Source organism: Pseudopodoces humilis, chromosome 28, assembly GCF_049639895.1.
Source record: "Pseudopodoces humilis isolate 2021_Gansu_Grassland_sample_001 chromosome 28, ASM4963989v1, whole genome shotgun sequence".
NCBI lineage: Eukaryota > Metazoa > Chordata > Aves > Passeriformes > Paridae > Pseudopodoces > Pseudopodoces humilis.
Window position 1 is genome coordinate 4,729,885 of NC_142227.1, and position 59,471 is coordinate 4,789,355.

The window sequence follows — 59,471 nt, forward strand, 5'->3', positions numbered from 1 at the left end:
TTTCTAAGTAAAACCAAGATGGCACAGGGAACATGGAAGTTGTTTTGCCTTTCTGCTTGGGAAAAGTGTGAAATGAAGCTATAATTTGAAGCTACAAAACACACTGGGCAGTGCCAGCCCTTTCTGCCCTCCCAGCTCTGGCTGGGTGCTGGAGGGGGGGTCTGCTGATGATAATCACAGAATCACAGACTGGTTTGGGTGGGGAGGGACCTTAAAGCTCAGCTCCTTCTGTCCCCTGCCATGGCAGGGACACCTCCCACCATCCCAGGCTGCTCCAAGCCCCGTCCAGCCTGGCCTTGGGCACTGCCAGGGATCCAGGGGCAGCCACAGCTGCTCTGGGCACCCTGTGCCAGGGCCTGCCCACCCTGCCAGCCAACAATTCCTTCCCAATATCCCATCCAGCCCTGCCCTCTTTCTGCTGGACACCCAGGGCTGGGAGGGGGAGTTGGGAGCCCCATGGGGCAGGGCTGTGCTGGGTCCTTCCCCCAGAGCCAGTGCTCCAGTGCCCAGAGCTCCAGAGACACCGAGGGTCATTCCCTGTTCCTCCTGGGTAAGGTCCTGTCTGTGCAGGGGTGGGGAGGGGTGGGCAGGGCTGTCCCCAGGGCTGGCTGTCCCTCTGTCCTCACCCTGACACTGGGGAAGGAGTGCTGGGGCCAGAGATCCCAGTGCTGGCTGTTCACTGGGAATTCCATCCCTCTGCCCTGTGGGATGTGGGGGCAGCCTGGGGGTCCCTGGTGTGTGTGGACATGAGGGGCCCCTCCCTTGCTGTGCCTGCAGGTGTCACTGAGCCCGAGCAGCTGGTGCTGTTCAGCATCTCGGCTGCCATCCTGCCCTCGGGCAATGTCGTGATGAGAGTGGGGACAGCCGTGTTGTGGAGCTGGGAGAGGACTTGATGCCACCCTAAACTGTCCCCAGAGCTGTAGGCAGGCCAGGCCTCAGTGTGCAGGACTGTCCCTCTGCAGCCAGGCCCTGGGGCTATTCTGAGCTCTGCTGGACGTGGAGGTGTCACAGGTGATGTGCTGGCTCTGCCACCACAAGCTGCTCCCTGCTGCAGGGCCTTGGCCTGTCCGGGCAGCAGGTGCTGGATTCGGGGCACCCTGGCCAAGCACATGCATGGACAGGTCTTCAGCCGCATGGTCAGGAAGGTCAGCTGTGCCTTGTGGTCACTGAAGGGTCACCACACCTCTGGTGGCATCCTGGACATCTGTGGGAAAGAGCAGCTGCCCTCTCCTGGGCTCCCTGGAAGAACCCGACCCTGCTGCTCCAGCTGGGACACAGCCGTGCCTGTCCCTGCAGTGGGGACAGCTGAGGGCCCCAGGTGGCTCTGCCTGGGATGTGCCTCACGCTGGTCTCTGCTGCCCACAGGTCTGAGATGTTTGAACACAACAGCTTTGAGCAGTTCTGCATCAACTACAGCAACGAGAAGTTCCAGCAGCACCTGGTGGGTATCGCCCAGGGGATCCCCAGGGGTGTCCCTTTGCTGTGAGCCACTGTGGGGGGCTTGCATGTCCCTGCTGATTTGTGCTCTCTGTCTCCATCGTGGCTGTGCTGCAGCCCCTGCAAGCCCAGGGCTCAGTCCCTGCTCTCTCCCAAAGTGCTCCACAGAAAGGGCTGCTCAGGGGTCTCATGGAAACCAAGCTGCTGCTTGGGGGCTGAGCACCTTTGTTCCCTCCTGACCACTCCTGATTTCCTGTCTCTGCCTTCCAGCACATCTTCAAGCTGGATCATGAGTACGTAACCGAGAGGATCCCTTGGGCGTTTGTCACCTTCTGTGACATCCAGCAGTCCCTGGAGCTCCTGGAGGGCCAGCTTGGCATCCTGGACCTGCTGAATGAGGAGTGAGGTGGGTGAGGGCTGCTGGGACCACCCAGAGCCCCCCTCTGACTCTGCTGGCACCAGAGTATCCCTTGCAGGTGCACAGAAATGGGTGAGCTGGGGATGAGCTCTGTCTCTGGGGAGGGTGGAGGGGAAGGATCCCCCTCGGAGGAGCCTGGGGAGGGCTCTGTGCTGGCACTGACTCTCCCTGTGCTGCAGGACCCAGCAAGTCCCAGGGTGGGAGGACTGAGGTTTCTGGGCTGGCCAGGTGCTGTGCTGGAGGAGCTGCAGGCAGCCTGCACCAGCCACAGGGCACCTGCAGGGCCGTGCTGTGCCCCCGGCCCCGTGCCCAGGGCCTGCTGGCCCCTGGTGAGCAGGGACAGGGCTGGGGACAGATGGCAGTGCTGCCAGCTCTGGGCTGGGCTCTGACACCAGTGGCCCCGTGGGATGGGGTGCAGGCTCTGCCCAGGGCTTTGTCCTCCCTCTGCCCAGGGAGCCACCCCTTGCCCTGCTCTGTCCCCTTTCTTTTAGTCCTTATTGTCCCTTCCCTGGGCTCTGCCACCACCTGCTCAGCTCTGTTCCCCTCCAGGCTCTGCCACCTCCTGCCCAGCTCCCTGTTCCCCCTCTTGGCTCCGTGCTCCCTGCCCAGCTCCCTGCCCAGCTCCCTGCCCTCCCCACAGGTTTGTGAGGATGCTGAGGAGGACCAGGGCTGCTGTGGTGCTGCAGAAGACTTTGCAGGTGGTCCTGGCCTGACACTTGTTCCTGCCCTGGGCTGTCACCACCAGGCCTTTGCCCAGGGCCTGTTTGCCCGGTGCTGAGAGGTGGGAGCCCAGCAGGGCAGGGGGTGCCTGGGTCCCCTCTGGGGGTGCTGCTGGTGCCACTGCCCTGTCTCTGCCCCCACAGGTGGTGTGGCACAGCAAGGCTGTGCTGATCCAGGCCATGGTCTCGGTCAAGCGCTAAGGGCGTGGAGATCAAGGTGATCCAGCTGCAGTGCAGGCTGGATGAGCCCCTGGGTCCTGGGCCTGGACCTGGGTCCAGGAGAAGTTGTGCCTCTGGGCTTTGTTCTTGTTTTTCTGTGCTCCTTGGTGGCATTGGGATGGGTGGGACACAGGAGGGTGCAGCCTTGCAGCAGAGTCATGTGCCAGGGGCAGTTCTGGTGCAGCACATCCCACTCTGCTGCTGCTGGCAGCATCCCTTTTCACCATCTGGGTTTCTCTGCTCTGTCCCTGCTCCAGTTCTGGGGGTGTCTCTGGAGGATGAAGGAGGTGGTGTGATCCTGTCTGGGAGTTGGAGGAAACAGGGCAGGGCAATCTTGCTGTGGGGAGCAGCCTGGAGGTGGGGAAGGGACCCTCACATGAGCTTTGCTTTGGAGGCTTTAGAGCCCATGGGGGTGGCAGGTCAGGGACGGCTGCTCTCCCACATCTGAGCTCTGTGGGGGGGGATCCCAAGGCTCAGAACTCCAAAGAGAAGGTGTGAAATGAGGTCTCATTACAGAGGGGCAGCCTCTGAGTCCATGGGGCTGTCAGTGATGTGACACATGGGGATGTGCCCCTGCCCCTGTTCCCAGCCCTGCCTGATGCTCTGTTGCCTTTTTCCCAACCTGGAAATGAAACTTGAGATAATTTTAGTAAGGAGGTAATATAAGAACAGATCTTTATTTTCTCTATTCCATCATAAAGGCCTTCAGAGGCAGTCATGGAAAGATGTCCACAAAAGCCCAACCCCACAGGGATGAGTACATATTTATAGGTTTGAGGAAATTAGCATAATTGATAGAAAGCACCAATTAGGAGGACAAGTGGTGATTCAGTCTCCCCACAGATCAAACCCCTTCTTTGGAGCCCCTCACCTTGGTACTAGCTGTACTTTGTCCATGAAGATGTATCTCAAAAAGTTGTTCTTGGCCTTGGTTCCCAAGAAGAACCAAGATATCACATCGGCCCTGCACCTCCTGGGGCTTGGAGCTCTGGAATTTGTTTCGTCTTTCTGCTTCGGGAAAGGCCATGGAAAAGTACTGGGAAAACTAGAAAGTAATACAATAGGCTACAGTAACAAATATTTGTGTGACAAATACAAATAACATAGGGAAAAAAGGGTGAAACCAAACGGCATCAGGTGTGTCTGTCACCTCGGGCCCGGGAGAAACAGCAGCTGCAGGAGCAGCTCTCGGGCTCAGGGTTCCCACGCCCAGGAGCCGCAGGGCCTGCGGGATGAGATGCGGGAGGACACGGCCCGTGATGGCCAGGTCCAGCAGCTGGCACAGCTGGAGAGGCACAGCTGCCTGGGCCAGGGGGATGCTTCCACCCCTCTGGGGCTCCACAGGGCATGGAGCGGTCCCTGGAGGGAGCCCACCGGGCTGGGCTCAGCCTGTACCTCCCTTCTGCCTTCCCGCAGCACTTGGTGGAGATGGAGGCTGTGAAGGCTTGAATGCCCTGATCCCTCATCCCCCTGGCTGTGGGCAGCTCCTGCAGGCTCAGTGTGTCTGTGCACGTCCCCTGTCCGAGGGGTCACGGTGTGGCTGTCCCCCCTGCCCTGTGTCCGTCCCCACAGAGCCACAAGAGCCTGGGGCAGAAATAGACACACCTGGAGCACACGAGAACCTGCAGGATGAGGTGGCCTTCCATGGAGGGGGACCTGGCAGGGAAACTGGAGCCCCTGGGCAACCCCTTCCTTGGCTGCCCTGGGCTGGGACCACGCTGTCCCCAGAAATGCCAGGACATGCCCACGTGCCCACCCTCTCCTCCAGGCTGTGAGGATCCTCCAGGTGTACACCCCAGCCTTGGGGCTGGAGGAGCCCATCAGCCCCCGCTGCCCCAGCAGCGTGCAGGTGAGCGGGGCCTGGGGGGCTGCCCTGCATGGACACCCCCACGCTGGGGCAGTCCCCAGCTGACCCCTGTCCCCACAGGACCGTGTGGCTGCAGGACCTGTACGGGGAGGAGCCCAAGCAGCTCCTGGTGGACACCAGCCACATCTTCCTCGTGCAGCTGCCCTCCACTGCCTCCCTGCTGCACCTGGCTGAGCTCCACATCCCTGAGACCCTCAGCCTGGCCTTCCTTGGCTGCCTCTGAGCCTGGGGCTGCCCCTGGACTGCTGCCAGTCTCCCATTTCGAGGTATCTGAACCCTCTGAAGTTTGGGAAGGCCATGAGGGTGGAGGTCCAGCACCTTTTGAGTTTTCACTAGGTTGTTTGGCCACCTTTTAATCCATTGGAGCTAATAAAAGTCTTTGCATGGAACTCTGGCCTTGAGGCTGTTTGCAGGCTGCTGGGAGGGAGTTTAAGGAGGGAGGGAGGTGTGAGGGAGCTCTTTAGCCCTACAGAAGGGGTGGTCAGCAGGCTTAGAACAGATTTATCTGCTTCCTGTCAAGACAGGGAGGATTTATTTGAATGACCTGGCTTAGCTGATGACATGCAGACTTTAACTCCTCAGCCTGTTAGGGTTAGGAGTGTTGGCAGGAGTCACCAGCTGGAACAGGAGCATTTCTAGAAAGGTTTGGTGCAGTTAATCACAGCTGGGCTTCTCTTGAGAAGAAGTAAAGAATTGTACATTCCTATCTGAACCACCTGTGCAGTTCCAGTTAAACTCTCCTAAGGAATTCCTCTGAGGAATTGCAGTATCTCCTGAAGCCAAGCTTCCCCTTTCCTCACAAACAGGATCTATTGCAGGAGTAGATGAACTAATCCCATGAAAATGCTGTGTCCTGGTCTTGAGTTACAATGGCTTTGGGAGCCATTGACTGAGAGGTGCATGAAGGTGGAAGGATGAAGTGTCATGACAGTCAGGGCTCAGAGGGACTTGAATTTAAATTCAAGAACCCAAGTATTTTCCACTCTGGGACTGAGGTGTGATTTGATGGTAGGAAGATGGACCAGCAATAGCCAATCCTGCCCTCTGGCAGTGGGAGCCATTCCCTGTGTCCTGTCCCTCCAGGCCTTGTCCCCAGTCCCTCTCCAGCTCTCCTGGAGCCCCTTGAGGCCCTGCAAGGGGCTCTGAGCTCTCCCTGGAGCCTTCTCTTCTCCAGACTTAAAGGATTTTGGTGACACCAGGTCCTGCTGGCTGGGAGAGACTCCATTTTCCACTTGTGGTGGGTTTGGGTTTTCCAGTGCCCATCATTGATCCCAGAGCTCACAGAACCAGAGACCACCGGGCTCACTCAGAGCTTCACTTGGACTTACTGAGCAGGGTTTGAGGGCAGCTCTGTCATGGACTCTATTTGTTGTCCTGCTCACAGTGGGCATAAGCGATTATATTGTTTAATTGTTGTTAATCAACTCCTCTGAGGATCATGGGAAATAGAAGTAAATCATAAAACACCTTACCCCCACCTCTCCCTTCTCCAAAGGCTCAGCTTCCCTCCCAGATTCTCCACCTCCTCTCCCACAGCTGTGCAGGAGGATGGGCAATGGGGGTTGTGCTCGGTCCATCACCCCTTGTCTCTGCTGCTCCCTCCTCCTCCTTCTCCTCCTCTTCCTCTTCCCCTGCTCTAGTGTGGGGCTCTTCCCAAGGGCACCAGCCCTCCAGGAACCCCCACCATGGATGGATCCCTGGAGTTCTGCCTGAGCTGCTCCAGCCTCAGGTGCTGCCAGGAGCCAGCCCTAGCACAGCACAGGCTGAGAGCTCCCTCAGGGCACATCCTCCTGCTCTGCTCAGGGTCCTCCAGGGGCTGCAGCTGTGTCTCTGCTCCCCGTGCACCTCCCTGGGCTGCAGGGGCACAGCTTGTGTTGCCACAGCCTCCCAAGGAACCTCTGCTCTCTTTTCACATAGGCACAGGAGCACCATGTGAAACTATGATGATTAAAGCTAATTAATCTAGAAAACCTCAACAAAGGGTGTATCCATCACAGATCACTGGAAAAAGAGCCCAAGAACAAGGATGGGGTTGGAGTTGAGCTTTAAAGGCCTTTCAGCCTAATCTATTCCATGACTCTAGCAAAGCCTGGTGGCAGCCCCACAATTCTTAAGGCTGGCTGGTGACTCTGCCAGAACCCAGGACAGCCCCAGCTCTCTCTGTACATCACCAGTACATTCACCAAACCCACATCAATCCAAGTTAGTGGGGAAAATGTTTTGAGGGACTGTGTCAAAAGCCTCACAGAAGTCCAGGCAGGTGCCATCAACAGCTCATCCTTTATCTGCTGATGGAGTCACCCCATCATGGAAGGCCAGCAAGGGGTGGGTTTGCCCTCTGAGAGGCTGAGCTGGCAGGCCTTGATCACTCCCATGCCTGGGAACTATCAGCATTGTGCTGGGAGTGGTGTCATCCCCCAGGACATGTCTGTCCCAGCTCTGCAGCTCCTCCCGAGGGGAGGCGGAGGGGCAGGGGCTGAGCTCTGCTCTGGGACAGGGACAGGAGCCCAGGAAGGGCTGGAGCTGTGCCAGGGCTTGGGATGGATCTCAGGGCAAGGTTCTTCCCCCCGAGGCTGCTGGCACTGCCCAGGCTCCCCAGGGAATGGGCCCGGCCCCAAGGCTGCCAGAGCTCCAGGAGCGTTTGGACAGCGCTCTCAGGGATGCTCAGGGTGGGCTTGTTGGGGTCTCCTGGTTAATGCCAGGAGTTGGACTGGATGATCCTTGTGGGTCCCTTCCAGCTCAGGATATTCCAGGATTCTGTGTTCCTGTGATTCCATTTAACACCTATCCTTGATTTTGCAAAGGCGCTGTCAAGGAGGCTGAGTGGCAACAGGGATCACCCCTGGGCTATTGGTCCTTGGAGCTGGTTATCCTTGGAGCTGGATATCCTTGGAGCTGGATATCCTTGGAGCTGGATATCCTTGGAGCTGGATATCCTTGGAGCTGGATATCCTTGGAGCTGGATATCCTTGGAGCTGGATATCCTTGGAGCTGGTTATCCCTGGTTTTCCCTCTAAAGGTGGAAGTGCTGCCCCGAGGTGCCCGTCCCCTCCCAACTCCCGACAGGAGCCTCAGTGAAGGGTGTGCTTTTTAATGTCAGTAATAATAAAATATTTTTACAGAGCCCAAAAAATTCAAAATAGTGCAAAACATCTCACTGTCATGCATCCATGGGAGCCGCCGCCGTGGGCGGGACAGACACACAGGCATCGGTGACACTGTGCTACAGGAGCAGAACTGGTCAGGTCAATCTCATGCCAAACAGGACAGTCTGGGGAGGGGCACAGGCCCGGGGGCACCACGGTTGGGCTGCGGGGCCGAGCCCCAGCCTGGCTGTGCAGGGGCAGCCGGTAGAAAAAGGGTGTAAACATTGAACAGAAACGAGAGAAAAGTGAAACCCTTTGGTCCCAGGCAAACCCTCTTGACAAAGGAGCGTGGGGGCCAGCGGGGGTACCCTGTTTTGGGACGGGAGGGGGCTGAGAGAGCTGTATTGACTTGGGGGGTCATTAGGCCTCTGTCTGCCCCAGGACTCGGGGCAAACTGGCCAGCTGGGGTGGCCACCCCAACACGACACACCCAGGCCTCCCAGGCACTCACACGAGACATGCACACCACTTGGCACACAGAAATGGTGCTCACTGGGGAACTGGGGGCACAGAACTGGTGCTTACTGGGGGGCTGAAGGGAGGGCTACTCTGGGGTGGGATGGGAAGGGTTTTGCTTGCGCCAAGGAGATCCCATGGGCTGCACTGCTCAGGGAGGCTGGTCCCCACCGGCCAGAGCGAAGAGGAATGAGTCCCTCTGCTCTGGTGCCCCCAGCCCCTGCCTCCCCAAGCCCTGGCACCTTGTGGGGGGCAGTGGGGTAGCCCACGGTGGCAGCAAGGCAGGGAAGACAGGATATGGGCCGGGGGCTGCTCCCGACCCTGGTGATGCTGCTGCCAGCCAGGGAGGGGACCCTGTGCAGGGCCTGTGGGGGCTGCACCCGCCAACCCAACAGCCCCAATAGCCCTTCCGGGTGCAGGACACAGCCTGTCCAGCTGCCCTGTATGTACAGCTATTTACATATGTACACAGATGTGCTCAGGGCTGGCAGCTGCCCTGCCCTCAGGACACACCACGACGCTCAGGGATGGGGACAAGGGGCCATCACACTGTGCCAGCCACTCACCACCACCCACACATGGCACGAGACACACACACCCTCCGCAGCCCTTTCCTTGTGGCACTCGGTGAGGTTTGGGGCTGGGTGGGACAGTGGAGGTTCAGGGATGGGCCACTGGGGTTCCTCCGTCTCAGACAGGCTGGGGAAGGGCGGATTGCTCCCCTCACCCAGGCTCGGCTCCAGCCCTTCCCTGCAGCCTGCCCAACCCCAGCACCTTCCTGCGGGGTGCGGCGGGGCCTGGCTGGGCTCGGCACGGCTGGCAGCCAGCCAGCGTGGCCAGGGAGGGATGGGAGGGTCTGTCACTGCAGCCACAGCACCCCCTCCCCAGGGCCGGGGCAGCGACCCCTCTGTGGCCACTCCTATGGCTTATCCAGGGCTAGAGGATTCTGTCAGGGGGCCGGGAGCGGGGAGCGAGGGCTGGGGGGCCAAGGGGCTTTAACTGCTGCCCTCCTCGGCCGAGCGCGTGTCCGACTTGAGCTTGACAAACTCCTTGGCCACCTCGTCGTTGTTGCGCTGGGAGAGGATGCGGAGCACGGTGAGCCCGGTGTCGTCCATGTGGATGCGGCGGCCCAGGGGCAGCCAGCAGGCGCAGCCGGGGCGCTGCAGGATGTCCCGGAGCTGCAGCACGGCGATGCCCACGGTGCGGTCCTCCCGGGCGAAGCAGTAATCCTTCACACACACCTGCAGCTCGTAGCACTCGGGGCCTGTCTCGGTCCCCAGCGTGCTGAAGGGGGCAAGGGACAGGCAGTGTTGGCAGGTGGGGTCACGCTGCACCCCTAGCCCGGCTGTCTAACAGCCCCCATGCCCCTAGAAAAGCCTTTTATTTCTAAGCTGCTCCCCTCTCCCAGCTTTTACCAATGAGAAAATACCTAAACATCCCATCGGGGATGAGCAAACTCCCTGGCAGACCCCAGGAGGTCCCCACGTGCTGGGGACACATCCCCCAGCCTGTCCCCACACCCCCAGCCCGTGGTGCCACTCACAACTGGAAGCTCTCGTTGTACTTGGGGGCCCAGCTGTTGTTCTTGGATTTGGTGGCAAATTTTCTCTTCTTGTCACTGAGGTGGGGCCCGATGATGTTGACCTCGATGAAGGGCCGGAAGATGCCCGAGGTCTGCCACTTGAGGTCATTGGCAGCCACCACTGCAATGAGGGGACAGGTGAGGCTCACAGAGCACTGTCACCTGCCCGACCCCAGCACCCTGGCCAGCAGAACCCACCTTTGACGGTGACTTTGTGCTCGCCACTGCTGGGGTGGGTCAAGAGCTCCACGTGGATAGACACCTCCCCAACGGGGTCATCCACACCAGAGCCTGTGACAGAGGGAGGAGATGGAAGTGCCTGTTTTCCCAATGCTCCTGACATGCCCTGCCCAACACTAACCCCACTGAGGAGGCAGGTCACCCACCGTGGGGTGGACAGGAGTGGGCGTTAGGGTGTGTCCCAAGGGGTTGTGGGCACAGCGCTGTGGGCGCAGCGGCTGTGATGGACATGGCAGGACACCCCCAGCAGCAGGCTGACTCTGCCATCCCACCCCTGTGAACCCCCCCTTGCCCAGGCAGGGCTGAGGGGCCTGTCCGGGATGGGGCAGAGGAGAGCGGCCCAGCTCCCCGTGCTCTGCAGGGGTGGCAGTGTCACGGGCACTGGGCAGGAGGGACCCGGCCAGGGCAGCCACAGCTCTAGCAGGGTCTCGAGGCTGACCTGCCCCCTCAGACCCCTCCATCCCAGGGACCACATCAAGCCCAGGGGTCCCCGAGCCTGGGGACCTCAGCCCACCCCACGCCACCCCAGAGTTGTGCATGCACCCATCGGTGAAGGATGGGGGTGCAAGGCAGAGGGTCAGGCTCTGTGGCTCTGATGGGGCCACAGGGATCCAACAGGGCTCAGTGACAAAATCTCAGGGTGGGAATAGCAGTGGAAGGAGGACAAGTCCCCACGTGTCACTGAGGGTGCCAGGCCGAGGCTGGCGATGGCACGTTCCCCTCCACCCCCCCGGCCCCCGCATGCTGAGCCGGGATGGAGGCGATGGTGGCTGGGGAGGGGGGTCTGGGCATGGAAGGCCAAGCAGGGGTGCAGCCCCGGCCCCCAGCGGGGTGTGATGGAGGCCAAGCAGGGCCCGTGGGGGGCTCATTCCCTGCGCCCCAGGACAGGCAGACGGAGCGCGCCGGAGCAGGGCTAGTAATGGTCCTTAGGGCAGCAGAGGGGGCAGGAAGGGCACAGGACGTGGCATGGCCTCCCCTAGGGCCACATGTCCCAGGGGGAGGTCACGGTGGGTGCCCACCCGCAGGCAGAAGTGCTGGGGACAATGTGGGGTGCCCAGAGCGTGCGGGCAGACACCCCTATTCCCATGGGGACAGCCCCCGACCCGCTCTGGGGGTGCTCAATATGGCTGAGCACAGTTCCTCCAAAATCCCCCCAAAGCAGCCCAGGGAGTGGCAGTTTGCCCATTCTGGGGGTCCCCAGGCCACCCCAGCCCGCAGTGCTGGGACTGTTACTAGCCCAGGCCGGCGGCAGGCAGGTGCAGGGGCGGGCGAGTAGCACACGTACCCTTCTCAGGATAAACCTCTTCACTAAGGGTAAACCTAATCCCTTTCCCACCATGAACTAGTGGGAAGGAGAGAGAAAGAGACAGAGACACGGCACAGAGTACACAAAGAGAGGAGGAAGGAGATGACAACGAAGAGAGAAGGAAGGAGATGCAAAAGAAGGGAGGAGGGTAGAGATGAAATAGAGAGGAAGAAGGAGATGAGGAAGAGCGGAGGGAGGAGATGACGTGTGTGGGGAACAGGAACAGTGGGAGGGGGGGGAAACAAAGAGAAAGAGAGATCAGATCTCGCAGACAGACTGGTGGCCAAGCACCCGGACAACACTGCAGCGACACAGGAGTGCCAGGCACCCCCAGCTCCGAGTGTGGGCTCCTGGGGACAGGGAACACCCAGGGGTGCTGGCACCCACCAGACCCAACCCCACGCCCCCAACATGGCTGGCACAGGAGGCACAGACACGACAGACGTCCCTTGAAGGAGACTCACGGACAGCAAACGCACGTCCCACTCCCCGAGGACGCAGACAAGCCTGGCTGGGGCACCCTGTGGTGGCCCATGACCACCTCCGACCATCTCAGGGCCCCCCTCCAGCAGCCAAGGGACAGAATAAAGGGCAGTGTTTAGAGCTGAGGGCTGATCCTGCCCTGGAAGGTGCCCAGCATCCTGCACTGCACCCCAGAGTCCAGATCAGGGGCTTGGGAACCTAGTACGGCCAGGACAGGCCCTGGCACAGCATCCGGATCTCTGTGACTGGTCTGTGCTGGGTGCCTGGGGCCACCCAGAGGGGACAAACACTGTGACACCTGGATGGAGTGTGATCTTCCCCCCACCCACAGGCCCCATTTCCATGCCTGTCCAGCAATGCTCTGGCCCTGGGGACCCACTGTTCTTGCTGGTGGGGGACTGGGGAGTGCCAGGCTGATGCTGTTGGGCACCCATGGCCCCTCTTCACCTGCAAAGCACAGGAGGAAAAAACCCTTCCTTCCCCACCCATCTCCCCCCCGCCCCGTGAGCCTGACTGGGACCCCCAGCCCCAACTGAGACAGAGCCAAGGTGGATCCTGGTCATGGGGCAGCCGAGCCCCTGGGGAGGGCCCAGCAGGTGCCAGGGCAGCGTGTCCTACCCTGCGACGACTGGGTCTGCACAAAGGTTTTGATGAGGAGATCAGTGGCCTGGGTGTAGAGGGACAGGGCGTAGCGCAGTGACTGCAGGTCAGGGCTCTTCTCCAGGAAGGTTTTCTTCAGCCCCACGCCACCGGCATGGAAGTATTGCTGGAGGGGGAAAGGCCTCGGGATGCTCAGCAGCTCTGTGAGGGTCCCCCAGATGCTCCCCGTGACCTCAGGGTCAGAGCCCCAGGGGCACCCCAAACACCCCAGAGTGCCCTCACCTTGATGGTGTCCAGTGCCAGCTCCACCACAGCACACTGCTTCGGGGTCAGGCTCTTAGCTTCCTCACGCACCATGTGGTCCTGGGGGACACAAATCCTGCACTCAGCACGGGACCAGGACCCCGCTGCCCAGCCCAGCTCAGCCCAGCTCAGCAAGGGGGCAGTGCTGGGGTCCTGGCAGCAGTGGCACTGGCAGCCAGCCTAGAACAGAGAGCAACCCAGCATCCCCAGCCCTCTCCTTCAGCTCAGTGACCCCCAGCCCTCACCTTCAGCTTGGAAAGCTGCCCCAGCTCCTTGGCCGCGTTGAAAATCATCTGTGTGCCCTGCAGAGAGCAAAGAGACAGGGACAGCCCCGGTGAGCAGCCGGGCTGGGGGTGGCATGGCCAGGCTGGGCACATCGTGCCAGAAACTTGCTGCAGTTCCAGAGGCTGCTCCAGGGGACAGCAGCCAGGAAGGTGACACAGGTACCAGGCCAGCAGCCCTGTCTCAGCTCGAGTTCTCTGCACAGCTGTGAGGCTGCAGGCTTGGGGACCCCAGGGCAGGACGTCACCCCGGCATCAGGGGCCTCATGCTCTGCTCAGCACAAGCAGCTCGGCCCAAGAGTCCCATCCTGCTTCCCGTGCTCCAAGCACCTGCTCCTGCATCCAACAGGGCCTGGCACAGCACGGCACTGACCACTCGGACATCGGACACGGTGGGAGCAGAGAGCGAGCGTGAGGGACAGCGGGCACAGGGAGGATGTGGCCTCTACCCCACAGCCACCAAACAGCCCCCGGCCACACAGAGCCCTGCCCAGTCCCAGGGAGGTTCCCAGCCCCTTGGCACTCCAGGGAGTCCCCCAGGTGGGAGACCTGTGCTGCCTTTGCCTGACCTGTGCCCCCACCACGGCAGGGGCCATGGAGCCAATCCGTGGGGCCCATGGGCACAGCAGCCCCTTGGATGGGTAGATCCCACTCACTGCCCTGGGCTGGCACCTCTGACTGGGCTGAGCACAAGAACTCCTCCTCAACTCCTCCAGTGTGCAAATGCAACGGGATAAATTGGGGCCCAGAGACCTCCACCACCTTCCCAGCACCAGCAGTTCCAGTCCTTCCCAACACAGAAACCTCGGCATCTCTCCCATTAACCAGCACCTTCTGCAGGGGTCTGCCCCCTCCATGCCCTCATTTTGTATGCCACCGTTTTACCCTTTGTGCCCATCCCTCTGCCCATCCAGTTCTGTCCCATTAATTCCACCCTCACTGTTCCCATCTCCCCCAGTCAGTGGACAGGCTGGTATCTGGGGACACTGGCGTCCCCAAAACAGAGCACAACAGGACACTGGACTGAGCTGGAAGCCCCCAACCCAGAGCACAAGGGACAGGGAGGAGGGAAGGGGAGAGAGCAGTGCCAAGTGGGGAGCAGAAGAGCCATGTCCTTACTTCAGTGTGACTGGGCAGCTTCACCCTGCTCTGGAAGAGAACAGCAAGGGACAGTTACTGGTGGCCCCAGCAGCATTTGGCCGCAGCTCCAGGTCCCCCACATCCCCTGGCCATGAGAGCTCTCCCTGTACTCTCCTCTGGTTCTGCCCAGTTCTCTGCTGGTGCTGCTGGTTCTGCACCAGTTCACAGCTGCAAAGGCTCAGCCCCACGCTCACGCTGCTGGAGCTGTGCTGAGTGTGCCAGGTCTCTTCTGAGGACAGGCAGGTTTGCTCCCCACCCCATTTGGGGCTGGGAGATCAGAGGGATTCAGCTCACCCAGCACACTCAGCAAACCGGGCAGGAGCCAATGTCCCCCAGGAGAGGAGGGGGAGCGGCAGGCATTGCCCAGATGGATGCTGGCATGGCTCTTCCCAAGAACCAAGATCTGGGGAGCAGGCTGGGGGCAGTGCCGAGCCCCCACCCTGGGATGAGGAGTCCCCAGACAGGGCAAGAGCCCATGTGCTGGAGGATGCCCTTGGAGCAGGGCTGGGGCTCAGCAAGGACAGGGGAGCGGGCTCAGAGATCCGGGGGATCTCAGCAGCCCCGGGGCCCTCACTGTACCCAGCATGGGGTGCCCCCTCTTCCTGAGCCCCCCACAGTGGGATGGGCTTGTGTGGAGGGTCTCCCATGCACAACCCCTCGCTGGGGCTGAGGGCTGAGGGGCAGTGTCCCCCACGGGGATGGGTGACACCCCAAATCCACCCACGGGGACTAAACACCACAGAGACCCCGCTCCCTACCCCGGGGACACACAGAACTGGGGCTGTCCCCAGCACACAGCACAGCACACCTCACCACAACACCACGCAGGCAACAGCACATCCAGACAGCACGACAGAGGAAGCACGGACAAGCCTGGACCTCCACAGCAGGCGGGTGTGAGACCACAAGTGTGGCCCCGGGGTGGTGACACACACGGAGCCCACAGCTATTTACCTTCTCTGTCCCCTTGCCATGTTTTCTCAAGAGCGTGCCCTGTAGAAGCAATGTCAGAGGTTGAGTGGGGGGGTGGGGGGACAGCATGGGACAGGACACAGGGGCACAGGTGGCAGAGACATCACGAGCTCCTGAAGGACAGCCAGTGGGGGACTGGTCCCCATTCTCAGTGAGGGCCTGGTGTCATCAGGGTGCTGGATCCCCACTGGAAAGCAGGATGTTGCACTGCTGGAGAACTTGTCCTCACAGTGGGAAACTGCTGGGATGAAGGGATGCTGAATCCATGAAGCATGATCCTTGCTGGAATACAGGATCCAGCTGTGTGTGGGCAGGCTCTGGTGCCCCCACACATCCTGCTTCAGCTCTGGCAGGTGCTCCCAGCACTGGGGAGGGAGCAGGGAGGGAGTAGCTGGGATTTGGCATTGGCACACAGGGCTCTGGTTTGTGCAGGGCTGGGCCCAGTGGCAACCCCACACTGATCCAGGCAAGAGAAACTGTGAAATGAGGCAGCAGTGCCGTGTGGGAGTATGAACTCGGCTCTCAGGGTGGGCTGTTGGAATCAGGAGAGGGGAGCACGGAGTCAGCTGGCTGGGAAGCCTCAGAAGGAACAAGCAGCACAGGTAGGGCCAAGCAGGGCTGCCAGGAGGGGCTCTGGCCCTGACACAGGGTGATGGGTGAACAAGAGCAGCTTGTACCACACAGAGCTGACACTGCTCTGTCCCCCAGAGCCTCAGCAAAGCTGGGACATGGAGTCCCCACGAGGCCCCCGTGAGTTCCTCATGAGGTTCCCACGAGGTCTGAGGGGACACTCAGCCTCAGGCTGCCCCCAAGGCCTCTCCAAATGCTGCTGTTGGACACAAAAGGTGCTGGGGAACAGCAGAGGGGTGCTTGTTCCTGCAGGGATTAGCACCAGCACCCAGCAGCTGGTCCCACCGCTCTTCCTGCACAGGTGCCCGAGTCACAGCAGGGGTGGGGACAGGACTGGAGGGGAAATTGCCCTTCCCTTGCCCCCGGGGGCATAAACCAACAGCCACAGACTGGTCAGAAGAGGACAGAAGGAAACTGCTCAGTCAAAGCCATGCAAGGACCCAGCAGCGATGCCGAGAAGGGAACCAGGAGTCCAGGTTCCCAGGGTCACATCCCGACCAGGGAAGAGCCTCACAACTTGTGCCAGCAGCCTGCCCCGACACCGAGCACCCGGACCAGGGACCGCCGAGTCCCCTCGAGAGACTCCTCCTCCTCCTCCTCCTCCTCCTCCTGGCAGGGAAAGCCTCTGCCCTCACCCCCACCACAGCCAGACCCCAGCCAGGGCCTGGAGGGGAAACTGAGGCAGGAGGGACAGAAGAGCATCCCTGACTCCAGGCACGCACCGCTCCCTGCTCGTGCCTCCCGCGGTATTTGTCCCCTCAGCACGGAGCCCTGGCTTGGCAGTCCCTGATGACACGGCACTGCCATCACCGCCCCCTCCCACCCCACAACCTCCCCTCGTCCCTCCCCACATCCCGGCACTGCCAATCTGTCCAAGAGCTCTCCACCCACCACATCCCCGAGGGGCCGCTGGCATGTGCCAGGCAGGGCTGGGGACCAGGAGCTGGACCAGGTCAGGAGCCGAAGGAGGGTGTGGGCAGGGCACGGGCAGCCACACAAGACAAGAACCGGCGAGGCCAGGACCGACACAGAGCGGACAGACAGACAGACAGACAGGGAGCTGCCGTACTTACAATCATCTGCCATTGAGAGGCGAGAGGAGCAATTGGAGAGAACAACCGTGACGTGAGTGTCGGCCCCCGCCTCCTCCATCCTCCCCAGTGCCAGCCCTGGCTGCCCCCCACCCCCGCAGGGCCACGAGTGTCCCCCATGCACAGCACTCGGTGTCACTGCCCTGCCACTGCACCGCAGGCTCCACAGCCCCCGAGGGGCCCCATCCTCACCTGCCCAGTCCCTTCTGACTCTGGGGGGGCTTTGCCTGAGGGGGGCTCAGTTCCAGGGACCCCTCTCGGCACCCGGCTCTGACATGGACCCCCAAACTGCCAACCTGCCCCGCATGCTGGCACCCAGGGACACCTGGGCAGGTTGTCCCCTGCCCCAGGGACCAGTCCCAGCAAACCTTTTCCAGGGATTGTCTGCTCTCATGAAAATCACCCAACAGAGCTACATGTCCATGCACCCTCCTCTGCCCTAGCACGGACCCCAGTGCCTCCAGAGCATGGCTGGAAAGAGACTGGGATGGGGACTGGGATGGGGACTGGGATGGGGACTGGGATGGGGACTGGGATGGGGACTGGGACGGGGACTGGGACTCAGTGGCACCAGCCTTCCTATGAGATTTGGCCACCTTTGGCCAAGGGTGTGTGAGCCCGGTCAGGAGTGATGTGGGGCTGACCTGAGGCAGGCTCAGGGCTGTGACACAGTGGCACAGGCACCACTGAGGGCTGACATGTCACCACTGTGCTGTCCCTCACAGACACAGCACAGGAGCTCCACAGCCCCAGAAAGGTGACAGAGGCTGACAGCTCCAGGAACTCCAAGGAAGAGCCTGAGCCCAGCTTTGTAATGGTGACGAAAGCCACCAAAGAGTGACAAGAACAGGTATGTGGCTGGTCAAGAGCACTCAGTGTCACCCTTTCCTGCCTGACTTTGAAGGAACCACCTCAGAAAGCTGCAGGTGCAGGAGTGGCAGACAAACAGCAATGTGATATGGAGCCTCAGAGAGGGACCATTCCCTGGGTTTGCTCTGCTTTCCTAAACCCCCCACAGGAGCAAGGAATTGCTCAGCCCTGCTGGGGAATATGTCCCCCCATCCTCATGAAACCCCCAGCCCCTCAGCAAGGCCAACAGGCAGCATCTCCCCACACTCCAGGAGCCTCTGGATACACCTGGCACAGGGAGCATGCCCACAGCCAGCGTGGATGAGTGTGGCATGGGATGCTGTCCCAGCTCCGAGGGAAGGATGGATAAGAAAGGGCCAGTGTCCCCACTTCATGCCACAATGGAGGTGGCAGGAAGGTCCTTTGGCAAAGCCAACCAAGAAGGTCCTGGAGCAAGGATGACCTGTCTCTTTTCCATCCTCTCCCTGGCCAGCAGCGGGACACAGGTTTGGAGACACCAATGAAGTCCCCACCCTCTCACATGCCAGTGAGGGCACCTGGCCAGCAGTGTCCCCACACTGGTCCCAGTCAGTCACCTGTGCCTCAGGGTCCCTGGTCTCTCTCCCCATCACTCACCGTCTGGTCTGTGAGTGGGGGTAGGACGATGGTCTTCTCCATGGTGTTCATCACCAGCTTCCAGAGCTCCTTCAGCACCCGCTTCAGCACCGTCTTCTCGCAGATCTTGGCAAAGAGCGTCAGGCTGCACAGAGGAGACAGCGCTTGTGTCACCCCTCCCGTGTCACCCCAGCACTGCAGGTCCCTCACACTGCCTGCCAAGGCCAGGAGGGGCAGGGTGGGGTTCCAGTTGCCCCCCACGCTCACTTGCTGTCCAGCAGGTCCATGATGGGCTGCAGGACATTGTCAGCGTCCTGCGCGACGCTGCTGCAGGTGCTGGCGGGGACGTTGCCGGTGCCCTTCACCTGGCTCAGGATGTCACCCATCTGCTTCACACACTCCTCAATGTGTGGCTGGAAACTGGAGACCACAACACACAGGCAGCTCAGCATATCCCCCCAGGGCCCCTGGCCTGGCCCCAGCCACAGCTTCTGGAGCCCCAGACCTCTCCTTTGCCCACTGCCCCTCCCTTCACCCAGCTGTACCTGGTGGCAAAGACTCGGCTCAGATCATCCAGGACATTGTTAAGTTTCACCTGCAGTTCCTTGAGGATATCACTGGCTTCTGTGTCCAGCTGCAGGAGGGACAAGTTGTTGAAGCTGACAGGGTCCCTGAACCAGCCCTCAGGGAAGTTTCTGCATCCCAAATGCATCCCTGGGCAGGGTGAAGCCTTTCCCCATCCGATATGGTGGGAAAGCTGCGTGCCATGGGACGGGACAGCGTGATCCCACACAGGAGTGAGGAATGAGTGTGCTCCCAGCACTGGGCAACTGGGCAAGGGGCTACCTCTGGGGGGAAGGGAACGATCCAACCCCTCACAGGGCTCCCTCCTGGAACCCTCCCATACTCACATCCTTCCCACCCATGGCTTCAAACATCTTCTCAAGCTGGACACGGAGCTGCTGGATGTTGTTCATCAGGATGCAGGGCTGGAGGGGAGAGATGGAAAGGGGGGTCAGCACCAAGAAATATGCCTGGGACTGCTGCCCCCAGCCCCAGTACCCTCCCACCTTGCACTGGGGGACTTGAGGACAGGGATGGCACAGAAGCCACCCTGGCAGTGTGTCAGGAACTGCCATCAGGAAAGGACCAGTCCACACTGGGGCTGAGGTGACAGCTGGAGTCACCATGTGGGGACAGCAAAAAGGAGATACATCACCACTTTCTCTTTCTCCTTGGAGCAGTACGAGGCAAAATCCTTGGAGATGATCTCAGCGTACTGGAGCAGCACATTGCTGATGGTCTGCAATCAAACAGGGCACCAACAAAGGCACCCAGGCAGCAGCAACAAAGGGGAAGGAGGGAGAGAAGGAAAACATGAGTCCCACAGCAGTGAAACAACCTCATATCTGGATACATACAGGGAGCCCCAGACCCTCTGGTCTCATGGATCATGGAATCATTAAGGTTGGAAAAGCCCTATAAATTCAAGTCCAACCATCAACTCAGCACCACCACCATGTTCACCACTAAACTGTATCCTTAAGTGCCACATCCACATGCTTTTTAAATGCTTCCAGGGACAGTGACTCTACTGTGCCAAGACTGGACAAACCTTTCAGTGAAGAAATTTTACCAACATCCAACCCTCCCCTGGAACAACTTAAGGCCATTTCCTCTCCTCCTGTCCCTGTTCCCTGGAAGCAGAGCCTGACTTTCCCCCTGGCTGTCCCCTCCTGGCAGGGAGTTGTGCAGAGCCAGAAGGGCCCCCTGAGCCACCTTTTCTCCAGACTGAGCCTCCACAGCTCCCTCAGCTGCTCCTGCTACTCCAGTCCCTTTCCCAGCTCTGTTCCCTTCTCTGGACACGCTCCAGTCCCTCAATGTCTTTCTTGTTGTGAGGGGTCCAAAACCGACCCCAGGATTTGAGGTGGGGCCTCAGCAGTGCCCAGCACAGGGGGACAGTCACTGCTCTGGTCCTGCTGGCCACACCATTGCTGGTACAAGCCAGGTGCCATTGCCCTCCTTGCACACCTGGGCACATCTGGCTCATGCACCAGGAGCCACATGGGCACAGCCACTGGAAGCCAGATCCAGCACAACTGCAAAGGCAGCAGCCACCAAGCCTACATGCAACTCCCTCCTATATTGCAGCAAGCCAGCTTTACTTAATCTATATTAATTAAGCAAATAACTCATCAATTAGCTCATAATTAATTAATCTCCTGTGCTAGGAGAGCTGGGAGCATCCCAGGGTGTGTTGGTGGCATATTGGCTGCCCACAGCTGGATGGAGTGGGCACAGAGAGCCCAGGAGCCCCAGCCAGGGCTGGGACTGGGGTCCCAGGGCAGTGCTGACCCCTGCCCTGGCAGGTGCCCACCTTGGCAAACCGTCGCATGTAGTGCCCCACAATCTGGGGATCGGGGCACTCCAGCTTCTTGATGATCTCAAAGCTCTGGTTGAGCTGGGAGAAAACGTCCACCACAGAGCAGGAGAAGAGCGCATGCTCCGAGGTCTGCTGGAACTGTGGGAGTGAGATGAGGTGTCAGCAGGATGTGTGGGGAAGGTTTTGGCCCCAGTCAGGACATACAGGGCATCAAGGGACAAGCCCCTCGCCTCTGAGGCCGTGTCTCTAGTTCTGTTCGTACCCCATCCTTCTTGTCCCGCTCCAGTGCTCCGTGCAGGAAATCCCGTGACACCTCTTCGTTCTCATCCAGCCACTGGATGACAAAAGGCTCGAACCAGCTGAAAGAGAGACCCAGCTGTGGTGAGGCCAGCAGCCCTCGTGGTGCCAGTCCCCCTCCCCAGCCCCAGGGCTGTACTCACGCAGGGTACTCGGGCACACGGCTCTTGAAGGAGGGCAGCTCGGTGACGTACTCGTTGTACAGCCACTTCACCTTGAAGTGCAGGTTCATGTAGTCTGCGCTCTTGCACAGCCGGTGCTTCTCATGCTCTGCAGGGGGAAAGGGTATGGGGGTCACTCTGAGTCCCAAATCTGGGGTGTGGCTCCCCAAGGGCACCTCCAGGGTAACAGGGTGAAGGTGGAAGGGCCTCTGGAGGGGGAGGATTTAAGCTACGCATGGTGTTGAGGAGATTAAATGGGTCTGCCTAGGGAACAGGTGAGGTGTGAGCTGAGGACAGCTCCTGCCTGGTTCCCCCCTCTCTGGCTCAGGGTGCCAGGTGGGACTCACCCTCCATCGCATACTTCATGTCCTGAGCAAAGAGGTTCCACATCACCTCAGCACTGATCTTCCCCACATTCAGTTCCTGGGGGAACCTGGGGCAAGGGGAGAGTGTGAATCACAGAATCCTTTAAGGTGGAAAAGACCTCCAAGGCCATCAAGTCCAACCTGTGAATGATCTCCTTGTAACCCAGCCCAGAGCACCGAATGACAGATCCAGGCCTTCCTTGGACACCTCCAGGGGTAGCAACTCCAAACCTCCCTGGGCAGCCCCATCCAATGTCTGACCACCCTTTCTATGAATTTGTCCTGATATCCAACCTGAACCTCCCCTGGCAGAGTTTGAGGCTATGAACACAGTGTGAATCAACCACATGGACAGACATCCCTCACACACCTCCCAGCAGCCTCAGCTTTCCCATCTGTAGAATTGATGTTACAACCACTTCCAAAGGCCTCAAGATCCCACTGCCTCCATGTGGGCACCCTCTGTGGGCACAGCAGCGTCCCCTTCCCCAGCACCTACTCACTGGTTCAGGCAGGGTGTGTAGGAGTTCTTGTCTTCCTCGATAATGGAGACAATCAGGGTGATGAGCTTGGACCAGAAATCCAGGTTTTTGATGCTGGGACCCTGCTCCTCAGGGGGCACCTCGCCTTTCTTAGTCTGGAGGGGCAGGGACACAGTGGAGACTTCGGTCACCCCAATGCAGGGCTCAGCTTTGTGTCAGGGCTAACAAGGGGGCAGGAGGGAATACCCTGGAGGCCCCATGCAGCCCCCTCTTGTCTGTCTTGATCTCAACTCCAAGGCCTGGGAATCATTCTGCATGGACTAAGCACTCTGGAGAGGGAGCAGGAGCACGAGGAAAAGGAGAAGGGCATGGGATGGGGAGGTCAGTGCCTGGCATCCCCCCTGCCCCACGCACCGGGTCTGTCTGGTACTCGCGGCTGTAGAGCTCATGGCAGTTGTTGAAGATGTACTCATAGGTGGAGTTGAGACAGGCCTTCACACAGTCCTTCACCACCTGGCTGGCTCGTGGGGGGCTCTGCAGCTCCTGGACCTGGTGTGCAGGGAGGGCAGGGTGTTTGGAGCACCCCCAGACACCCACCCAGGAACACCATGGGCCAGCACAACCCCAACCCCCAGAGAACCAGGGCCAAAGAGAGTCAGATGCCCTGAGGGACAGGGGGAGTGGGGCCCCAGCAGTACCTTCATCCGAAAGAAGGTGATGCTGGTCAGCAAATCCACTGTGGACTTCAAGTCCTGCAGCCGTTCAGGGCTGCTGGCAGGGAAGTTGTTCTGGCAAGGAAAGGAAAAGGAAATTTTTGTCCTCAAAATTCACAGAGGCAAGTGAGGGTGAGGGAACCGGTTGCTTCAGGTAGGGCCACTGAGGCAAGGCAGGCACCTTACCCGGTACATGGAGAGGTCGATGCGCAGGGAGTTGTGTAGCTGGTCCAGGAGTTTGACAAAGCGATCTTTCTGCGGAGAAACGCCCCAGGGGCAGGTGAGCAGGGGAAAGGTGGCAGGCACTGACCCCCCCTGCCCTTGTCTCTCATCTTCCTTCCCTCCTTTCCTTTCCTCCCTTTCTTCCTTTTCCTTCCTTCCTTCCTTCCTTCCTTCCTTCCTTCCTTCCTTCCTGCCTTCCTGCCTTCCTTCCTTCCTGCCTTCCTTCCTGCCTTCCTTCCTTCCTTCCTGCCTTCCTTCCTTCCTTCCTTCCTTCCTTCCTTCCTTCCTTCCTTCCTTCCTTCCTTCCTTCCTTCCTTCCTTCCTTCCTTCCTTCCTGCCTTCCTTCCTTCCTTCCTTCCTTCCTTCCTGCCTTCCTTCCTTCCTTCCTGCCTTCCTTCCTTCCTTCCTTCCTGCCTTCCTTCCTTCCTTCCTTCCTTCCTTCCTTCCTGCCTTCCTGCCTTCCTGCCTCCCCCTGAATGGGCAGAGCATGCCTGCAGAGAAGAGCATCTCCTTGCTGGTGGCTGAGGCTCAGCTGAAGCCCTCAGCAGCTCCTGTGGCACACGTGGCCATGCCAGATGAGGTTCAGGATGGAGAGGTGACACCACGTGTCCCCTGTCATTGCTGGGAGGCTGACAGGCTGCTCTGTCTGCCCTGCCCACTGGAACACATCTGAGCCTGGGCTCAGGACAAGAGCTGGGAGAGGCACTGCAGGAACAGTAGCCCCTCAACTGGGGCTTTCCAAGACCTCAGGAAAAAGGGCAGGGAAAGGATGTGCAGTGGTTGCCCATCTTGAGGGTGGCCCCAGAAGTTGGACATTTCCAAGAACTCCTCACTAGCCCCACTGGGCTGCATCAAGGGACATGGCACAAAACACCCCGTGTGGGGGGTCTCCACTGGGGCTGAGGGGCTGTAGTTGAGCTCAGCCCAGCTCCCACCCAGGGAGCACAGGGCAGAAGGATGCAAATCCCATCTTGAGCTGCAGATTGGATCAGGGCTCAGAGCTGATGGCAAAGCAACTCATCATAGAGTCTCAGACCAGTTTGGGTTGGAAGGAGCCTTAAGGACCACCTTGTTCCACTCCCTGCCATGGGCAAGGACACCTTCCACTATCCCAGGGTGCTCCAGGCCCTGTCCAATCTGGTCTTGAACACTTCCAGGGATAAGACAGCCACAGCTGCTCTCAGGGCAACCTCAGTCTCATTCACAGGGAAGAATTTCTTCCCAATATTGGCCTCAAAATGTTGTTGGGGAGCATTTTCCTTTGCATTCCTGCTGCTGGGGAGGCTTTGAACTGCCATGTGGGCCTCCCATGAGAACCCTGGGTTCCCCCCTCAGCATTGGCTGTACTGGGTCAGGGCTGACCCACAGAGGTCTGCAGAGTCTGGAGCAGTGTCTGAGTCCTGGGATGAGGACAGTCTGTGCTGGGTTAGGGTCCCTAACATGATCCACAGCCTGTGCTGGGTTAGGGTTAGGGTCCCTAACATGATCCACAGCCTGTGCTGGGTTAGGGTTAGGGTCCCTAACATGATCCACAGCCTGTGCTGGGTTAGGGTTAGGGTCCCTAACATGATCCACAGCCTGTGCTGGGTTAGGGTTAGGGTCCCTAACATGATCCACAGCCTGTGCTGGCCACCGCAAACCTTCGGCGCTGCTGGGGATGGCCCAGCCGGGCCCTGGGCCGGACCGTGCGTCCCCGACACCCAAGGAACGGCTGCAGCACTCTAACACTGGACACGACGCGTACTCAGGGTTAAAGCGACACGGCCGGGCACTTTAGGACCCAACCTTAGGCTCTCTAAAAAAGAGAAAAAGACAAGTTTTTAAAATCCTCCATGTTAGAGAAAAGGCGGGTTTTTGGTACGGTTTCCTCCTCCTGCGTGATCCGGAGGCACAGCTCGCTCGGCTCTAGCTCCCCCCTGCAACAGGAACGTGCAGGTGAGCCAAAGCTGCCCGGAGCTGTGCTCGGCCCTGGCTGTGTCCCTGGCTACCCAGCACCTTGCTGCACCCGGGGCTGGGCACTGACCCTGGCTCGACCCATGCACACCCAGAGCGACCATTTCTTGCCTCTGGGATGGCACGGGGGGAGCCAAGGTGAGGGCTCAGCCCCTTCTCGCCCATGTCCCCGAGGGGCCCCGGCCCTGCCACAAACTCGCCCCACTCGGCACCCAGTGGTGCTGGCACAACCGGCTGAGTTTGCAGCAGGCTGGGGACCCCAAAGCACACGAGGCTGTGCAAGACCCCCCATGAAGTGCAGGGGTGGCTCATGGCCAAATGCTTCTGATTTTGTCACCAAGGTGTTCTCCCTCCTGGCACATTGCCGCCCAGCGTCCCAGTTTGCTCAGGCTCCCATAATAAGGGGAGCAAATTTAGCCCTTCTCCTGGGAAGGTGGTGGCTCTTTTCCTTGCTGAAAAACAGGAGTGGGATGATTTTTGGGGCAAGTAGTGGCTGACCCCACTGCTGCCCGGCTGCAGTTTGGAGCGGGGTGTTTTGCACAGCTCGTTTTGCTCCCCGAGCCCCCCACCCCCTCCCAAAGAAAGGAGAGAAAAAGAAAAGAGCGTTTACGTACCATGGGACTTACCCCGAAATTGGAGGCGGCAAAGCGGTCGGAGGCGTTGGCGTTGCTGGAGGCGGTGGTGTGGGCGTAGTAGGCGTTGATGTTGGCCAGCAGGGTGCTCATCACCGCCGGCACACCGGGACACATGTACTTGGAGGAGAGGCAGGCAAAATGCCTACGGAGAGAGGTGGCAGCTGAGGGTTTAGAGCCATGGGAGGGGATGCAGGGTTTGGAGTGCATATCATTGAATCCCAGAGCATCCCAAATTGGAAGAGACCCATAAAGATCATTGAGTCCAACCCCTGGCCCTGCCCAGACCCCCCAACAAGCCCACCCTGAGCATCCCTGAGAGCGCTGTCCAAACGCTCCTGGAGCTCTGGCAGCCTTGGGGCCGGGCCCATTCCCTGGGGAGCCTGGGCAGTGCCAGCAGCCTCGGGGGGAAGAACCTTGCCCTGAGATCCATCCCAAGCCCTGGCACAGCTCCAGCCCTTCCTGGGCTCCTGTCCCTGTCCCAGAGCAGAGCTCAGCCCCTGCCCCTCCGCCTCCCCTCGGGAGGAGCTGCAGCCCCCGAGGAGCCTCCCCTCAGTCTCCTCTGCTCCAGCTGAACGAGCCAAGTGCCCTCAGCTGCTCCTCAGAGCCTTCCCCAGCTCCGTGTCCCTCCTCTGGACACTCTCCAACAGCTTTGGATCCTCCTGATCTTGTGGTGCCCGAACTGGACACAGGACTTGAGATAAGGCTGTTCAAGAGTGCACTGGGAAGGGGAAAGATGGGTGCAGATGTTTGGGGCAAGTCTGCCCCAATGGCAGCAAGGTGAGTGTCAATGGCAGCAGGAGAGGAAGATGGGGACAGTAACTCTCCAGCTGGGGGGCAGGTGCAGGCCCTCTGAACCAGATGGGAGCAGGGGACTCACGTCATGGCCTGGTAGATGGACTCCACCCCATAGCGCATGGCAAACTCATCCACGATCTCCTGTGCTGTCTCATCAAAGTACACCTTCCACGCATCATCCCCTTTGGCATCAGGGATTTTCACCACCCCGTTGTTTTGCAAATCCGTCACAAAGTGGAACAGGTTCTGGAGGTACAAATGAGTCCTGTCAGCTCCCCAGGACGGGTGGTGGCAGGGTGGGGAGGGGGCCATGCACTCTGTGCCTGTCTGGGCTGCTCACCTCATGCAGGCAGGTGTACTGAACATGGTAGGGAGCCACCTTCTCCTCGCCCTTGATCTCCACGCTGATGTGCAGCCGGATGGCTCCCGACACTGCTGACTTGTCTGTGCGCTTGTCTGTGGGTGCAGGGAAAGGGACAAGGTATGAGGAGTCCCTGGGGAAACCCTACTCACTGCTAGCCCCAAGGAGAGGCACGAGCCTCTGGTACAGAGCCAGGGCAGAGGGGACACCTAGCACCATGTGCAGCCAGGCTGGGGTGGGATTTGGCCACATTGGCTGCTAGAGAACATCGCTTTTCTGTGCTTCACTTTCCCCTCTGCAGGGGGCTGGTGTTCTAGAACCTCCTGGGTAGAGGTTCAGAAAATTACCCTGGGAAAACACTTTATCCTGATGGCTTTTGATATTAAATGTTTTTAACAGCAGACCCTGCTGCAATAGCTTTCACCCTATAGCTGGCAGCACTTCCCCACTGGAGCCCAGGGCAGGAGTCCCAGTGTAAGCAGGATGTGTCACCCCTGAGCCCAGGGTGGGGGTCCCAGTGTGAGCAGGATGTGTCACCCCTGAGCCCAGGGTGGGGGTCCCAGGCTGTGCTGGTTACCGAGGTTGTACCAGACGTCCATCTCCCCGCTCAGGGTCCGGACCTCGATGATGGTCTGGCCCAGGAAGTCATCAGATTCCCTCTTGAAGCGCTGCTTGACACGGGACTTGATGTCATCATCCTCGTCCCACACACGGACCTTGATGCGGTCAGAGGAGTTATGGCACTCGCTGGGGAGGTGACAAAGGGCAAGCCCCAGGATGAGCACCAAAACCTTTCCAGCTACTCCCCATCACTGCTTCCCTAAACAAAAGGGACCAGCATGGAGCAGGAGCTGGGGAAGAGAGCCGATGAGGGCACCAGTCCCCTCCCTGTGCCACACCCAGGCAGCCCCAGCACAGCCTGGATCAGCCCCTGGAGTCACATCCTCATGGCATAAAACAGAACCCCAAGGGACCCCAGTGGGGGCAGGATGAGGCCCAGCTGGCTCCCCCCACCCTACTGGGACATGGCAAGAGCCAGCACAGCCTGTCACAACCATGAGTGGCCAGGGAGGGGAATGGGGAGACCAGGGCTGGACTTACAAATGGAAATTCTCCTCCCAGACTGGATTGAGATTGCCGTAGATAGTTTTAGTCCTTTTTTTTGTCTTTCCAACCTGGACAGTGACATAGGGGTCACTGGAACCTGTCTTATCCTTTGCTTGCAGGCCCTGGGCACAGACCACTGCAGCACAGCACAGCATGGCAGAAAGAACAGAGAGAGAGAAGTCAGTGCTACAGCCATGCAAAGATCCCCAAAACAGGCACCTGCATCCCCCCAGGGGCTGAAACTGCCTGGCAGAATGAGGGGTTGGGCAATGGGGACATTCCCATGGTCCCTAAGGCTGAAGGTGACGAGCTGCCTACCCGTGATGCTGATCTTGGCTGACCATTTGGAGGTGCCATCCAGGACACTCTGCTTGACTGCCTTCATCTGCTGTGTGTGCGTGGTCTTGTTGACCCCAAACACCTCCTGGATCAGCTCAAATATCTCTGGTTTGTTGCGCTCCCGGATCTTCATGCGGTCCTTGAGCACCATGATGATGTTCTGGGTCCGGTCCTCTGCTCCATGCTTGGAGCTCTTCTCCGCCGCCCCTGGGAGAGGACAAGGCATGGGTGAGGTGGGGTGGGGGGCTGGTGGTACCCAGGAGAGAGACAAGAGCTCGTGCAGGTTAGCATGGTGGGCTTGGGGACAGGGACAGGAGGAAATGGTCTCAAGTTGCACCAGGGAAGGTTTATGCTGGGTATCAGGGGAAACTTCTTCCCCAGAAGTGTTGTCCAGCCCTGGCACAGGCTGCCCCAGGCAGTGGTGAAGCCACCTCTGGAAGTGTGCAAAAAACATGTGGCTGTGGCACTTGAGGACATTATTTAGTGGTGACCACAAGGGTGCTGAGTTGATGGTTGGACCTGATAATCTTAAAGTTCTTTTCCAGCCTTAACAATTCCATGATTCTATGATTCCATGCATGAATTAATTCAAACCTGGAGGGATCTATCCCTGCCCAGGACTATCTGTCCTGCCCACCATTCCCAGCTCTCCTGGGCTGCTCCCTCTTCCCTCTCCAAGGTGAGAAGGGACAAGGCTGTGGGCCCCAGGTCCTTACTCTGCAGGCAGTCGGCGTTGAGCAGGTCCTGGCACTTCTCATGGCACTTGACGCCGCACTCGGCGCAGCGCATGCCCTGCCGGGCGATGCCCCACAGCAGCCCCTCACACTCGTAGCAGTAGGTGGGGGTGGTGGCCGTCCACACCTCGAAGTTGTGGGGCGTTGTGCAGGAGATGGGGTACACTAAGGCTTGCAGGGTCTTCTTGTAAACATGGTTTTTCTGTGAGGGGACAGGGGAGAGAGGGGGAGAAATGCTGAAGCAGGGCACTTGCAGATGCACTTGGTTTAATGATGGTGGTGCTGGGTTGACAGTGGGACTTGATATCTTATAGGTCCTTTCCAACCCTAATGATCCCATGATTCATTACTACCATGAGCATCCCAGATGCTCAGGCATCACTAGAGGATGCTGGTGGGGCACAGATTCTGCACCTCCATTGTTGGCCTGACCCCGAGGCTCAGTTTCTCCCTCCCAACAATCCCCAACCCAACCCACCCCAGCACCTACCAGCTCCTCATTGTTCAAGGTGCTTGAGGCCAGTGCGGACGTGATTCCTGCTTTCCTGGACTGGACCAGGGACTGTGGGAAAGAAAGCAAGTTCCCAGATCAGCAGACCATGAGAGCTCTCTCCTAACAACCCCCAGTGGCTGTGAAACAGCCAGGACAGACCCCAGTCCCAGACAGGGAATGTCTGGGATGATGGCTGCATGGGGGGCACTGGGAACAGCCCAACCCCCGTTGATACCAGCACTGCTGTGCAGCGGGACTGAACCAGTCCAGCAGCCTGTGACATTCCCAGTTCAGCTCCAGTGGGACAGAGCCTCTCACCACGTGTCTGAGACCCCTGGGGAGATGGGGTGGGGGGCACTTACCATGGCCTGTGGGCAGCCAGGGCCGGCGAGGGGGGAATAAAAAAACATTAGTGCAAACACTTCCCAGGAGAGCCCCTTCCCTGCCAGAACCAGTGGGAGTTGGGGCAACATCCCCTCATCCAGCACTGAGCAGTCCCTCGTGGGGGGGACTGTGTCCCCAAGCCACAGCACTGGTTGCAGCCTGAAGATCCCAGCAGGGAAAGGCAGCAGCCCCCCCCAAACCCCACACATTGCCCACCCCATCACCCACCACCCACAAAACACCAACAGAGCACAGTGCAGAAGCATCAGCAGCTGCCCAAGAGGGCTGGGGTGGGGGCACCAAGTTGGGGGACAGCAAGGGGGTGGGGGGATGGGGGGAGGCAGGTTGGGAACATGAGGGTGGCACCCCAGGGAGGGCACAGAGTGGAGCTGACAAGGTGTAAAGAGAGAGGGAAGGAGGGGAAGGGCACCTAATTCTGGGGGACAAGGGTGTCTGGTTTCCAAAACTGCCGTCTCTTGTTATCAGGAGTGGGAGGGGACCAGAGTGACCCTGTGCAATAGAGCCCAAGGACTGGAGTGGACCCCAGCATGGGGGGACTATACACTGGGACAGCGGGGACAGGGTCTGGGCAACTTGGAAAAGCCACTGCCAGCCCTCCCCTGGTACGGGGGTCTGTCTGTCCAGCACCAGTGTGGTCCAAGCTGCAGGGACCTACGGCAGCTGGGACAGCAAGGGACCAGGGACACAGCACTAGGAAAAAAAAGGGAAACCAGATGCAGCCCTGGGAAACCTTAGGCTGATGCTTGGGGTAGGGACCAGAGCTCCGTTAAAGAGAAGCACCCTCAGGTAGGGAGAGCCCAGCTCCCCACTGCAAGGAGGGCCAGGAGCCCCCCAGGCAGTGTGGGGCACCCCAGTCCCCCTCAGGCAGGGCTGGGGGCACCGAGGGCGCTGTCTCTTTAACCCCTCGCACCGCGCTCACCAGATCGCTGACTAGAGGGAGAGATTTGCGTCCAGGCTTAATGTCGGGCATGCTGTTAATGCAGCGCAGAAACTTTACAGCCGCCCCCCTGCCGCAGGGAAGGCCCAGCCAGGCCACAGGAAAGAAAACAGAGAACACAAGCCATGTTAGAGGCAGCTGGGGAGAGGGGCACAGGTGGTGCAGTCCGGTGGGGCGCAGCAGGAGCAAAGCTGGCAGCTGTTGGGGGGTGCCTTGGGAGGAACCTCACCAAATCGCTAACTAGGGGGATGGGTTTTCGCTTGCGAATGTCCGGCATGCTGTCTATAATGATCAGCCCACCACCAGGCCTGCAAGAGAGAGGACAGTCAGCGGGGAAGGGGAAGCTGAGGTTGGAAGGGGCCCCCTGTTGTTGTCCCATGGTCGCTCAGCACTTCAGAGAATCACGGAATGGTTTGGGTTGGAAGGGACCTTAAAGCCCATCTCATTCCACACCCTGCTATGGGCAGGGACACCTTCCACTAGATCAGGTTGCCAACCTGGCCTTGGACACTTCCAGGGACAGGGCAGCCACAGCTGCTCTGAACAACCTGTGCCAAGGCTTCGGCACCCTCACAGGAAAGGATTTCTTCTCAATGTCTAGGATTTGGTGAATATGACTGCAGAGCAACTCCTCTGTGGCCTGGGACCCACCCATGGGATCCCCATCCCCACGACCACCCCAGCCAGGGTAGGAATCACTGGGCTAAAAACTGAGGGCAAATGGGATTCTGGCAAAAATGGTGATTTTTCCCCACATGAAACTTAACAGTGAAACCCAGGAGAAAAACTGCCCATTTGGCTTCGTTAGCTTTGGCTTTGCACTGTAAGGCTGGAGAGCTGGGGTTCCCTCCAAAGGGGAGCACTGAGCAGATAAGCCTCAATTTCTGCTGCAAGGAAACCCAAGCAGGAATGGAACTTCACAGCCCTGTTGGAAAGAAATCCCTGGAGTGATCTGGGAGTTCTCAGGCAATCTACCAGGTTCTGCCCAGGTCCATGGCAGGGCTGTCTGAGAGGGCAGGACAGGACTGAGACCCCCAGCCCATCCAGGTGAGAGGCTCAGGATTCCCCATGACACCACTCCATGAGGGAAGCAGGAGTTGCCCCCCTCCCCTCCTCACCCCCATCTCAACTCACCTCCTCACTCTCCCCCTCAGCAGCAGCTCTTGGGGTCACAGGGCTGCTGTGTCATGTCTGCTGGCTGCTCCAAAAGCACTGACCAGCCCCAAAATTCAGCTCCAAAAAACCGGCCTCCCTGCATGCCCACAGCTCAGCAACCCTTCCCCACTCAAGCCCACTGCTGAACTCATTAATCACATCCTAATGAGGAGGGGGCTGAGATCCCGGGGGGAAGAGTGTACCCTAACCCTTGTACTCACCCGCCTTTGAACCACAGGGATTTTTCTCCATCACCTTCCCCGCGGGCCTGGAAAACAAAGGACAGTGTCAGAGCACAGCAGGAGCCACCAGTGTGGGGACAGCCCCCCCAAGGGCAGTGAATGCTCACAGCACTGGGGGAGCATGGAAGGATGAGCAGGGTGGGCAGAGAAAATTGTGTTCCAAAACCAAAGGGGCTCTTCCCAGTGAAGAGCTGGCACTGGGAATAAATATCTCCAGGAGGCTGACCCAGGTGAGCAAATGGGTAGGCTTCAGCAGAGGGGCTGAGGCTGGCAAAGCAGAGGGGATGGCTACACTGTACAGAAATTCGAGGCTTGGGGGAGTGAAGAAGCATCATAAAGGCTCAGCAGGTCCTCAGGGACCCCCAGCAGTTGGAAAGAAGAGCAGGGAAAAGCCAGAGCACATGGAAGAGGGTGTGTGTGCAGGGATCATCCAGCAGTGCCACCTACTCCTGCAGGGAGGGGATTATTTTGGAGGAGAAGGGTGGAGAGAAAACATTACCCCTCCTTCATGGGCAATCCCTGCGCAGACACACACACACACACACACACACACACACACATGGGAAGGCACACACATGGCTGGGAGGTTCCAGGTGGACATGCTTACCTGCAGGCAGGCTACACCCCTTCCCTGCAGGAAGGGGAGACGCGGGTGCAAGGGCCATGGTGGTGGACAACTGAAAAGAGAAGCGGTGGGGAGGGGGATCGAGACCCCAGGGAGCGAATCCAGAGCCAAAACAAAAAGAAAAGATGGAGGATGGAGTCTAAAAACAAAACAAAATATTGTCAACTCAACAGAGGGGAGAGGGCGGGGGGCTCATACCAGCACACGCATGCAGCACACACGGGGGATCCTCAGCATTCCCGGCCCCTCTGGGGCATCCCACTTGGTGGGAATGGGGTTGTGGGCACCACTGTTGGCACCTCCAAGTCCATGGATGTCCCTGGAAGCTGCCCAGGTGTGGAAAGGGGCTGTACCCCCAGCCTGGAGCCGTGGAAGTGGCCAGGGGGTCCTCACCTCCTGCAGCTGCATGCAGACCTTGTTGAAGGCTCTCAGCCAGTTGGCTTTGGCTCGTGCTTTGGGGTCCTGCACCTCCTCTTCTGCCGGCTCCCTGCAAGCACACACATCCCCTGTCACCTCCCAGCACAGCAGCAGGGAGGGGGGAGCAGCCCCCACACCCCCAGCAGGTCTGAGGCTATGATCTGGGGATCCTGATGTGCCTTGGGACAGCATGGCCATGGCAAAACTGCCTCTTGGTACCAGGAAGGACCTGAAAAGACAGCAGGTCCTGCTGCAAGGGGTAGCACAATCAGGCCAGAGCACTGGGGAGAAGCCAGAAGCTTCCCCACCCTTAGGAGACACTGCCCTGGGCACCCAAGTGACACACAGGGGACAGTTGATGACAAGCATGTGAATTAAACATCCTTTGCCCCCCATCTCCCCAGCACAATCTCCTCTGGCCACTTCCCACCACAGATTCCTGGAGTAAAGGAACCCAACACCCCAGTGGTCCCAAGCCCAGGTAAAAGTGTCTGCCTGGACATGCTGGGTGTTGTGGGTTTTTTTCTCCTCTCCCACAAAATCAAGACATGGAGGAAAAGAAAAGAAATCCTCCAAATGTACCAGTCTCCTGGAGGGCCTGGTGTGATGCAACACTGGAGAAAGAACCACTCTGGGAAGAGCTCATGGTGTGCTCAGGAGATAAACCTGCCCAGACCTCTGGGGGACTTTGTACTTACCTGGGATCTTCAGTGCTAATCTGGGATCCTCAGCATTAACCTGTGGTTCCCAGCACTAATCCACAATCCCCAGTGATACTCTAGGGTCCCAAAGGCTAATTTGGGGTCATCCATGCTAATTTGAGGCCTTCAGCACACATCTGGGGGTCCCAACACAATCTGGGGTTCCCAGCACAATCCACAGTCCCCAAATCCTAGCACAGAACCTCCAAGCTCCCTGCCCAGCAGGCACTGCAGGCAGACATTACCTGAGGCCCTCAGGTTCCTCCCAAGTCTTGGGCCTAAATATCCAGCTCTTTTAAAAACAGCTCATTACACACTGGTCTGAATTAGAGATTCTCCATTCCTAGTGTGTAATTTAAACTAAATAAAAGGCTGAAAAAGCCCATCACAGTTCACATCTGCACAGAGGAGCGACACTCACTGAAAATGGAAATGGTCCATAATGATATTTGAGTATATGAATTATTCACATGCTGCACCAGGAACCTGACCACCAATTAATTCTCTTGTACAGAACAGGAGGCTGTGGATGAGCTTCTACCAGGCCTAGGGAGAAAACTGACTTCTGTAAAGGAAATCTCCTGACCAAGCTCCACCCAGGGTGCCAAGAGCCTGTGCCAGAGGAGAGGAATCACAGCCCCAGTATCCCATTCCCTCAGCCCCATGTTTGTCCCAGATTATAAACCTGCAGCCCTGTAGCCCCAGCAGGTTCTTGAACACCTTGAGCCATGCTTAGCTCAGGGGTTGGCTGGGCCCAGGCAGCGTGCCCAGGGTGTTGGCTCTTGCCTGGGTGGCACAAGGTGAGCTTCTCCCACCTTGATGGCTCAGGCACCTGGAAAAGCTCCAGACACAGCAGAAGGTCCCTTGTCCTGCACCAAGCACCAGCACCATCCCTGAGCCACCTCCAGGGCATGCTCAGTGCCTCCAGGCACAGTGCCATCCCAGGGACACGACAGGTCAGTTCCCCCTCCTACCTCTCAGCCGGTTTTGGGGGCTCAGTCTCTGGGGCTGCCTCTTGCATGGAAACTTCCTCCTCTGCCTGCTGGGCCTGGAGGGCCTCAGGGGCTTCCTGTGGGGCAGAAGTGTCCTTCTCATCCTTCCTCTCCTCTTTCCTCTCCTCTTTCCTCTCCTCCTTCCTTTCCTGCTGCTGAGGCTTCTGCTGTGGGACCAGCTGGGGTTGCTGCTGCTGCTGCTGTTGCTGCTGCTGCGGGACCTGCTGCTGCTGCTGCTGCTGTGGCAGGGGTTTCTGTGGTGGTGGGTATGTTTCATGCTCAGGGGGCTCATAGGTGTCCTGGTCCCGCAGTTCCTCCTCCTCCTCTTCCAACTCCTCTTCCTTGGGGTAGCCCTCCTCAGTCTCACTGTAGTCCTCAATGAACTCTTCCTCCTCCTCCTCCAGGTAGAGATCATCATCATCCTCCTCCTCCCAGCGTGGCGAGTCCTTGCGGTAGCTGACGGAGCTGTGGCAGGAGTGGTAGGAGTCCCCGTCCCTCTCGTCCAGCTCCGAGTCCCTCAGGCTCTCGTTCTCGAAGTCCTCGCTCAGCTGGGAGCTGCCCTGGCTCAGCTCGGCCGAGGAGGCGTAGCGGCTGCTCCCTGTGGGGCTGGGGGCGAGGGAACACAAGGACAGGGCTCCCGTGGGTCCGTGTCACCCCAGGCAGAGCCCCGGGGCCCTGCACCAGGGGCAGGAGGATGTGCAGCTCCCACCAGGGGCACTGGGCTCCTCATCCTGGGAGCCAAAGGCACGGAACCAGGGAACTCTGTCAGCTGGAGCCAGCCCCCCCAGCAGGGGCACTCTGAACTCCCTGCCTGTGCCTGGCCTGAGAGAGGGGATGGGGGTGACAGTGGCTGTCTCCTATGCTCACCCCAGCCAGATCCTACCTCCTGCTGCTGCCAGTCACCCTGTCCTGCCCCTGAGACACAGATCTGTCACCCAACCTCTACCCTGATGTCCCAGCACTCCCCACGGCCCTCAGTGGCACCCCCACCCCAGGACACCCCCTCATCTCCCTCACTATTAACACCATCTCTACCCGGGGGTCCCCTCTCTGCTCTTGCTGCCAGGCCAGACTCCTTCCCCCACCCCATCTGCCACCCCAGCCCTTCCAGCCCCCTCCTCTCACAGCTGCCTGCACTGGGAGGCCCCTGGGGACCCTGTGCCCCAGGAGGCTGCCATGGACAGGGCAGCCCCACGGCTCCGTGGGGACAGGCTGACAGAAGCAGACATGCAGACAGGACAGGGACATGCCGAGGAAGAGGCCGACACCACGTCTCCAGCACTGGCAGCCAGGGCTCAGGGGGTGTGTGAGGGGACAAAGAGGAGGAGCTGGGCCGGGCAGAGCCCAGAGTGGCTGAGCCAGGCTGTGGGAAGCCAGGGGACACCGCAGGGAAAAGAGGGCTGGAGGATGGCTCAGGCTGGTCCCAGCTGGGAGGGGTACTGCCATCATCCAGGTACCTTGGGAAGGAGCACTTGGGGCACAGGGATGCAGGAGACACAGCTCACACCTGGAAACCCCACACCTCCCCATCCTGATCCTGGCCCAAGCTGAGAGAGGTGCTCTTGGCACATTGTAAGATCCCAAATCACTGCACGAAGCTTTTGCCCAGACAGGCACACCCTGGCAGGTGACCAGGAACAGGGGGTGGCATTTGAGTCCGCAAGGGCTCAGTCCCACACTCGCTGGCATGACAAGGAACAGGCAGCAGTGCTGCCAGACACTTGCAGTGCCAGCAAGCGGGACCAGGATGCTGGGATGTCACCCCATGAACTGGGGTGCAGAAGCAAGAGGGGCTGGGGGGACACCTGGAGCATCCCAATGCTGTCCCTGTACAAGGCCGATCCGGGGCGGGGAGGGTGGCACAAGGCCGCCCTTGCCAGGACTGGTGTTGGCCTCACCATGGCTGCAAGGACCGACCACAGCACTCTGCGACGGCACACGGCACACGCACAGGTAGTGACCCACCTATCCGATAGGTCTAGGGACCGCCTGCTCTCAAGGGAAGGCTGGCGGCTGGTCCGCCTGCTCGACTCAGAACCGGACTCAGCGTCGCTGCGTCCGTTTGCGGCAGAGTCTACGCTACCATAGCGTCTGCCAGGGGAGGAGAGGAACATGGTCAGCGAGGTCCCACCGCCACCCGCCACCCCCTGCTGCCGTGGGGACGCTGGCAGGGAGGCTCTGTCCGCCTGGGGCTGGCACTTGGGCTGGGCTCTGCCACATCTGTGCCCCCAGCCACCCCACGCTCCACTGCCCAGCTCCCAGTAGGGACAGCCAGGGGTGGGGGGCCCCAAACCCAGTGAGGACAGAGGAGGGCAGTGACCCAAAAGAGTTTGAAAACTTCCCAGTGAGAAGGAAAGGCTTGGATGGAGCCAGCACCACCCGACTCTTCCTCACCTCAGCATCCTTTCCTCTGTCACCCACCGCACTGGGAGCGCCATCCCTGGCGTCACCCCGGGTACCTGCTGGCCTCTGCTGCCTGCGGGGGAGGTGGAGAGAGCCGGTCCCAGGGTGAGTTGGCTGTGGCCACACTACCTGATGGGAGCCTGGTCCGAGTAGTCCATCTCGTAGCTCTGCATGGAGTCAGTGTAGGAGTCACGGGAGCTCTGCTGCTGATGCCTCATGGGGTACTGGTGCACGGAGGCGTTGGGCTGGGACGTGGTGTAGTAGGGTGGGGGGATGCTGTTGCTGGTCTCGCTGCGGTAGTCACTGTCCCGGTCGTCCACGGTACTGTCAGGGTCATCATCTGCAAGGGGCCACAGTGAGTGGGGCAGGGGATGGCCCAAATCTGCCCCCTACCCTGAACAGACCCTATAGTGCCACCACTGTGTCTCCACTGCTATGGGACTGTACTGGGGAGGTGGGCCCAGGGCAGGACAAGGGGAGAGCTGACATGTTATTGGCACAGGAAGGGTCTGGGGGGATGAGGGAAAGGTGGAGGGGGAATTTGGGACATACAGAAGGGGGAAGAGAGTGGGGGCAGGCTCCCTCCCTCTGCCCCACCAATGTTCCACCACAGATTCAAAGCCCAAGCTGCTCATTGCCACTGGGACATCCCAAGGGAACAGAGACCCATGGTGCCATGTCCCCACCAGCCCATGGGGACAGCCCTGCCCAGGACAGGGCACTTGGTGACACTGTCCTCACCCAGTATAGAGTCATGGCACAAGGCCACAGCCTAGACCCAAGCTCCAGGTCCTCTGAGCCCTGGGCCAGGCAAAGAGGGATGTGCTGGGGACCCCCAGGCTGGGAAGAGAGAAGTTGGCAGGATACTTACTCTGCTGTTCTCCCCAGCCAAAATAATTCCAGTTGCCTACAAAGAAAGAGGCCAAGACAATAAAGATGGAGGTGGGTGGTTGGGAGGAACCAGCGACCCCCCAGAGGGCACACTGGGTTGGGGACACTGCCCTGGGAACAGCATCCAGGATGGGGCACACTGGCATTGGGACACTGCCTGGGCCTGAACAAGATGACACCAAGCTGGACTGGAGACAGTGCCTGGGGTGGCCACGGCGTCACTGACCCAGGCTGGGGACAATGCTATGGCCAGGCATGGTGGCACTGACAGGGGACAGGGCCTGAGGCTGGGCACAGGGGCACTAAACAATGCATGGCCCCTGGGGTGGTTACAGAAGGGGGAACTGAGGCACGTGTTGGGACAAACTGAGCTGCCACCCCAAATGCCTCTGCAGGGCCCTCATCCAGCAGCCCCCAAACACCAGCCTGCTGCCCCTTGCCCCAGAGGAACTGCCCTCATCAGCCCCACAGCTCCCATGCTCTGCTCCCCTCCACCCACAGGAACGCTCACCCACTGTGGAGCTGGGACACAGCAAAGAAACACTGGCAAACACAGGAAGGACAACAGGAATGGGGATGGGGATCAGGTATGGGGTGAAGTTGAGCCCCACTTGGGGTGCCCCAAGGCAGATGTGGAGCCCACCCCTTAAAACTCCTCGGTGTGGGAGTGGGGAGAAGGAGGGTGTGGGGGTCCCACAGTGGGGCAGGGACAGGGCAGCACTTACAGCACTGCGAGCCATGCACAGGCAGAGGCTTTTCCTGCTCCTCCTGGAAGGCATACTGGGGAGAGAGGAGCTGGTAAGGGCTCCTGCTGGCAGCACTGCCCCTTCCCCCTCACCCCAGGCCCAGCTGCACTCACATCATCCTGGTCCCGCATTGCATTGAGCTGCTCCAGTTTCTTGGCCCAGTACCTGGCCTCCTCCTCAGGGATATCTGCGAGGGCAAAGACCCCAGTTGGTGCACAGACCTCCCCCAGAACAGCCCTCAAACTTTTGGGTCCACAGCATCAGATCCCCCCCAGCTCCAAGGCAAGGAAAGACACAGCCTGGGCCTGGGGGCCAGGGATGGGGCACCCACCCAGCGGCAGCTCAAAGCGAGTGTCAAGGAGGATGCGGTGGAAAGTCGGATCCTTGGTGCCTGAAATCTCGTTGTCTGTCATGATGACCTGGGAGTCGAGCGTGAGCCATTCCCCAGGGCCCTCCTGTTGGGTAGAAATGGGGTGAGGAGAGCTGCCAGACCCCCCTTTTCGTGGCCTCACAACCCACACAACTCAGCTCACTGGGGGTGGCCCCAGGCAGGATGGGGAAGGCTCTGCCTGGTCCAAAGGACAGCCGGGGGTGGCACATGTCCCTTGTGGCTCAGCAGGGAGATGCCTGTGCCTGCCTCCCTACCTCATTGGACTGCCTGATGGTCCGGAGGGGGATCCACACCGTGCCCACCATGGTGTCCCAGATGAGCCCCTTGTTCCACACCTCCACAGTCAGGCCCAAGTCCAGCCGGTTGATCTCACTGGGGACAGGAAAGGTATCAGGTTAACCCCCCTCATGTCCCAGCAGCCTCCTGGGACCACCCCAGCTTCTACCTGTCCCCTCCAGCCCAGGACTCAGGGGAGCCCCCAGATGTGGGGTCAGGGCAGTGGGGGACTCCCCGTGTTATTTGTGGGGGCAAGGGGGAGCAGCAGGGATGGGGGAACTCAGGGGCCCCCCTGGACACTCACAACATGAAGTCCTGCTCCCAGGAGGGCAGGTTGCCCCGCACCGCTATGGTCGTGCTCTTGACATTTTGTACCTTCAGAGTCACGTAAGTGTTAAACTTCTCTGTGGGAACAAGCAGAGGGTGAAGTGACCCCCAGTGTGCCCCCACTCCCCGACACCAGCCAGTGCCACCCCCACACACGCTTCCCTCAGCACCCCAGTCCCAGGAGGGATCCTACATCTGCCAGGGCTGGTACGATGTGAGCCCCCTGCTCCACCCAGTGCACCCCCACTTGTGTGTGTGTGTCCCCAGCTTGCCAAATGATGCCCCCAGAGCTAAGGGTCCCCTCGACCACCTTCCCCAGCCCCTCCTCTGACCCTGCCACATCCAACCAGCCCAAGAGCCCCCCACCCTCTCCCCTCAGGTGGGCAGGCAGGTGAGGTCTCACTTACCTTGGGGCCCATCATATTTGGCCTTTTTAACTGTAGGGACAAAGGGAGGGAAGAAAATCAGGCTGAGACCCTGGGGAAAGTTGGGGATCCCCACCAGGGTGTCAAGGGGGTGGGAGGACCCCAGTCCCAGTTTCCCCCCACACTCACCCAACTGCCAGGTGGGAAAAGTGCTGGGATCCCCCGTGCCCAGGTGAGGGTGAGGGATCAGATATGAGCTGGAGGTGGGTATGAGAGGGGAGAAAAGGCTCCCCAAAAAACCTGCTGCTCTGGGACAGCTTGCTACCCCAGATGACCAGCCTTGCACTGTTGAGGGGGTGTTCCCCCCCCACCCCACACTTTTGATTTGGGATTTATTTGGAGAAACAGACAATGTTACCATCCATACCCAGAAGAAAACCTGTGGTCTGGGGGACCCTGTTCCCCACTTAAGTCCCAGCTGGGTGGCACCAGCCCAGCAGGACCAGGGTTAAAGCTCTCCCAAACCACTGACCCAGATTTCCAGCAGGAAACCTGTTGGGTCAGGGGTTTGTAAGCCTCCCTGCACAAAAACAGCCCCAGGATGGAGGAGATGCCCCCCAAAATCCTATACAGCCCCAAAACATCCCCACTGTATCCCAGCCATGTCTCCCCATGGGGCACTGTGGGGCTGGTTCCCATCCTGCCCATTGGGGGGTGCAGGGAGCCCTCTGATCCTGCCCAGCCCCATGGGAAAACCCCCCCAATTCTGGCTGACCCCCTCCAGCTTTACCCAGTTGGGTGGGGGTCAGTTCCCAGCTTTTGGCTGCAGCGGGGGGCAAACAGAGCTGAGCACAGCCAGGAACCGACTGCCAGTGGCGGGGGTGTCCGCGGGGCTGCCAGGAGGGGACCAGGCGGGGAGGGAATGACACAGCACCCGGAGAGCGGTTAAATGACGCGGGTGCCAGCGGGCGCAGGACCAACGTGACCGAGCAGGGATGAAAATAGCCCTGCGACATCAAAGGCAATTTGATTTCGGAGACGTGCCGCTCGCCAGCCGCTTGTCACCGCCACCAGCGGCGGAGGGGACGCGGGGCTGCCGCCGGCTCCACGTGCCGGGCAGGGCTGGGAGGAGCCACGTGGCACCAGAAACCTCGGGGAAACTGAGGCACGGCAAATCATCGCCTTGGAAAACAACTGGGGACATTCTGAGTCGGCTGCCTGCCCAGTGCCACCAAAAGGGTGACACGTTGGGTGGCTTTTTGCCCGAAGGAAGGTCACCAGCTACGTCAGTAGCAGCCATGTTCCCAGGGAATCACAGCGCTTCAGGAGCCGCAGCTTCACTCGGAGATAGGGAATTCACACCTGGGGGGTGGCACAAGGCTCCGGGATCCCAAAGATCCTCGAGTGACACCAGGTTGGGAGCCTGGGGGCTGGCTGGGGATGGCTGGCACCACTGTGGTAACACTGGTTAATTTACGTAATGATTATGTAAATTAAATATAATGTATTTATACATTATATTATATATATTATAAATTTATATTATTCTATTCTAATAAAGCGTTTGGAGTCAGAACCTGCCTGTGGCTGACAGGGATCCCCCTTCCCCCGGGCCCAGGGGCACCCACTACTCTTCACCAGCTGCTGCTTCCAAAAAGAAACGCAAGAGCAGAGGAAGGAAAAGCTCCAAAAATACCCGAGCTGACAGGAACAAACAATTACCCAGGGAACACGTGGTTTTCCTGGCTGTCATCTCCTGCCAGGGAGAAGTCCTGCTGTCACCATCTGCAGGATGTGCTGCCCTCCCACCCATCAAAGGGTCCCCAAAGCTGGCACAGGGGTAGCAGGTCCTGGGGTGCCACGCTGGGGCTAAATTCAACCTGAGTCCCCAGGCAAGGAGCTGAGGATAGGTGACACTCGTGTGACATCAAAAAGCTGGGACCTTCCCAGGCTGGGGTGATCTGGCTCCTCTCAGGGGATGTTGACTAGTTGGGGAAATTGAGGCAGGAGGCAGCTCACAGAGATTTGTTTGGGAATGGTACGAAAACTGGGTTGGGCTGTTGGCATGCCCCAACAGGTCTGTTTGTCTGTCCATCCCTCTGCCTATCCACACATCCCTCTGTACATCCATCGTGCTGTCTGTCCATTTATCTGTCTCTCCACCCACACATCCTTCTGTCCATCCACCCATCCGTCTGTCATCTATCTTGCTGTCCATCCATCCACCCACTCTGTCCATCCACCCGCCCCTCTGTCCATTTTCCTGTCTCTCCATTCACCCATCCTTCTGTCTGTCCATCCATTTGCCTGTCTGTCCACCCACTCACCCCACCACCCACCACATGTCCATCTCCTGCGTGTCCACCCCTCTGTCTGTCCATTTACCTGTCTCTCCGTCCACGCCTCTATCTATTCATCCACCCATGTCTCTGCCCTCTGCACTATCTGTCCATTTACTGGTCTCTCTGCACACCTGTCTCTGTGTCCATCCCCCCATACATCTATCTGTCCATCCCTCTGTCCTCCATCCAAACCCTCTGTCCAACCCTCCATCCATCCTTCCATCTGTCCATCCTGTCCTTCCATCCACCCCTCTGTCTGTCCTCTCCCTCCATCCCCCCACCCCTCTGTCAGTCCATCCACCCACCCCTCAGCCTCCGTGATCACGTCTCCCATCCCCTTCATCCATCTGTCCCTCCGTCTCTCCATCTGTCTCTCCGGATGCCCATCCGCCCGCCTGTCCATCTGTCCGTCTGCCTCCCGCCACTCCAGACACCCCCTCCTGTCCCCACTCACCCCACACTCCCAGGTCACCCCAGTGCCTGTCACACAGGGACACCCGGTGGCACAAAGCGCCCCAGGAGGGGCAGGGAAAGCCTGTGGGAGGCTCTGGGGTGGCACCCCCGCCCCCGGGACCCCCAAAATAGCACGAGAAGCGTGAGCAGCGAGTGGTGCCGGGGCACCGGGGGAAGCCGGAACCCACTCGGAGCTGATTCCCGGCAGCCACCCCCGGAACCACCGAGGGTGTCACCACATGTGACAGTCTTTTAAGTGGGTGTAAAGAGGGGCCCCTTTGCCAGAGGAGAGTACCCGAAATCTGGGGCTAGCTGGGAGGGCACACTGGGCATGCCAGCTGTGACACTGCCACGAGAGAGGGGGCTCGGACATGTCAGGGAGTGGAAGGGGGCACGGCCCCGGTCCTGATGAACTCTGGCAGCATTGGGAGAGCCCCCGTTTTTCTCCAGATTTCGCCTGGGGTGGGGGAATCCCAGACACTCTATGCCCCACCCTGTCCTAGCTGTCACCTTCATCCATCCAACACACACGAGTGCTACCCCGTTCCCACCAGGATGTCACAGGGCCTTGAGAAGGGCCCCTCCCGACTTCTGTCCCCTCCTCACTGAGCATTCAATCCAGACTGACCAGCGAGGCTGAGGCCAAGCCTGCAGGACTCATCTGTGCACCGAGCTGGGCAGGGCTCAGTGCGCTGGGTGCAGGGATCCCCTACCTGTGCACTCCTCCAGTTCATCCCAGTATGGGGTGACCTGCACCAGATCCCCAAACTGGGCACACACCAGCACCAGAGCCCCAGGCTCCTACCCTGACCCCCCCAGCTGCCCTGACTCCCACCAGCATCACCATGCCCAGGTGAGGCAACACCTGCAGGAGCACAGGGGGCTGCAGGAAGCGAGGCTGGGGCAAGGACTATCATTGGAGGGGGTATTCAGGGGTTCACAGAGGGAGGTGGGGAGAGTGTGGGATTTGGGATGCATGGGAGTCTGTTTAGGGGAGTGAGAATGTAGACATTCATAGATGGGGATGGATGATGTTTGGGAGGGCAGGGATTTTAGGGGTCGGGGGTGCTTGAGGGTGTAATTGGGGGATTTGGGATAGATGTGGAGTGTTGGGGGCACATACGGGGGGTTTCTGATGAGGAGATGTTTGGGAATGCAGAGGGCTGAGTGGGTGCCTGAGGATAGGCGTGAGGGGTGGGGTCCTGGGGGGTTGTGTACGGGGGTATATGGGGAGAGATGCGATGGTGGGGGTGTACGGGCAGGGGTGTTTGGGGGGTGAGTACATGGAGGTCTGCGCTTGAGGGGGGTGTAGGAAGAGACGCCGGGAGGGGGCAGGGTGGGAAGAAGGGGGCTCCGAGGGGGCGGAAAGCTGGAGAGAGATAGCCAGGAGCGGCTGGGGTGGGCGGCGAGGGGGGAGCTCCCTCTCCACGACGGGGGAGGGCTACGGAGGGAGCCCGGGGGGGCTTTATAGGGGAGCCCCCTCCGTCCTCGGCAGTGGGAAGTTATGGGGGCAACTCCCTCCCCACGGCGGTGGGAGGTTATGAGGGAAGCCCGGGAGTTGTTCCGGGGGGAGCCCCCTTCCCATGGTGGGGGGGAGCCAGGGAGGGTGACGGGGGGAGTCCTGTCCCTCCCCTGCCGTCCCCATGGGGCGAGGGGGGTCGCGGAGGGGGCCCCGTCCCTCCCGGCGGGGGTTCAGGGTCAGGGCTCGGGGGGATCCCGGGGGGTTCCGGGGGGTTCCGGGGGGATCCCTGTGCGGGCAGGGCGCGCCCACACCCCCGTCCCTCCCCCACCCCCACTGCCGGCTCCCGCGCCGCGCGCGCGCCCCCGCCGGTTCATTCATAAATCCACGCTCCCGGTGCTTGTGAATGGTGCCGTTCCCACGGACCCCCCCCCCCCCATCCGCCCCCCTTGTGCCCGCACCCCCCTCGGCCCCGCCGGCCCCGCGCTCCCCCCTCTCCGCCCCGAGCACAGGGGCTGCGGGCCGCGCCCCCCGCCCGGCCCGTGCCCTGTGTCCCGGTACCTCCGACGCAGAGCAGCGACATGGCGGCGGTGTGTGTGCCGGGGGGCGCGGGGGGCGCGGGGGGCCCTGGCCGCCGCCCGGCTCTAGCGCGCCGCCATCTTCCCTCAGCACCGCGGACAGCGCCTGACGTCACCCCCGCCCCCGCCCGCCCGGCGCCGCCCCCCGACCCCCCCCCCCCCCCCCCCGCGGCGGGGTCCCGGCGGGGTCCGGCCCCTCACAGCCGAACCGGCCGGGCCAGCGCACACCGGGGCCGTGCTGCCCGGGGCCGTGCTGCCCGGGGCCGTGTTACCCGGGGCCGTGTTACCCGGGGCCGTGCTGCCCGGGGCCTGCGGTCTGGCTGTCTCGTGCACCCCTCGGGGCTGTCGTGCCCTCCTTTCCCTGCCAGGGTGGGGTCGTCTGCCTTGTACAGCTGGGGTGGGGGGAGCTCAGTCCTGCCTGCACTGCCTTAAAGGGGGGTGGTTTTGGGGTGCAGAATTTACCCCACACCCCATCCCAGGCGTGCCCCCCCCGGTGCACGTTCAGAGATGGGTCTGAGCAGCTAGGGGCACGCTGGCATTGTCACCCCCCTTTGTTGTCCCCTCTTTCCTCTCAGCCACCCAATGTTGTGGTGCTGTGGCATCCCAAAGAAATGCTCAGATCTGGGCAATGATCCCAGCTCAGGGGCTGCAGAAGCTGCCATGGTCCCAGACAGGGAGCAGCATCCAGATGCTGACCCTCATGGAAGGGATCCCACACATGAGAGCAAAGCAGAGACCTCCACCTCCATCACTGGGGACATGAGCTCGGACAGGGTTTTATCCTGTCCCCATCTGCCTCCTCTACCCTACGACCCTACCAGGTGATGGGCTCACACTCCCATCTTGCTGATCCTGGTGGCTCTGTGGTGCAAGCAAACGTGACACCATGTTATTCCCATGGCATCATTGCAACTTGCAGGGACCAGCAAAAAGTGGCGTCAGGAACACCAGTGGGAAAAAAGATACCAAGGGAAACTGAGGCACAGAAGAGCAAGGGAAGATGTGCACACAAGGGTACTTGTGGAGTGCCCTGGCCTGACCCTGCACACTGATCCATCATCATTAATGAGAGGTCCCAAAAGAGCAGCAGGGCCTGACCCTCCCAAAGCAGTCCCAGGCCTGGGTGGGTCAGCCCCTTGACAGCGAGTACTGGAGCCACTGCGGGCAGGAGAGGTGGAAAATGGACATCTGTGTGTGTCCTCACACCCCTCATCCCCCACAGGTGCACACAGAGCCTGTGAAGTGACGGCCCAGGCAGGCTGACCCCATTGGGGCAGCAGGGAGGCCCACGGAGCCAGGCTGTGAACAGCCCCGCTGCCATCTCCCACCCTTCTCCAGGGATAAGGCCCCGGGGGACACTGCAGGGACACCCCAGGAGCTGGGACAGAGGGCAGCAATGGGCAGAACCCTTCCTACAAGGGAAACTGAGGCACAGAGAGCTGGGCTTTGTACCAACGACAAGCCAGAGGAGGCAGGATTGTCCTGGGCAGTGCTGAGATGCCAAGGCAGAGCCCCCCAGGTCCCCAGGCTGCAGCAGCTGGCTCAGCCCCAGCCCCTTCCCCACCACATCCATCCCCCGGCTCTCTGCTTCCCAGCAGCCCTGCCCCAGGAACCGCAGAGTGGGCCCGTGCCAGGGTGGGTGTCAGGACTGAGCCACCTCCCTCCCACCCCTCACTCTGAGGGGCTCTCGCCCCCTTCTGCCCCTCTTTGCCTGTCAGAACACTTCCAGACTCCCGTGAAGTCCGAGCAATGCCCCTGGCGATGGACCAGGACTGTGTGGCACCCCCAGCTCCGGCACATGGCATTTCCACAGTGCCCACCCTCACATGGCACATGGCATTTCCACAGTGCCACCACCCTGGCAGGAGGTTCGGGTCCCCCAGACACCCCCAGAGCCCTTCCCCACAGCCAGGGATATTCCAGAGGCTCTTCCCAGCCCCACCAGGGCCTCCCAATGTTCATTTTGGTGCCGTCTCGTGGCATCTCCTCCCTGCTTCTGCCAGCGCCGCAGCCCTGGGGCAGCAGAGCCGCCTCCAGCGGGAACTGCTCCACTCACCATCAGCACATCAGGCACGTGTGCTGGCACGTGTGTGACACTGACACACTGTGTGACACTGACACAGTGTGTGACACTGACAGTGTGTGACACTGACAGTGTGTGACACTGACAGTGTGTGACACTGACACAGTGTGTGACACTGACACAGTGTGTGACACTGACAGTGTGTGACACTGACACAGAGTGTGACACTGACACAGAGTGTGACACTGACAGTGTGTGACACTGACAGTGTGTGACACTGACACAGTGTGTGACACTGACAGTGTGTGACACTGACAGTGTGTGACACTGACACAGTGTGTGACACTGACAGTGTGTGACACTGACACAGTGTGTGACACTGACACACTCGTGTGACACTGACACAGTGTGTGACACAGACACACTCGTGTGACACAGACACAGTGTGTGACATTGACACAGTGTGTGACACTGACAGTGTGTGACACTGACACAGTGTGTGACACTGACACAGAGTGTGACACTGACACAGTGTGTGACACTGACAGTGTGTGACACTGACACACTCGTGTGACACTGACACACTCGTGTGAAACAGACATACACGTGTGACACAGACACACACACTCATGTCACACACATGTCACACGCACACACTCATGTCACACACACACTCGTGTCACACACACACACACACACACACACTCATGTCACACACACACTCATGTCACACACACACTCATGTCACACACACTCATGTCACACACACACACTCATGTCACACACACACTCGTGTCACACACTCATGTCACACACACACTCGTGTCACACACTCATGTCACACACACACTCGTGTCACACACTCATGTCACACACACACTCACCTGTTTGTGCACACACATCAGTGCACGTGCACACACTCTCACATTATCACACACAGCTTTAAAGCCGCCTTTTCCAAGCCAAACAGCAATTCTGGAATATTCCAGACAGGAGGATTTTCCTCATTCACCTCAATCCACCCAACCCCTCCCCCCCGCTGCAGCACCCACTGCTGCCCAGTGCCACCTCCTGCCTTGGTACCCAGCTCTGAGCTGCAGCCATGGCTCAACTTGGGGTTTATTTTCTGCCCCAAACCCTTGGTTGGATGAAGAAAGTCTCACTGGACAGGAAAGCATTCATGAGAAGCTCCAGAGTTTCTTTTCCCAAGAAAAGGCCTGGCTTTTGATCAAAAATAAGGATTAAAAAAATGGAATTTAGAAAAAAAAAAAAGTAAATCAGGAAGTAATCTCCATGCCTTGAAATTAATTATTTCCAGGAGATGAATTCCTGCAGCCTGCCTCTGGTGCTGCTCCCCTTCCCACACAGCCATCTCAGCCATCCCAAAATCCTTTGGCTGTGTCTGTGGTGCTGCCCAAGCCCCCTGGGCCCCAGGCAGCAGGATGGCTCCATCCCCAGAAGCTTTTTGCCTGAACACCTCCAAATGTCATAAAATCTCCAGCTCAGGATAAACTCAGCTTCTCCCGTGAGTCCTGGGCCGTAAAAGCAAAAAAAAAAATACCCAAATCTACTCAAAAACTTTCTCAATCCCTGCAGCAAAACCCTGGGGCTGGAAAGTCTTCAAACAGCAGACAGGGGGTAGGGGGCACAGGGGGCACAGGGGGCACAGGGGGCACAGGGGGCACAGGGGGCACAGGGGGAAGGCAGGGCACCCAGTAGGTGCACCCAGTTTGTCCCAGTAGGCAGCACAGCGAAGGATCTGATTGTCCCTGAGAATAACAAAGCCAGAGCCAGCTGTTCAGCCACAACCCCCAAACTCCAAATCAAATCATAGTTCCTGGGAGAATGGACGATAAATGGACATGGTGACATGGACAGCTGAGAGCACTGAGCACTCACTGGGGTCAGAATTCCCTGTGGCAAAGCCCAAAATCCAGGATGGGTGGGGAGCATGGAGAAGTCTCAGTGGGAAGGGGAGAGATGTGACCCCCACTGGGATCCTTTGGGGTACATGGAAACAGTGGGGCCAAAATATGTCACCCCTGAGGCACCTCTGACCTCCTTGGGCCAGGTCACACTGGGACCAGGCTGACAGGGCCAGCAATCCTGCCCCCACACTGGGAGCAGAGATCAGCCCCCACAGCTCTGCTGGTGCTCAGCTCCTCCAGATACTCAAGTGAGACTCCCACACACCCCCTTTTCATCCCTGAGTTTCTACAGAGCCAGAGGAGGAGAAGGAGAAGGAGAAGGAGAAGGAGAAGGAGAAGGAGAAGGAGAAGGAGAAGGAGAAGGAGAAGGAGAAGGAGAAGGAGAAGGAGAAGGAGAAGGAGAAGGAGAAGGAGAAGGAGAAGGAGAAGGAGAAGGAGAAGGAGAAGGAGAAGGAGAAGGAGAAGGAGAAGGACAGTCTCCCCATCTGAGCACATACGCGCTGGGGGACACAGGACAGCTCTTGAACAGGTGACATGGGAGCCCATCACCCACACAGGGACACATTGGGGTCCCTGGACCAGAGGCTGGTGGTCTGTAGGTGGTACCTGCAGCAGCTCCTTCCCTGGGCAGACAAAGCCAAAGCAACTCCCAAACCCTCCAAGACCCAGCACGTCCCTCTGCTGTCGCAGCCACCAGAGTCCCTGTGTCCCTTTGACGTGGTGCTGTCCCTCTGGCGTGCCCAGCCGCTGGCACAGCCTCTGCCCGGCAGTGACCACCCACCAGCCCAGCCAGAGCAGCCGGCCCGCCTCCCCGGGCCAGGAACTCCCGGACTGGGATCATTCCTCGCCTCCATTCAGCTGCTTTTCCCCAGGGCTGGAAGCTGTCCTGGGTGGTTTTTGAGGGTGAAAGGATCTGTGATGGCACGGGGAGCAGGGCACCATGGCAGCCGCCTCCCAGAGTAGCCGCCGGGGATGGAAGCAGCAGGCACGGCAGCGGCACCGGCGGCCGGGGGCTCGGTGAGGTGGAAGCTCTGCTACGACTTGAGGGCCAAGACCTGGTGGATGGTGAGTGAGGGCGGCCGGGTCAGGGGTGCAGGGGAAGCTCTTGGCTGTTTGATTTTGGATGGGGGAAGCTGATCGTGGGTAAAAGAGGGACTTGGGGCCAAGGATGGGAAGGTTGTGCCATGACCCTGGCTGGGACCAAGGCAGAGAGGGGGGGGTTGGGGTGGAACCCACTGACCCACACGTGCTCAGTGGTCACCTTGCTGTTTCAGGGGGTTGAGTCTCTATTGTTTCCTGCTGATCCCAGCCTTGCCCTGGGTCCCAACCTGACTGTCCTTGCCCCAGCTCACTCCAGGTGCTTTACTCACATGGTTTTGGAGAAATCTTTGCTGCTGGCAAGAAACAGCATCTCCGTGCTTGGCAGTGAAGGTCTCTGCTGGTGTGAGCCCCACCTCACTCCTGCCAGGCCCATCCAATCCCTTCAGCTCCTGTCCTTGAGACAGCACCAGCAAGGGGGCCTGGCTGTCATCCCCCAGCACCTGCACTGGCCCAAGGTGGGCGCTGTGAATTGCCTTAAACTGCATTTAAGGCTGCTTTGGGCACAATCCCGGACTGGTTTTGGGAAGCAGAGGAACCTCTGCAGCTTCACAGCAAAATCTTGAGCCAGGGGATGCAGTGCCCAAGCTCCCAAGAACCCATCACCCTTTTCAAGGAACCCCACAGCTCTCCCAGGACAGGATAACTGGGAAGCAGACAGGATGAGCAGATTCCTGCTAGGAAGAACGAGGCACTGCCACCGCTACCACTCAGACTTGCAAGGGAACCTCAAAATCCCAGTCAGAGCAAACCCCTGGGGACACTGGGTTGTCCCCCTCCTCATGCAGGGACGGCATCATGTCAGCTCTTCTGTGGTTCAGGCACAGAGCACAGGGAGAGGAGATCAGATCCTGCCCTGCACGACCCTGCCGTGGGCAGCTGCAGTTTCCAGGGCAAGAGGCTGGGCCAGAATCAAAGGGCTGGAGGTGGGGGGCACTGGCAGCGCCGTGCCCAGCGGGAGCTCAGTGCCCCTTCCCTCGGGAGCACCCACGCTGCCCCGGCACCCCACTGCCCTGCCTGACGCCGAACAGAGCCAACGCTTCAGAGCAAGAAAATTGGGCCTTTGAGGCAGCCCCCGCAGCCCTGCTCGGCCTCGGGCAGCAGCCGCCGGCTCAGGGAAGCTGGGTCGTGCCAGGCCACGGGGGCGGTGGGTGACGCTCGGCCGGAAGAGGGACTGGCAGGAGCCCAGGGCTTCAGGGCGGTGTCGGGGTGACCTCATTGTGCGGGCCCTGCTGTGCACCCACAAACGCTGGGTCTCACCCGGGCAGCTGGAGCCGTGGCAGACCCTTCACAGGATTTATGAGGGTCCAGAAGAGGGGTGGGTGCAAGCACAAACAGGAGCCTAAAGCCCAAATCAGGCCCATCCTTTGAGCTCCCTAAGCTCACATTTCCCAACGAGGGGACGAGCACGTGAGCTGCCTGATCCACCTTCTGCACCCCTGGGAAATGCTGGCAGCCCACAGGACTGTGTGTCCTCATCCCGAGTGCAGCAGTAATTGGGAAAACACTGTTTTGCTGAATCAGGCCTGAGTGGAAATGTTTCCACCAGAGACGACAGATGTGGGATGCTGCAGCCTCTTCCTGGCTCCCATTTAGCATCTACAGCTGGGAAAGGCTGGAGCACCCCAGGAGCTGGCCCAGGTCAGCACACACAGTCCCAGAACCAATTTTGCCTCACAGGTGCTCACTGCTGCACCCACCCTGGCCTGTTGGGGGGCACCTGAGACAGGGGTTTTCTCAGCATTTGTGGTCCCTCATACAGGTGTTTTACTTTACTCTGTGGAAAACAGAATCAAATTAAGCTTTCTGAAATGGACCCAGCGTCCAGGTTTTGCTTCAGCCCTTCCCAGCACACCCAGCTCCCGGCACACATCCATCCTCCGGGGAAGAATGTGCGATCGATTGACCAAGGGAGAAAAAAATTAATCAGGCTGGAGGTAGCTATGAATTACGTGACTAAAAATACTTCTGCGGCATGTCCTGCTGAGACGTCCCTGAGCAAAGCCCCAAGGAGCCTGAACCTCTGCCAACACCCCATCGATCACCCCCTCCTTGCTGGGCAGGGCCAGCATCTGCACACGAGCGTTCCCTGGGCTCGGCTGGCTCCGGCACAGCCGATTTACTGCTGAGCCCCGGCAGCAATGCAGAGCTTGATCCGTCAATGCTGGCGCACCAGTCCCTGAGTCAGCAGGTATCGAGTGCAGGGCGAGGCCGTCCATCCATCTCAGGGAGCTCGGGATGAGAGGCTCGGGAGAGAGGCAGGAAAGCTGCTCTCCATCATCCTGCATAGAATGGCTGTCAGGGACGGCTGTGCTAAGGTCCGCAGGACGGACATTCACGGCTGCAACAGCAATGAGGTGGCTGGTGCTGCCTGGAGCTGGTGCCACCCATGGCCCCTCCACGGCACCGTCCCTTCCAGGGACAAAGAGCAGCACCAGGATGGTCGCTGGTGGGTACAGCCAGGATCCTGCACCCCTCTGCCACAGCCTGTGCCCGTGAGATGGGGGTGGCTACGAGGGAAGATGTGGCGGGACATCCAAGAGCCATGGCACCGACCCGTGCCGCTGACCTCTCCCCAGGTACCGCGGCTCTGCTGGCTTTCTCCCAGTTTCCAGGGGAAATGCTGCTCCGCATTCCCCCAGAGCCAAGGGCCCACCACCCCCTCTGGGTCTAAAGGCAGGGGGCCCAGCCCACCGGCACCCCCAGAGAGAGCACCGAGATTTCCCCAAGGTACAGGTGGCTTCTCCAGCGCAGAGCGAGCCGAGGCACTGCCCAGGCGGGGAAGGCCACGAGCGACAGGCGCCCTGCGGGAACTCACCCGTGCGTGGGCACTAGATGGCAGCAGAAGAGCGCGCACGGCACCGGCACCGGGCACCGGGCACCGGGAACGGGAACGGGAACGGGAACGGGAACGGGAACGGGCACCGGCACCGGGCACCGGGCACCGGGAACGGGAACGGGAACGGGAACGGGAACGGGAACGGGAACGGGCACCGGCACCGGGCACCGGGCACCGGGAACGGGAACGGGAACGGGAACGGGAACGGGCACCGGCACCGGGCACCGGGCACCGGGAACGGGAACGGGAACGGGAACGGGAACGGGCACCGGCACCGGGCACCGGGCACCGGGAACGGGAACGGGAACGGGAACGGCACCGGGCACCGGCACCGGGCACCGGGAACGGGAACGGGAACGGGAACGGGAATGGGAACGGCACCGGGCACCGGCACCGGGCACCGGGCACCGGGAACGGGAACGGGAACGGGAACGGAAACGGGAACGGGAACGGCACCGGCACCGGCACCGGGCACCGGGCACCGGGAACGGGGACGGGAATGGCACCGGCACCGGGCACCGCAAACGGGAACGGGAACGGCACCGGCACCAGGCACCGGCACGGGAACGGCACTGGCACGGGAACGGGAAGGGCACGGGAACTGACACTGGCACAGGAACAGGCAGGGGAACGGGCACAGACGGGAATGGTGTCGGTATCGGTGCCGGTATCAGTAGCGGCAGCGGCAGGGGAAGGGGCACCGGCAGCGGCACAGCCACGGGCACAGACCGTCACGGGCATATTCAATATTCAATATTCAGTATTCAATATTCAATATTCAACCCCGGCACCGGGCAGCAGCGCAGCCTCGTCCTGCAGGGTTTGGGACAGCCTGCGGGGCAGCTGGGGATGAGCCCGGGGACATCGGGGGGTCCCTCTGGCCATCCCAGCGTGGGACGTTCTGCCGTGGCCCACTCGGAGCAATTTGGGGCAGCTGAGGAGGGGAGCCGAGGTTCGTGGGTGATGGTGGTCCCGGGGGGGTTGTGGGTGTTTGGGGAGGGCACCCCGGGCAGCACAGTCCTGTGGCACACTGACACCTCCTGCCCTCGGTTCCACGCTGTTTGAGGGGGCTCCCCGCACCCCCCAACAAACACACCCCCCAGGTGCTGCTCCAAAAGGCAGGGAAGAAACCAAATGGTTTTGCAAGAGCACCCCAGCACCCAGGAAGAAACTGGAGCTGTAGGAGAAAGACGCTTTCCTGAGCCGAAGGGGGAGAAGCACACGCGTTGTACACAGAGGTGTGAGGTGCCCACACACGCACACAGGTCTGCACATGCACACCACGTGCAGAGTCACACGTGTGTGTGCTGGCCCCCATGCACACAAACATGAAAACACATGTGCATGCACACACTCCTGTGCACACCCCACACACATGCACACGCAGTGGCCACAGGCACACGCACACACAGCTCCTTGCACACACACCCACCTGCTCTGGCACACCTGGGCACAGGCAGGTGCCTGCACACAGCCGTGTGCCCTCCTGTGCACGTTTGCAGAGTTCACACGTACACACACATCCCTGCAAGCACTCACACACCCGTGCACACACGTGCACAGCCCTTCCCAAGGTTTCTCGTTAAAAAGTACCCGGGTAGGTAAATAGGGGGCAAGGCTGGGGGCCGCTGGTGGGGGCTGGGGCCAGGGCGGTCACGCTGGGGGGGCTCAGCCCAGCTGCTAATGACCCACGGCCGGTGCCAGCTTTCTAATCCGTGCAGAGGTTCAGGACAAACTGTACCAGCGATTATATAAACCGACTCGCCTCTATTTATTTAATTCCCTTTTATTTATTTATCGCTCAGCCAATTGAAGGCAGGGGAGTGTTGCATCCCCCAGCCCTCTCCCGCCTGGGCCACCCGCCAGCCGGCACCGAGGGCTGCTGTGTCCCCTGGAACCCCACGTGTCCCCTGGTTAAAGAGCTGCCGTGGGGTTCTGACACGCTGCGTGTCCTCTGCCACAGGGTTGCCGTGTCCTCTGGCACTCGGTGTTGTCACAGGACTGCTGTGGGTCCCACACCCCGCGTGTCCCCGGTCCCCACTGCGTGTGCACGCGTGTTCCCCGGCATGTGCGTGGTGGTGCCCGTGGTGTGTGCTGAGAGGACAGCGATGCACGCCCGCACACACATCTAAACGGGCGTGCAAGCACACCCACGTGTGCACACACATCTAAACGGGCGTGCAAGCACACCCACGTGTGCACACACATCTAAACGGGCGTGCAAGCACACCCACGTGTGCACACACATCTAAACGGGCGTGCAAGCACACCCACGTGTGCACACACGTCTAAATGGGCGTGCAAGTGCACACACATCTAAACAGGCGCGCAAGACACACACGTCTGCACACACACAGGCATGTGCACGTGCCCACGTGGTCACACGTGCACCTCCATCCACATGTGTAAGCGCATCCATGCTCAAACACCCCCATGTTTGCACGCCGGCACCACGCAGGCGGCAGCTGCTCTGCCAGCTCCTGTCCCCCGACCCAGGAGGTGACATGAGGACACGAGGCCCCAGCCATGTCACCAGCCTGCCAGGGCCCACACCGACAATTGAGGGGGCGGGGAGGAGGAAGTCCCATGGGGAAGGCACAGGATTCTCTCAGGGTTCCCCATGTTTCCCTGGCACATGGTGGCACACTGATCCGGTGGACTCCCACCCTGATCGCCTTCTCCTTTCACATGGGGGGCTCAGGAACCACCAGAAGGGAGCACTGGGGGGATGCTGGACTGCACCCTACCTCGTCTACCCCCTCCCCACAGCATCTCCCACCCTTGCCCTGCCGTTACGTAAAGGCCCGGCGACAGTAAATCAAGGGGCAAAACGTCTCCCTCGAATTAATAACTGACTTCCTGCAGTTGCAGATTCACCCTCAGCGCCTGTTTGTACCCCCCCTTCCCGCCCCCCCGCTTGGGTTAATGCTCCCAGGCGCCGTTTGCCATTAACCAGTTCCAGCACCATGCAGAGTAAGAGGCTGGGGCCCAGTTATCCCAGTCCAGCCCAGGCAGGGATGTGGTGGGAGCCCTGTCTCCATCCATGCTGGTCCCACTCGGGCAGGAGTGGAGGACCTGTGGTTCTGGCACCACTTGCCTGGTGCCTTTGGCCATGGCACCCCATCAGCTCCTGTGCAGTACCGGGGCTGGGGACACAGGGAATAATGAGGCATGGCCAGAGCTTCCTCCTGTCCTCACACCGGGTACAGGGTCACTCCACACCCTCCCCACCTTCCTGCAGGCTGTCCAGATGGGGTCTGGCAGAGCCTGATCATCTCCCCATCGCCAGCATCGCTACCCCTGGATCTGTGTCCTTCCCCCAGCAGCCTCCCAATGCTCCCTGCACTCCCATTTTGTAACTGGGAGCAGGCCCTGCTCTCTGGGAGCTGGGGCTGGAGCTGGGGCCAAGCCATTGTGCTGTGCCGCTGACTCGTGCGGGAAGAGCGGGTGCTCCCGGATGAACCCGGCTGGCGCAGCCATTTCCTGGTGCATTTCTCTATATTCCAAAAAAAAAAAAAAAAAACTAAACAAAATTCTTCTTAAACTAGTTAAGGTTGCTAAGAGACAACAATGTGCTTTATATGGTGCCTTATTGACAAAGCCCAGCTCTTAATAAGCTCCAAAATGCACGGCAAGCAGCTTGGGAAGCCCACACGGCAGGGCCGGACGCCGCAGGCAGCCGCCCCCTTCCTCCCGCAGAACAGCCCTAACCCTGCCTGGCAGTGCCAGGGAAGGGCCCTTCTCCCCCAGGGTTGGGGCCAGGCCCCGCTCTCACCCCCCATCAGCTCCCCAGGGAGCCCCAGCCACCACTGGGGTCCAGCCATGCCCCCCTGGCACCAGCAGCATTTCGGAGCCGCCTGCTTGGCACAGGTACAGTGCCGAGAGCCGCCTCCGCGCCCGTCTGCCGAACACCCACCAGCCCGGGTGCGGGCAGAGATGCTGCGGCTGCCTCGGGAGGGGGAGCGGAGCTGGCTGGATCCCCGCTGCCCATCCCCAGGCACGGCGGGTGCTGGGTGCAGCGAGCCCCGCTCTGGGCCCTGAACCCATCGCTGCGAGAGCCAAGCGTGACGTGCGGGGCCAGGCCGTGTCGGCAGGGTCAGCCTGTGCTCCTTGGCACAGGGGCCGAGCACCGGGGCTGGGCCCGGCTCTGCCGCTGGCAGGTGCGGGCAGGAGCGGGCAGGCCCCGGTGCCAGGCAGGGCTGGCAGCCAGCTGGCACGGCGGGGAGGCTGCCGGGGAGCAGCGGGCACCACCCTGGAGCTGGTAGGGGGCGATGGGGGAGCAGGCCGAGGCCAACCCTTCTGCCATTCACCCGCCGTGATGAGCCACCCACAGCACGTCACTATGCTGGGTGTCCCCAGGGGAATGGCTCCTTCCCAAACAGCAGCCTGGCTGCTGGGGACCCCGGCACGGGGGACGAGGAATGGGCAGGAGGTGATGAAGGTGAGAAGGAGCTAGTTAGAGAACACAGCGAGAAGTTTTGGGTTGAGGCCAAGGGTGCTCTCAGCACTCCAGTGTCTCTCCCTGCCGTCCTTCCTTTGCCACAGCTCCCCAAGCAGCTCAGCACCCTGTTTTTTCCCGGCACAGATGATGTGCCCCACAGTATCCCCACAGCAGGATAAACCGGGCCCCAAGCAGCTCCATGGTCCCAGCTCGAGGCGCTGGCTCCGTGCTCAAAGCAGTGCCAAACCCAGCCTTGGCCCCGCCACAGCCTCAGCCCCTGAGGAAAGGGGATGCTGCAGGCTCCTGGCTGCTCCCAAAACAGTCCCAGAGGAAAAACACGTGCAGGAGCACACGTGTGAGGAAGAGGAGGATTTGGGAGGGTGGAGAGCACCCCATTTGCCCAGGCCCCGGGCACTGGGGCGTCCGTCAGCACATGGAGCCTGGGAATGTCGGTGGCTGAGTTGACTTTGGCTGGGGCCTGCTCCCGCCTCGCCCAGCCCACGGCAGCATTTCCCAGCGCCAGCCCCCGCGGCCTGGAGGGGATCCAACAGCCCAATTCCCCCTATGTCACTATCCCTGGCATCCCTAGGCATCGGGGGAGTGACAGGCAGCAGGATGAGGGTACCACCCCACAGCACCTCAGGTTTGCCCATCTCCCTTTCCCCAGAGGGTTTGGTTCCCCTTCCCCCAGCACTGGGGGCAGGTGGGGGCCGGGGCCAGATCCATGCCTGCCTTGGCCACGTCCCCAGCTTTTCAGCTTAGTGCTCAAATCAGCTTGTGAGGTGCCGGCTGCTTAGCACCCAAATCCCCAGCCAGGGCTAAAAATAACCCCTAGGCCCGGCGGGTGGCAGCTGGCACCGCTCAGCACTGCCTTGGCACCACCATGGCAGTGGAAATGCCACTGCTGGAGTGGGGCAGGGACAGGAACCGGGAGACAGGGGCTGGCCCCATCCCTCACCTGGGTGCCTTTGCCCACCAGGAGCTCAAGGCTCCTGTCCCCAGGGACAAAAGAGGTGTCAGAGGGGAAGGCGCCGCACCAGTTCCTCCCACTGGCACAACTGGGAATGGTGCCAGGTGTAGTGGCCTTGCAAGCAGGGCTTTGCCCCAGTGGCAGAGTCTCTGCAGTACTCCAGGAGGGAGTTTGGGGGACACTTTAATGTCCTCATGCTCAATCTGTGACATGGGCGCTGTCCTCACACCCCCTAACCCCTGTCCCTGGCACAGCCCTGGTGCCCAGCCAGCCTGTGATGAGTTTGTGCAGCCTCAGCCCCCGGGGGAGGAATTTGGGAGTGCTGCTGCTCAGACCCCTTGGCTGGCGAGAGCAGGAGGTTGTGGCTGTCTCCTCTGCAACCGTGGCCACCACCATTGGAGAGGGAAAGCTGAACTCAGGAAGCCTCAAGCTGTGTCCCTGCAGCCACCGGTGTTCAGTGAGTTGTCACCTGCCTTGCACTGGCCAGGGGGCACCGCCTGCACACCTGGGGGACAGGGAGGGGAACAAAGTGCGCCCGAGCTCCCTCCGGCAGCCGCCGGCGGCCTGGGCCGTGCCGTGCCTGTCTGCAGCACGCTCGGAACATCGCCGGAGTCGTCACCAGTTTAAAAATAGCGTCTCAGCAGAGTGCAACCGCGTTCCCTAAAAGCCATGTGGTTCAAGTTAGAGGATTAATTGGAAATGCTTATTTTGATTTGCAAAGTGATTGGATTTTTCCAGGGCATTTTGAAAGGAAAAAAGTCTGAATTTAATTATCACTATTCCAAAAAGCACCATGGGACTGAGTGTTTGAGGTCGTCTCATGTTTGCTTCACACCCCACTCCAAAATGCAGGCAAGCTGCAGGGATGTGGTGGGACGTGGTGGGGATGTCCTGCTGTGTCCCACTCCCGCTGTCAGGCCGGTCCCGGCTCCTGGCCATTCCCAGCTCGTGGCCGTTCCGGACACGAGGGAGCCCGAATGACCAGCGGCACCCAGCAGGATGAGAGCTCAGGGGGAACTGTGTCAGCACAGGCCAGGCCTGGTTTGGGGAGGGTTTTCTTTCACCAAGTTGCT

At 60.0% G+C, this 59,471-nt stretch overlaps 1 protein-coding gene across 3 annotated transcripts; it reads right to left on the bottom strand.

Moving 5' to 3' along the window:
- Positions 1 to 7,735: 7,735 nt before the first annotated feature.
- On the bottom strand, positions 7,736 to 45,183 carry UNC13A (unc-13 homolog A). Of its 3 annotated transcripts, XM_088067639.1 has the most exons (44): positions 45,083 to 45,183; positions 40,310 to 40,339; positions 39,880 to 39,979; positions 39,554 to 39,671; positions 39,240 to 39,363; positions 39,022 to 39,095; positions 38,888 to 38,942; positions 38,143 to 38,178; positions 37,401 to 37,611; positions 36,834 to 36,959; positions 34,851 to 35,474; positions 33,152 to 33,245; positions 32,113 to 32,159; positions 30,966 to 31,044; positions 29,392 to 29,463; positions 28,884 to 29,103; positions 28,147 to 28,374; positions 27,823 to 27,964; positions 27,299 to 27,468; positions 26,701 to 26,816; positions 26,443 to 26,606; positions 25,557 to 25,707; positions 22,942 to 23,010; positions 22,741 to 22,830; positions 22,457 to 22,591; positions 22,064 to 22,197; positions 21,543 to 21,628; positions 21,178 to 21,304; positions 21,000 to 21,096; positions 20,732 to 20,875; positions 19,574 to 19,657; positions 19,266 to 19,343; positions 18,900 to 18,988; positions 18,622 to 18,774; positions 18,376 to 18,499; positions 15,152 to 15,190; positions 14,177 to 14,206; positions 13,022 to 13,078; positions 12,756 to 12,836; positions 12,492 to 12,639; positions 11,370 to 11,426; positions 10,043 to 10,135; positions 9,806 to 9,965; positions 7,736 to 9,546 (listed from the first exon to the last, which is right to left on the bottom strand). In XM_088067639.1, the coding sequence occupies exons 1-44, from the start codon at positions 45,102 to 45,104 to the stop codon at positions 9,258 to 9,260; spliced, it is 5,367 nt and encodes a 1,788-aa protein (XP_087923765.1). In that variant the 5' UTR covers positions 45,105 to 45,183; the 3' UTR covers positions 7,736 to 9,257. The 3 variants fall into 3 exon arrangements, with proteins under 3 accessions (XP_087923765.1, XP_087923768.1, XP_087923767.1); XM_088067642.1 differs by lacking the exon at positions 36,834 to 36,959 and having other exon boundaries at positions 25,545 to 25,707; positions 45,083 to 45,181; XM_088067641.1 differs by lacking the exons at positions 14,177 to 14,206; positions 15,152 to 15,190.
- Positions 45,184 to 59,471: the final 14,288 nt, after the last annotated feature.

Bases quoted from the DNA above. Each gene is read 5' to 3' on its own strand.
- UNC13A (XM_088067639.1), bottom strand. From the start codon at position 45,104: ATGTCGCTGCTCTGCGTCGGAG. The intron at 35,475-36,833 runs GTGGGTCACTAC...CCTCGCCCCCAG, and splicing joins TCCCTAGACCTATCGGATAG to CCCCACAGGGAGCAGCCGCT. The intron at 19,658-20,731 runs GTGGGCACCTGC...GTTTGATTGCAG, and splicing joins ACATGCGACGGTTTGCCAAG to ACCATCAGCAATGTGCTGCT.